At 46.4% G+C, this 72,089-nt stretch overlaps 1 protein-coding gene and 2 long non-coding RNA genes across 3 annotated transcripts; 1 reads left to right on the top strand and 2 right to left on the bottom strand.

Annotated features, from left to right (window-relative positions):
- Positions 1 to 30,312: 30,312 nt before the first annotated feature.
- On the bottom strand, positions 30,313 to 33,334 carry LOC135914619 (uncharacterized). Its single transcript, XR_010568357.2, has 4 exons — positions 32,648 to 33,334; positions 31,769 to 31,803; positions 30,745 to 30,819; positions 30,313 to 30,680 (listed from the first exon to the last, which is right to left on the bottom strand). It is a non-coding gene; the product is annotated as an uncharacterized lncRNA (long non-coding RNA).
- Positions 33,335 to 34,822: 1,488 nt separating this feature from the next.
- LOC139049490 (uncharacterized) lies at positions 34,823 to 38,173 on the bottom strand. Its single transcript, XR_011508343.1, has 3 exons — positions 36,280 to 38,173; positions 35,256 to 35,330; positions 34,823 to 35,191 (listed from the first exon to the last, which is right to left on the bottom strand). It is a non-coding gene; the product is annotated as an uncharacterized lncRNA (long non-coding RNA).
- A 131-nt stretch (positions 38,174 to 38,304) lies between these two features.
- Prp38 (pre-mRNA processing factor 38) lies at positions 38,305 to 68,819 on the top strand. Its single transcript, XM_070524998.1, has 6 exons — positions 38,305 to 38,464; positions 38,526 to 38,685; positions 41,642 to 41,763; positions 49,238 to 49,323; positions 63,042 to 63,152; positions 68,077 to 68,819. Exons 1-6 carry the CDS (start codon positions 38,335 to 38,337, stop codon positions 68,746 to 68,748), a joined length of 1,281 nt encoding a protein of 426 aa, XP_070381099.1. The 5' UTR covers positions 38,305 to 38,334; the 3' UTR covers positions 68,749 to 68,819.
- The last annotated feature ends 3,270 nt before the right edge of the window (positions 68,820 to 72,089 follow it).

Genomic DNA, 72,089 nt, shown 5'->3' with positions numbered 1-72,089 from the left:
TTATCAGAAAGCGAGAGGCCAGACTGGCCAAGAAAGTCTGCAGTGTTGTCGAGGGCTTGTTGCATCATTCTTGATTTCTGTATAAGATAGCTTTCCCATGGACTGTAATACACCATAGGCTGTAGTGTTTCCTGTAGTATGCCCGTGTTGTTGGTGTGTGTGCGCCAAATGTACCTCCAACTCTCACCTGAAATTTTCTGTCTTTCAGAAAGTTGCTGTTTAAGTGCTCTACCAGAAATGTTTTTGCTTATCGTTCCTCTTATTAGAGCAGCATGAGGTACTGCTGTTAAAAGCCTTTTCACTCTCTTCACTCTTTCATAAGCAGTATTACACAATGTCCTGCAATAAAGTTTCTGCTGCTTATGTCCCACTCATATCTGCCAGAAGGGACAACTCTCGAAAAAGGTTTTCTTTGTGCTATGTGTGCGACGTAGTATGAGCATTCATGCCTTTTATACATCTGTAGAACCAGCTTCCTGACAGAGTACTTGCTACACCTGCTCATGCTTATTTGTGCAGTGCTGTTGAACAATACATATCGATGCAATGAATATTTACACACTCGAATTATCACGAAAGATGGTTGGTTTACAATTCTGCCCTTTGCTTTCTATTGGTGTTAGATTTTGCATAAGCATGCCCCCCTATGCAATAGTATTTTGAAGTGTAAGGGTTCAATAAAAGGTGATGAACTAAATCTAAGTGCAAGAGCTTTTTTTCTCACCTACAACTCCCATCGAAATGCGACTTCCATGGCTGGCAAATCAACCCCTCGCCTTGTGTTGGCAGGAGAATGCTATAGCCACAGTGGCAGGTGAACAAATTGAAGAACAATATTTCTGTCTATAATTTTTTTTCTTGCCTGTATGTAAGTAAAGTTTGGAATAAATTTGTCATGGCAAAAAAGCCCAGTTTATGGTCTTTTATTGAATAAGCCACATATTGTGTATAGTTGAAATGCAGAAATTTGTTCTGAAATCCTTGGGTGATATATGTTCTTGCAAGTAGCATGGTATTTCATTACTTATAAAAATAATAATCGCAGCGGATATCGTTATATGGATTTACACACTAATATATGTGATCACAAACTTATTAGAAACTTACTAGAAACATGGAAGGCATGTTTCTGCACACTTGATCCGCTGTGAATGTGCAAGAACTGCTTGTACTGGCTGACTTCACTGCACAGTTTTGATTTACTTTTCTTCAGCGTGTCGTTTTATACTGTTTTATCCCCACAAGAACAGGCCGTTTGCCTGCTTTTCGCATTGTTGCACGAGTTCTACATAATTGTGCTGGAGGGTACGTTGTCACTTTGCCTCTATAGAAAGCAATTTAATTAATCTGCTAGCTGTACAGTTGATTACCTTGCAGAGCAAGTGTTCATACAGATGCAGTAAGGATACAAAGTCCGCAACATAGCCTATGTTTATTGGTTTCTGTGCAAGAAAAAAAAAAAATCTCCAGAGAAGAGGTGCAACTTAGCGTACATGTAATATTTTATTCAAGCCACGGATTTAATACTACCGTAGCAAATTCATTACGATAGCCTACACTTTTGCTCTGTCAAATTTAATAAGAGGCAAGATAAGCTTTCAAGATGAATCGGGAAATTCATGCTTGAAAACCGACAAGAAAATGCAACTGAACGGTACCGCGTTCAGCGCAACGTAGAAACTTCGGGTACTTTGCTGTCTTGTCATTTGCCCTTGCCGAGGTTGAAATAATTCAAGCTGCTCCGTAAGCGCGATTTTTGCATGCTACTCAACAAAAGAAAATTGTGACGACTTCGTCGTCTGCTGGGGATCGAACACCTCCTAGGACTGACAACTCGCAAAGGCGCACGAAGCAAAGGTGAAAATGCACTTCATTTGCTGTGTAGCGTGTCAACAAACGCATAGCAATAGGAGAATGCAATCTGTACAAGTTTTTTATTCTCCCTTAATTCGCGCACGTACCTAATTCGACGATCCACGTCTCCGCGATTGCACTGCTCGTGCGAGACGCCATCAAAACAAACCGGCGAAATAGCTCCGTTGACAGCTCTCCGCGCAATTTCGACGGAAAATCGCAGCGATCGGTGCGACGGTGCGACTGTGCGACCAACCGGTTGGTCGCAGCCGAAAATCGGGGGGTCGGCACTGCGACTGCGATTTTCATCGCAAACGACGGAAATCGCACTTCCGGTGCGACGAAAATCGCATCATGTGAAACAGGCTTTACGTGAGGACGGGTGAAGGGAGCTTTCAGAGTATGCTTGCTTCCTCCATCGCTCCTTCGCTGTAAGGAGGCCTCACGTAAGGTTAGGAAGCGCTCGAAGGAAAGGAACGTTTCATTGTTTGGGCCTGACTCTGCACTATGTGTCTCGTTTGTAGTCACTGCGTCGTCCCCTCATTTCGCAGCACACGAATGTAGCGGACAGCCTCTCGCGTTCTGACTAATTGCACTGGAGCAGCGTGTGCTTCCTTCTTCGGCAAGGTGCGTGATTTCGCTGCCAGTGGCTAAGTCAGCTATAACAAATAGCATTCCTCATTCCCCCTGAGAGAAAAATACGGGGATGGCCTAAAAAGGTTCCTGCCAAACACATGTCACAGATATTTATCTGCGATCCTTTTCGGTCGAATTCATCTATCTGAGAATATTATCCCTTCGCAGAACCAACGTTGTGTACGGTCACTGAAGTTTTGTGTCGTCGTCAACACACTGTTCGGCCACTGTTATCCCTGTACTGAAATCAGCGACCGACACCTTGGTTGCGCTATTTAATGAATATGTTGCCCCGTACTATGATGGAATTCATCGTTAACTTCCTGGAATCATGTGCCGTTAGAAAAAAAAAACAGTTGATCACTCTCTTCGCCTCGCACAGGGTGAATTCCATATTTTGCTGAATCATTACTCACTCAAGTGGTAAAAATAAGATCATTTACACATTACGTGCAAAGTACAACCGAAGTACATACAAGAACCCCTCTCTCATGCACTCCGATTGCGCCAACCTATCTGCCCCTTTCCATATCGGATTGGTAACTATTGAAGGACGCCTCGCATTTTCGGTATCATCGCACACGGTTAACTACATCACAAAACTAGCCCCCAAAAACTTGAAGAAAAATGTGGCGTACTCGTACTTCGTGTGTTGTCACTCCCGCCTACGCGCTTGTCGACTGTTCGTTCGATTCACCTGCACCCCCTGAACCAGTTCACCGGGTGCTGCACCCTGCCATTCCTATCAGCGCCGCAGCAACGATGGCCTCTGAACATTCGTTTCAAAAGGTGCGCTATTGGTGCAGACCTGGTTCACGATTTTGCTGCACCGTCTTTATACTCTCGGTGCCGACTTGTTGCAGAAGTACAGGTGCGAAGTAGCAGACGACAAAGCACACGGGCGCAAGCGCCGTTGCAAACCTCGCCTACGTGCTTCCTCTGTGTCCACCCAAGCGTGGCACGTATACTTACGCCTCAGAAGCCGATCACGCCAGCACTTCGTGACCTCTCAAATTTGCGCCCTCCGTGCCACATTAGCCGGGCCAAACATAACGCCTGCGCCGCGTTTGCTCATCGGCATTCGTTTCGAGTGTCGCGCTGTGCCTGCGGCACAGAAATGGAGCCGCAGAATTGCCGAACGTGTCGTCAACTGTCGTGAACTGGTTCACGGTGGCGCACGTGAATCGAAGGACTTTTTTCGACGATTGACGTCCTCGTATTTCGAGCGTAGCTTAAAATGCGTCTCTCTGCCATGCCATCTTTGTTTGTATAATGCGCATCATTTTCTTCCTGGGGTGACATGAAAGTGTTAAATATCAGCATAGCATAGTGCAGGATGTAGAAGGGATGGGTAGGGTATACAAAGTGCAGTGATCATTGGTTAGTGAGGGCTGGGATTCAGCTCAATTTGAAGAGAGATAGAGTAAAATCGGTCAAGAAGAAACAGACCAACCTAGAGGCAGTAAGAGTAAAAGCAGACAAATTCAGGTTGGTACTTGCAAGCAAACATGCAGCCGTAGAACAGAGAGATGAAGATGACATAGAGATAATGAATGAAGGCGTAACTAGGCTGGCTTCAGAGGCAGTTATTGAAGTGGGATGCAAGGCACAAAGGAAACCAGTAGGCAAGCTCTCCCAAGTAACAAAGGACATAATAAAGAAACGAAAAAGAATGAATGTGTCCAACTCAACAGATAAGATAGAATTCGCGGAACTGTCAAAACTGATTAACGCGGCTAAAATAAGTGATATTCGAAACTATAACGTGAGAAACACTGAAGAAGCCGTAAACAATGGACGTAGCCTGAAATCAGTAAGAAAAAAACTTGCCATAGGACAAACCAAGATGTATGCACTGAAAGATAAGCACGGTAATATCATCAGCAATCTCGAAGATATAGTGTAAGAAGCGGAAGAATTCTATACTGACCTGTACAGTACCTAGAGGAGTCAGGATATCTCCATTATAAACAGAAATTAACAGGACCCACAAACTCCTCCTATAACTAGCGATGAGGTCAGAAGGGCCCTGTAAGACATGAAACGAGGAAGAGCGGCAGGAGAAGATGGAATAACAGTCAATTTAATCAAAGATGGAGGAGACATAATGCTTGAAAAACTGGCGGCTCCTTATACGAAGTGCCTATCGACTGCAAGGGTCCCAGAAAACTAGAAGAATACAGATATTATACTAATCCACAGAAAGGAGGACATTAAAGAATTGAAAAATTATAGGCCCATTAGCTTACTCCCAGCATTATATAAAATATTTACCAAAAGAATCTCTAATAGAATAAGGGCAACACTAGACTTTAGTCAACCAAGGGAACAGGCTGGTTTCAGGAAGGGATACTCCACGATGGATCACATCTATGTCATTAAGGAGGTTATGGAGAAATCCACAGAGTACAATAAGCCTCTCTATATGGCTTTCATAGATAACGAAAATGCATTTGATTCAGGAGAGATACCAGCAGTCATTGAGGCATTACGTAATCAAGGAGCACAGAACGCTTACGTAAATACCTTTGAAAATATCTACAGAGGTTCTACAGCTACCTTAATTCTACACAAGAAAAGCCCGAAGATACCTATAAAGAAAGGAGTCAGACAAGAAGACACAATCTCTCCCTTGCTATTCAACGCGTGCTTGAAAGGAGTATTTAAGCTATCAAATTGGGAAGGCTTAGGGGTAAGAATCAACGGCGAATATCTCAGCAACCTTCGGTTTGCCCATGATATTGTTCTATTCAGGAACAATGCAGATGAGTTACAACAAATGATTGAGGACCTTAACAAAGAGAGTGTAAGAGTGGGGTTGAATATTAATATGCAGAAAACAAAGAAAAGGATGAACATTCGGGCAAGGAAACAAGAGTGCAAGATCACCAGCCAGCCTCGAGTCTGTGAAGGAGTACGTTTACCTAGGTCAATTATTCACAGGGAACCCTGATCATGAGACGGAAATTCATAGAAGAATGGGTTGGATCGCATACGGCAGACATTGTCAGCTCCTGACTGGAAACTTACCATTATCATTGAAAAGGAAGGTGCACAATCACTGCATTTTACCAGTGCTGACATATGGCGCAGAGACTTGGAGACTGGCAAAGAAGCTTGAGAACAAGTTAAGGACCACGCAAAGAGCAGTGGAAAGAAGAATCCTAGGAACAACGTTAAGAAACAGAAAGAGAGCGGTTTGGATCAGAGGGCAGACGGGTATAGACGATATTCTAATTGACATCAAGAGAAAAAAATGGAGCTTGGCAGGGCATTTAACGCGCAGGTTAGATAACCGTTTGACCATTAGGGTTACAGAATGGGTACCAAGAGAAAAGGGACACGCAGTCGAGGACGGCAGAAGACTACGTAGAGCGATGAAATAAGGAAATTCGCGGGCGCTAATTGGAATCGGTTGGCGCAGGACAGGGGTACATGGAGACGGTAGGGAGAGGTCTTCGTCCTGCAGAAACGGGCTACTGCTGTTGTTGCTGCTGCTGCTGCTTCTGATTATGATGATGGTCGTGATCATGATGATTATGATGATGATGATGACTGTTTTTATTTTTTGCTTTATGTCGCTGCGCCTTTAGTGAGCGCTTCAACGTTTAAACTTAGATTAGGTTATTAATCATGGTATTTTACGTGCCAAAACCACGATCTGATTATAAGGCACGCCGTAGTGGGGGACTTCGGAAATTTCGACCAGTGGGGGTTTTTTAACGTCCACCTAAATCTAAGTTCGCGGGTGTTTTCGCATTTTGCCGCCATCGAAATGCGCCCTCCGTGGCTGGGATTCAATTTCGCGACCTCGTGCTTAGCAGGCCAACACCTTAGGTACTAAGCAACTACGGCGGGTCGTTTAAAGTTGGTCGCTTCGTCTGCAGTTCAGAAACGATAAACATTAGGTTACTGTTACCGATGAGACGCGATATCCCCTTTTGCAAAAATAAAATAAAATAAAGATGCGAAAGCTAAGCCAGAGAATGCAGAGCGGAGCTGTAAAGCGCTCATTGTGTTTAGACGCTTTGAACAAAGGTCTCCATGTTAAGAAAGAGGCGACAGCCCCTTCAAAAAAAACTTCACGCAATCACCCATGCGTTGCACAGCGTCGGCTGTTGCTCTACCTATCTATGGCACTGAAATTGTACCTGCGGCGAATGATGTTCAATGTACGCTCGTCTCTGCTATCTGTATGTCCACTCTGCAACTTGACGTCTGTGAACATTAAAGGCTTTTGACGGGGCATTCAACCTCGTTTTGAATGTCTCTTGATTTCACTTTGCGGTAATGGGAAGCGCCTGAACTTCGAAGCTCTGATGTCCGCAACTAATGCATATTCACTGTACCCCAGCTTTGTAATTCGTTGTCGTCAATTCTTAAACCTTCATGTTTCTTTTTTGTTTTTGTTTCTTGCTAGTAGTGGTAGCAGGTGCTTGTTCTCTTTTTCTTCTTTTGCACGAAATGTGTCAATATATGTTCATGTTGATTCACTGCAGTTCTCTCTGCTTTGAAAATAATTTTAATGTAGCACGTGGTTCACAAGAATTATTTGTTGTCATGCTTTGAATTTGCTTTCAAACTGTTAATGTTGTGTCAACGTACTATTTTAACTAATTAAAAAGCACTGCATTGGCTGTTCAGACTTGGGGCACTACACCAGGTGACACAACATGAGGTTGAATTCTGTATTTGAGTGCGAGAGTTAAACTAGTAAAGATGATGGCGACACTAAAAAAGAACATATGATATAAAACCAATATGCTCTTGAATGATCAGGGAGGCAAATTTTCAGCTATAGTGTCTTCCGATACCTCACTCGCGTGCTCCCGTGAAATAATCGAAACGCTCTGCTCGTTTAACGATGGAACATGTGAAATCCATGCTGTGCAGATAGTGGTAAGAGTGATGCATAAAAAGAATCAACCCTTAATTATTTCCGGAGTCAAATATGTGCTATTTTTCTCAAGCTCATCGTGCAGCTTTGCAAGCTCTACCGTCGCTTGCTTCTCATGTGGTCGCACCTGGACGAACCATTCGCAGGCGTGACGGCGCTCCCCCAACCTATACTATATGAAAACATGGCATGTAAACGAAGCAAGTGTGTGCATAAAGTTGGCTCACGGGCCAACAAATGAAGCCATTAGCGGCAAGGTGCGTTATAATGAAAGCGGCGCACTGGCGATGAACTCCACTGCGTAGGCAAGCTTGTTGATGATCATCTGCGGCAAACACTTGGCGCGTAAGGAGACAATGTCGTCCCATACAGCCGCGAAGTCGGACACATGTCCACTATTGTACAGTGCGATTTCCTTGCGCACACTGACCCCGCCGAGAGAGAGATGCAAATGAGAGAAAGGCAGGGAGGTTAACCAGACTTAGACTTAGAAGTCAAATGGAGGCAGCGGCTGTACGTTATTCCCAGCAGAAATGTTGGACTCGCGTCATCGGTTTGCTACCCTGCACTAGGGGAAGGGGAAGTAAAGACGGAAAGAAGAGCGTGACAAAAATAAAAGTGTGAGAAAAAAATAGGAAAAGGGACAAAATGGCGTCATTATAGTCTTTCTAATAGGTCACTGTCACGTAGAAAAGTCAACAAAGCCTTGACCGACTTTTGCTGCGACGACCGTTCACGTCGGCATTCCAAAACTGACTGTTCTGAAAGTGGCCTGTCGTCAACGCGTGCCAACGCGGTCGCTAGTGACAGCCGGTGCACGCTGTATTGAGGACAGTGGCAAAGCATGTGTTCGATAGCCTCCTCGCCGCCGCAGTGTCTGCAAGCCGCGCTGTCCTCCGTACCGACTCGGAAGGCGAAGGATCTTGTGTAGGTGACACCAAGCCATAGTCGGCAAAGTACTGCTATTTCGAGTCGAGATAGTCCAGATGGGGGTCGAAGTCGAAGGGATGGGTCCAGTCGGTGTAGACGTGTATGCTTTAAGCATGACTTGTTCCATAAAGTTTTGATGGCTTCATTTGCAAGCACACGAATTTTCCTTGCAGCGTCCGTTCTTGAGAATGGAATGGAGTCTTGCAAGCCCTCCTCATGTGCAGATCGTGCTGCTGCGTCGGCATGTTCATTGCCCATTATGCCACAGTGGCTCGGAAACCACTGCAACGTGATGTCGTGTCCTTGCTTGACGAGGTGGTGAAGCAGGTCTGATTTCTAGAACTAGTTGTTCGTGGGGTCCTCGGCGTAAGCCAGAAACCAAACAATGAAGAGCAAACTTGGAGTCAGTGAACACGCTCCATTTCTTGGGTAGTTCTTCAGAAATTACACTAAGTGCACAACGAATAGGAGCAAGCTCCGTGGCGGTCGATGTAGTCTGGTGAGATAGTCGAATATTTATGGTGGAAGGTCCTGCAGGAAAGATCACCGATCCTGCAGACCCATCCACCGTGGTTGAAGCGTCAGTATACAGATGATGATGATCGTTGTACGTCTCGTACAGCAAGAGCAGTGAAAACTGCTTGAGTGCTGGAGACGAGAGCTGGGCTTTTGTTCGTATCCCTGGTACTATTAGTCGAACCTGTGCTTGAGCCAAGCACCATGGTGGAAACGGAACTTTCGCTGGAACTGTATAACCTGATGGAAGGTGTGCACGATAAGGCAGGACTGTTTCACAAAAGGAAGCACGTGGTCGATCCCCTGGCAGCGAGGCTAGATGATAGGCAGGAGCTCGAGCAAGGTGTCTTACGTGTGCTCTGAGCGCTTCCATGACTATATGGGTCATCGCTGGGTCATCGTGTGCAATGGCAATTGTTTCAGCCGTTGAAGAACACCGAGGAAATCCAAGACATACTCTAACTCCCTGGGCCTGGACGCTTTCGAGTGTACGGATATTACTTCTGCAGGTGTTGGTCAGCACAGGCAAGCTGTATCGCAAATACCCAAGAAAGAGCGTCCTGTACAATTGCATCATTGCATGTACTGAAGTACCCCAGACATTTCCTCCAAGAAACTTAAACACATTAGAGATATCCGTCAGGCGCTTCTTTAGGTAGGCCACATGAGGACTCCAGCAGAGGTCACGATCAATGATTACGCCTAAGAATCGGTGCTTCCTGACATAAGGTATGCTTTGACCGTCGATAGAGGCATCCTATGATCTCATTGGCTTTCGGCTAAACGCGACCAATGCGCATTTTTCTGGCGAGATCTTGAGGCCTTGTTTATTTAGGTATGCCGATGTTGACATGGCAGCTTTTTGAAGCCTGGCGCGTACTTGCGGCCGTGTCACACCAGATGCCCCGACGCACATGTTATCGGCATACATTGATATTTTAACTGTGTTCGGAAGTCGTTCCACGAGACCAATGAGTGAAAAGCGTGGGACTCAAGACATCGCCTTGTGGAACTCCGTGGTGCGTATAATATTGCGAGGTTGGGCCAGCTTCAGTGTTAAGAAATAGAGACCGCCTATGTAAATAACTGCGAGTCCAACAATATAATGGACCGCCTAGGCCCACCGATTCCAATGCTTCAAGTATAGCATCATGAAGAACGTTGTCGAGGCTCCCTTTATATCTAGGAACATTGCGACAGATAACCTCTTACACGTCTTTTGGTGTTGAACATAGGTTACCAGATCGATAACGTTGTCGATAGAACATCTGTGACGTCGAAAACCAGCTATGGCGTCCGGGTAGATTTCGTAATGTTCAAGGTACCACTCAAGTCTGGCGAGGATCCATTTGCTCCATTACCTTCCCAACGCAACTTGCCAGCGCAATTGGTCGGTATGAAGTAATCTCTAAGGGAGACTTGCCAGGCTTAAGAAGCGGTACCAGGCGGCTGATCTTCCAATCTTGAGAAACTTTGCCCTCCTGCCTGGACTCGTTATTGATATTAAGTAGCGCACTTCGTGCCCGTTCACCAAGGTGACATAGCATGCGGTAAGATATGTCATCCGGACCAGGCGACGACGACCGATTACATAGGGCGAGGGCCGCGTCAAGCTATTGTGTCGTGAAAGGCAGATCCATACGTGAATCTCGTAAATATGGAATACGGTTCAATGTAGGCGAACCAGTGCGAGTTGGCTGGCCCGCAATCATAGCACAGAAGTCTTCCGCCACATCAATGTCTTGTCGGCGCTGGAATAGTGCGAGGGCCTTAAACGGGAAACGCTATTCCGGAACAGAACGTAGACCTCGCCAAGTTCTCCATACTTGAGATAGCGGTTTGCGGGGATCTAGCGACGCACAAAATTTCGACCACCGCTGAGCCTCTAGTTTATCCATGCGGCATTGTATCTTCTTTTGCATTCGCCTGGCTGTTCTTAGATCCTGAATTGACTTAGTGCGTCAATATCATTTTTGGGCACGACGGCGAATCGCACGAAGCCGCTCCAATTCCAGGTCGAATTCACACACGTGAGTGTGCGCGTGAGAACACGTGAGTGTGCGCGTGGCTGTCTGTGCCGTTTTCTTGATAGCTTGTTGAAGTCCACAAGAGAGGCCTTTGCGACAAGCGTCCTCAATCTGGGATTTAAAGTCCAATCTATACTTCGTATTGTGGTGGACGTATACATGTTAGACATTCCCTTGATCTTGAGGTAAGTGGGGATGTGGTCACTTCCGTGCGTTTCAATGTCCAAAAACCACTTAACATGCGTGGCGAGGTGGTGGGAGACGAAAGTCAAATGGAGGCAGCTGCTGTACGTTATTCCCCGCAGAAGTGTTGGACTCGCGTCATTCAGCAGGTAGAGACCATTGTTGGAAGCTAATGAAGCTAGTCGTCTTCCCGTCGCGTTAACCTTTGAGCTTCCCCAAATGGTATGGTGTGCGTTGAAGTCGCCGGGGATAATCCATGGACCGAATTGCGTTTTTAAGATGTCTTCTAGTCTTTCGGTGTCAAATCGACTTGATGGAGACAGATACACCCCCAAGAGTGCAAAGGTGACTTTCCTATTTTTAACAGTCATGCACACATACTGATTGTCGTTATGAGGTAGCACCGGTTGGACGACGTAAGTGAGTTCACGGCGAATAAATACGACAACCTTGCTACTTTTGATGTCGCTTGATGAGAATATCGTCTCGTAGCCGGATAGTCTCATTGGATGGGATAATCTTGGTTCACAGATGCCAATGATTGGAAATCGGTTAGTGTGAACAAATTGACGAAAATCGGCGATGCGAGATCTTAGACCTCTCGCGTTCCACTGAAGGATCATCGCTTCTCTGACCTCCTTGCGAAATGACTGGTGATTGTCAGTCATGGCTTCACTCAAGGCTTGCAATGAGGAAGTAACTATCTGGGACGCACACCAGCGGCAAATCGCATGCACACACTTCAGTCGTGCCTGCAGTGGAAGCAGGCGTCTCCTGCCCGAGGCCCACCAGTGGTTCCAACGGCCGCCGCTACGCGGCTTTCAGTCGCTAAGAATGGCAGATGGAAGAGCGCAAGAAGGCGTCTAGGCATCACCGAGAAGCCAAAAAATACGCCATTAGACTAAAGAAAGGCACTCCTTAGATGGGACAATTGAGTACCGAGAAAATGGTGGCGAGTGAGCTCGTGCAAGAGAAAATTGAATAGACAGGTGAACGTCGGGTGCATAACATTTGCAGAAGAGACAAAGGCGCACCAGAAAGATTGTGGAACCACGTAAGAGCACTCGGCACACAAACTGTAAAATTGCGATGGATATTAAGAATGAGGACGGCAACATCTTCTAAGGAGACGATGTGCTGCGACACGTCACAGGCACCTGTTAAAGCTAACTTCGGCGCAAAAGAAAGCATGGGTTCCGACTCAAACAGATCCAGCATCAACAGAGAAAACTGAGAGATCAGAATTTACCATAGAAAACTTATACTGTAAAAGAGCAGAGAAAAATGTATTTAGTAACACCACCGAAGGACTCGATGAAGTCCCAATACAGCTAATAAAAAACCTCGGTCCAAAGAGAAAGGCACTGCTGACTAATTAAATTCAACAAGTGATTAAAACGAAGGAAATTCGCGTTATATGGCGTGCAAGCAAGATGAACCTCGTCTACAGTTAAAGGCAAAGGTAATAGATAAGACGAACTCGTACAGGCCCGTTACAGTAATGTCAGTGCTATATAGGATGGCAACGCAAGCCATATAATCAGACCTGTCGAACTGGGCGGAAACAAATGATGTACTCGGGGAATTACAGAATTGGTTAAGACCAGGCAGACACCTAAATGTACTCACTTAAATATAATATATTTTGCTTTGCCTCAAAGCATACAGATTCCAGTAGCCTATAATATACATTTATGGACAGCATATCTACATATTAAGGGAGCCTACGACAACGTATGCAGGGAGTTGCTATGGGATATTCTCAAGCACGAAGGCATAGATGATGATTTATTGTATATGCTCAGGGAGATATATAAAGACAACATAGCAAAACTTGTATGGGGAGGCTGAAATGTTAATGACGTGGTGGAATTTCACCAAGGACTGAAGCAAGGAAGTCATCTTCCTCCATTGTTGTTCACGCTTTATGTTAAGGGCAAAGGCAAGTGGAAAACAGTCAGTGAGGATTTGATTTATCATACACGCGTAATGTACGAATGGCGCAGCCGTAGGTCTCTGCACTGACGTATGTGGACGACACAGTGCTACTAGCAGACAGTGCAAAAGATTTGCAGACAGTTGCCAATATGTGTGGCGGCGGCGGTGGCAGCGGCAGCAGCAGCAGCAGCAGCCTATTTTATGTCCATTGCAGGACGAAGGCCTTTCCCTGCGATCTCTAATTACCCCTGCCTTGCGCCAGCTAATTCCAGCTAGCGCCTGCGAATTTCTTAATTTCATCACCGCACATAGTCTTCTGCCATCCTCTACTGCGCTTCCATCCTCTTGGCACCCATTCTGTAACCCTAATAGTCCACTGGTTATCTAACCTACGCATTACATGACCTGCCAAGCTCCATTTCTTTCTTTGATGTCAATTAGAATATCGGCTAACGCCATTTGCTCTCTAATTCACACCCCTCTCTTCCTGTCTCTTAACGTTATGCCTAACATTATTCGTTCCATCGCTCCTTGCGTGGTCCTTAACTTGTTTTCGAGTTTCTTCGTCAGTCTCCAAGTTTCTGCCCTATATGTCAGCACCGGTAGAATGCATTTATTGTACACCTTTTTAATGATAATGGTATGCTTCCTTCCAGTCAGGATCTGACAATGGCTGCCGAAAGCGATCCAACCCATTTATATTCTTCTATGAATTTCCGTCTCATGATCAGGGTTCCCCGTGAGTAATTGACCTAAGTAAACGTACTCCTTCACAGACTGTAGAGGCTGACTGGCGATCCTGAATTCTTCTTCTCTTGCCCGGCTGTTCATCATCCTTTTGTCTTCTGCACATTAATCTTCAACCCCGTTCTTATACCCTCTCTGTTAAGGTCCTCAATCATTTGTTGTAACTCGTCCTCAGCGTTGCGGAACAGGACAATGTCATCTACAAATCGAAGGTTGCTGAGATATTCGCCATTGACACTTGCTCCAAAGCCTTCCCAGTTTAATAGCTTGAATACTTCTTCCAAGCCCGCAGTGAATTGCATTGGAGAGATTGCGTCTTCTTGTCTAACCCCTTTCTGTCTGACCTTTCTGTCTGACCCCAACGCAACGACAAATCTAGGCCTTAAATTTAGCCCAGAGAAGTCGGGAATTATGATCTTTATTGAAGAGACGAGTAACTACCTGGTGTCGATTCAACGGCAAGTCATACCCATAGTTAAGCATTATACGAGTAAATACCTCGGCGTATACACAAACGAAGGAAAGACTTACTCAAGCACACGTCAAGATAATGTCAAAATTTAAGGGAAGTGAATTTCAGCAATAATGAAACATGGGGCATTTTGGGGCCACAATGATAATGAGGTGGTGCGCGGAATCTGGATAGGAGTCGTGGTGCAAGCTCTGACGTTCGCAAAAGCCATTCTGTGCCTAACATCGGAGATATTGTTAGGGCTGAAAGTTAACTACAGATCGGTGGGCCGGTTGGCTTTGGGAGCCCACGGCAAAACCACAAATGAGGCAGTGCATGATGGCATGGGTTGGGCCTCGTTAGAAGTCAGAGAAGGGCACAGCAAACTTGGTTTTGAAGAAAGACTCACGAACAAGGATCAAAATAAATGGGCGGCTAAAGCGCAGAAGTATCTTTACCTAGAAAACATGGACACAGAGTGGAGGAAGAGATCAAGAAAGTTGGCAAACAAGTACAGGGCAATTGAAAATGTCGATAGACAACCATGTGTAATCAGAAAGAAAGCGACAGAAACAGAGACGACGAATCGGATGCAAATCATGCGAACGAAAAAGGCCGTGGAGATTTACGAGAATGAGAAAAAATTAAACTTGGACCGTGCGACAGCATTCAAAGATCTCTGACTGCTTCTCACGCTTCCCGGACGTACAGCTCATGTAACCGTAATGTCTACCGGAAAAGGGGTGGCAGCGAAGGCGAGTTTTCTGGTAGAAACGCGGCCTCTTCCGTGGGCCGATCTCCGAGGTAGTGCCGCCAGAGCCACGCCAAAAGAAATTGCATAATTTTCCGGCTTCTGTGATTGTTTCACACTTTTACTATTTAAGACTGAAAAGATTTAACACAAAAGGTATGCGCTGTCATTGCCTTGTTACATGACGTTTTTTTGTGGGCTGTCATTTTCAAAATTCTGAGGAATAACTTCGTCAAGGATGTAAGACGCGGTATGAGCAACTTTAGTGATTGAATGGCGTGGCAATATAACCTGCATATACCGCATTTCATTAGCAAACGCGGCATACAGATATATACAAAAATATATACAAAAAAATGGCTGTGGCTTAGGTAAGGTTAAGCCCAGGATGCGAAGCATACTAGCCTTTATTTTAGTTGTTGAACCACTGTTTAGCCTGGTGAACTGCTGTTGCTTGGCTATATTTGGTTCGGCTAGACGAAGAAACAACTCATGCGTTACACTGCTTCGCCTTGGACGCCCCGCATTGGACGCGGTGAGCGTCGAGCAACGCAGCGTTCGGCGCGGCAACGAAATGTGCACCTGAGCAAGCGACGCACGCCTGAGCCTTAGAAACAGCTCGTTTCTAAAGCAACACCGCGTTCACTAGAGGCGCTTTGAAGCATCGTACTCGTGGCTCAGTGGTAGCGTCTCCGTCTCACACTCCGGAGACCCTGGTTCGATTCCCACCCAGCCCATCTTGCAAGAGTTGAGCCAAAGCCACTTCTCCTCTGTCGTGACGTCACGGTGTCACGTGGTATTCAAGGCGACACCGCCGCGCCTGAGGAGCTGGTTTGAGCTCTCGTAATATGCTTCGCATAAAAATCGCGCTCACGGACCACTCAGCCGACGCCGGCCCCGACACCGAATTTTTCGCGCCACGGGGACCTTAACGATATCGCGTTAAAATTGGAAGGGAACCTCTGTACGACAACGCGAAAGGAAGGGCGTCGCCATTTGAGGCTCCAGCTGGTTGCCTAAGTACAAGAACATACCGGAACAAATATTCACAATTAGATGATACATGTGTATGCTGCAGCAAAAGTCCGGAGACTTGGACATCCTATTAGAATGCCAAGACCAGTACGTAACGTACAACTTCATGAAGTGCTTCGGTTTAAAGTACACGGACGTACATCAAGCGGTCAGCAGTCGTGATAAGCAAGATATGTTTAGAGTATTCATGGGGAAAAAGCAGGGGAGAGATTGATACGATCGGGTGCATTACAGGCATAGCAGTGGTACACGATAGATAGAGCGGATAAAAGAGATATATACGAAAATGCCGGAAGGAAAAGCATTGATAGTATACCTGAGTAACTCAACTGGCTAGGTGACGATTTATCACCCCTCCATTTCAAAGGGTATTCAAAGAGCGTGCATGCCTTCAGCCACTGGGACTGCCAATGGAGCCACACTATTAGCTGCGCCATTGTAGGACTCTCGTTTCAGCAAGAGCAAGGCCACAAGGTTTCCCTCTAACTTTTTTAACTACAGAACTCTAATCTACCTATATATATGTCTGTTTTTAGAAGCCCTGTGATTATATGTCACACGTAGCAGCGAACATTATTTTAAAGCTCGGAATATTTTTATCAGAGCCGAGCTTACGCACCAATCATCGCTGCTGTATTTTCAACCGTTACACGCGTTTGCATCCTTAACCTCAAATCAGCGTTGACATGCCTTAGAAAAGCTACTCGCTCTTTCGCCATTCTGAATCGTAATACCCTCGCGACAAGGGTATCCCTAACGACATCACTAATGCATCTATAGCGCGGTTACGCAGCAAGCCTTTCTTGTGAAAATGAAAGGCAAGACCTATGCACAGCTCTCAATCAGCTAGATGGAAAGCCGTTCAGCTTGAACAAGACCTTGGGATCATGGCCTCGCATATCACAGCTACAAAAGGCCACAAAAGCGCTGCAGCGATATCTGAAAGCGACCGGACTGAGTCAGCATCTGTGATCCGGACTGAGTGACCGACTGATATCTCCAGTGGACTTTCTCTTCTTTTAATCTTTCCGTCCCCCTTTCCCTTTCACCAGTGTAGGGTAGTCAACCGGGCTCAGTCCTGGTTAACCTCCCTACCTTTCATTTATCATTTTCTCTCTCACTCTCTCTACGCAGCAAACGAAACGACTGTTTCGGCGGCCGTATAGTCACCGTGACCGCGGTTGCCGTTAACTCTGATTAGGGCAGTTACACCGCACAGGCCAACGGCAGTTAGCCCGCTAACCGCGGTTGACGGCAAACCGAGCTCGGCAGCCTCGGCTGAGCGCAAGCGTCAGCTCGCTTTACCGATAAGATGGCGGATCTATCGCCGGGGGAGTGCAGCACGGGCTCCTCGAAGTCGGGCCGTCCAAAATGGCGTCAGCTGGCTGGACGCGACAACGGCGGCACTGGTACGAATGTGGGAGGACAATGTGCCCACGCGACGCTATGTAGAAGATCAGGAACGCCCGCCCGTAGGCCTTACAAATCGACAGTAGCGGTTATTCATCCTCGTCTACCCCAAGAAGCACTCGAGCTAAGCATACCTAACACTTTAAAGAATACAAGCATTATTGAAATGATTTGAGGTAATCATTTTTCCCCCAGTGCAATAAGGGAATGGAACGTGCTCTCCAATGACCTTGTGAACAGCCCGACCGACGAATATTTCCTCTATACGAGCTATCGGATTAGATTTACTCTTCCTGTAACGTTTGCTTGCAAAATAACGTTAAAGGTTATTTCCTCTTCCATGTTGTGGTAACCTTATACTTGTATCAAGTGTCATTCACCTTTATTTATTGAATGAGAGTGCGTTTTTTTTTCTGTATCTCACTGCGTTCCCACGGTACTGTGTTCCCAGGTGCTAAACAATCACGGGTGATTGTTTAGCACCTGTGTAGTGCTTGACTGTGAATATACGCGAAACACCATGTAATGAGTTTCGAAGATCTTTTTTTTAATATTCTACAAATTTAATGATTACAGATATCCAATGTGAGTACTGTGATTTATGTGATGCGGTAAATTAAAGGCTATAACGTTGCCCCATTTTCTTGTCCTGTCTTTGGCATAAAGAAAACTGGCACGCGCGCATTTGCTACGCAATGTGACACACACCGCAATCATCTCTAAGAGTTAGTTTGCGCTAGCACGATAAAATTTTGAGGATGCTTAAACTTCACTTCTAAGCCTGCAACGCGATAACATTAAAAGATCCCTGACTGCTTCTCACGCTTCCGGGTCGCTGCAGCGTATACGTCACCTAAACTTCACTTTTAAGCGTGCAACGCGATAGCATTAACCCTTTGAACGTTTTCCGTACATTTACGGCGGCGGTTTTCCGTCCCGCAAGGTCTTTGGCGTACGGGTTGTAGGGGTCGAAGGACGGACGTCGGGATGAAAACGAACTTGGGAGGATTTATTTTACATTATATACAGAGTGGTGAGAGTCAATGAACATTCGTACAGTCATTACGGGCCGGCAGCAACTCGGACGCTGCGGCCCGCGGCAAGAAGTTCGAGAGAGGTGGCTCAGGGAATCCTCTGGTCTCTCTGGAATGCTTCTTTTAAACCCTTCGAGCACTGGAAGTCGCGTCATGTTCGACCAATGGGAGAGTCCGCTCAGATGACGCCACTTTCAGCCAATGGTAGGCGCCCGTGCGATGGTGTCATACCCGGCGAAGAGAGTCGCCGCTTGGGCCCCCTTGCTTGATCACTTGATCCCCCTGCGGTCTTGCCTCGCAGAGTTGCAATGCGCTTCTTCAAAGGAGGAGAAGGAGGGGGGCGCTCATGCTCCATTGTATGAGGGCCCACCTGCTCCCGGTGGTACGGCTCCGCAGTGGTGGCAAATGCCTTCTTCAAAAGCGAAGAGGGGTGACGATTGGGCTCTATTGTCCGTGGGCCCCTTCTAATCCCGGCGGCGTACGAACTTGTTTGCAAGTGTCCTGCCTCAGGAATGTGGCACCCCTGCTTCTGCATTCCTCAATTAGCTGTGCTGCGATTCGAAGTGGTTTGGGGAACTCGAAGTAGCCTCAGGAAACGGTGCCATATCTAACAGGGTACGGTTCCGACCCTCCGTTTGAAATTTCACGCCATGATGACGATGCGTGCTCACCGGGAGGTGCTGGCACCTCTTAGCACTTACAAGATGCGTTTGAAATTGGTGCTACCTTCTTGGGGAGATAAACAGAGCTGATTGCTAGCTTTAGCGCGTCGCTCAGACAACGGCAACGCCCCTTTGGCGGTTTCGGTTTCGCCGCGTGATCGCAACGGAGGCGCGCAAAACGTCATTTTTTGCTTTGTCGGCACTCTCTTGCAGGGCGGTGGAAGTTGATTTCTATATTGATTGGCGCTGCTCTTAGCTTGCTTATCACCACCGCTCACGAGGTATTCTCGCTCTCCGCGGCAACGCGCTTACGCGATTGGGTGCCTCAGACTTCTGCCCAAGGCAGCTCCACGCAGAGATGTCATGTGTGCGCCAACACAACTCCTCGCTCCAAGAGAACAGACACGCATTTTAGGTGTGCAGACTGCGATAAGGCGCTGTGCGTAGACCCGTGTTTCAAGGAGTACCACGCTCAGAAATACTATTGAACATTTTGCAGTTCTGAGTGATGCCGACACCAAAATATTGTTCCTAATTATTTTTTACTATTTATTCCCGACTTTATACACTTTGTACATTCAAGATCCGCAATAAAGTAATTTGACCACCTGGGAAAGTTTTTTTTTTTCAATATAATTCGACCCTCACAGGGTGAAAAGATCCCTGACTGCTTCTCACGCTTCCGGGCAGCTGCAGCGTATACGCATTCCGCGTGCGATGCTCTACCAAATGAGCCACCGCGGCGCCGTTTACCCCGTCCACATTCTTGGGTGTTTATGTTTCCTAGTAGAACCCTGGGAGAGTTAGCCAGCGCCACCACTCACAGACCTTGGCGGGCGGATCCACATCCTTTCTGCCGCAGGCGTCGCGAGAACGTGATCTTTTTGGGTGAAGGCAACCGGTCAATAAACCCGCACATACTACCTGATGCCATCAATGTTGCCAGATTCGAGACCCTCGTTATGTAATAACGAGAAGAAAGGGGGTTAACCGAGGAGCCCGCTTTTATTAGTCATATCAACTGTTCCATGCGATTGGATTGGATTGGAGAAACTTTATTTATGCCTGCAGTTGGGCGCTCGCGCGCCTCGACGACGGCCTACGTCATCCTCGAAGTTGCCGTTACTCCGCGCGGGTCTCCGCTCGCCGTTGCCGGCTCGCTGGGTCCGTGCCTTTCGAGCGCCTCGAGGACCTGCTGGACGGCCCAGAGTTGATCGTCTCGGTCGTAGCTCTTCGCGGCTGCCTCGAGCCGAGGTGTGAGTGTTCTTGATTTAGCATCTTCTGGATATTTAATGCAGTCCCACAAGATGTGCGTGTAGTCTGCGGTCCCCCTCCGGCAGACTCTGCACATATCTGTCAGATATGTCTCGGGGTACATGCGATTCATCAGTTTCGGGCTCGGTAGCGATCCGGTCTGGAGCTGTCTCAGAAGGATGTGGGATCATTCCCCACCTGCGGCAAGTTGTTTTTTCATCCACTTTCATTTCCATTAATTTATCGTTTCTTTATTTCATTTATTAAGCACAAGTAATTTCCCCTATGTTGTCCTTGGTGTCAGTGTTTGTTGGCTTCCTATGGTAAGCCACAAATGTGATCCCTGGATATTACGTGCTAAAAGCACAAACTGCTTGTGTAGAGCGCATCGTAGTGGGGAGCTCCCAATTAATTTTTACCATCTGGCATGGTGCATGGCCATTTTCGCATTCCACGACCAACGGAATGCGGCCGCCATAAGCGGGATCGCACCCTCGACCTTGAGCTCAGCAGCACAACGCCATAGCCACTGGGATACCGCGGCGTGTTGTTACAAGGCAGACCCAAGTCATCTTCGACAGGTTCACGTGACGCCGGAATTTTACCGCTTTGCTCTTTGTGATGAATGAGCTAATAATAATTACCTGCTAAAAACGCCGTGCAACAAGGACGGTTAAACCATAATGAAACCACACTAAAAAAATTGCGCCGTTGTTTTTTACTGGACTTGACAGGCCGTCGCATTTACAAGAATTTCCCGTAAAACACACAAGTCTGCAATTTCCTTCCATGGCGCCGAAATAACATGACCGTCATATTTGCAGCAATTACACGTAAAACATACTGGCACGGCCACTGAATAAAAAAGAAGAAGAAAAAAACTGGCTGTGGCTTAGCTAAGGTTAAGCCCAGGATGCATGCGAAGCATACTAGCTTTTATTTAGACGCGACAGCGTTAAGGAGCTCGTGTCGCAGAAAAGCCGGTGTCGTCGGCTCAGGCGTGCGGCGCTTGCTCAGGCGCACATTTCGTTGTCGCGCCGAACGCTGCGTTGCTCGACGCTCACCGCGTCCGATGCGGTGCGCGTAGTCGCTGCGCCGTAGCAAAGCCACCTAGAAACAGTCTCTGTAGCACGCAGCAACCTTCGCTTCTCATTCCAACGAGCAGCTCTGTCTCCAGGAGGCATCTCACCTCGTGAGTGTCTAGCAGAGGCAAGCGCAGCTTTTTTCATCCGCGGTGTGGCAGCAGTGCGTTCATGACCCCAGAGAACTTCCGGTCAGCCATTTTCGAGAGTCCAGTTAGCCAAGAAAAAAGAAGTATTTTGCCGTATAGTATACTGTAGGCACATATTCTTGATGTTTTAAGATATAAAGAATGTGCACCATGCGTCGAACTCATGCGTGGGCTTTTTTTTGCTGCACTTAACCATACAATTTATTGTAAAACACTCCAACTCCCCAACAAAGCTGGTGTCAGCTGGAGGGTACTGTAAGTTTATAGGTTATTGTAACTTGTGTTTCTCCTGAGGGCTTAACCGAAAGTTTTCTGAAAACTCTGTTTGTAAGCATGAAAAGGGTCCATCCCGCCGCGACGGCGCGAGTTGGAGCCCCGTTTCTCCTCTGTCGTGACGTCACGGTGTCACGTGGTATTGAAGGCGACGCCGCCGCGCCTGAGGAGCTGGCTTGAGCTCTAGTAATATGCTTCGCATAAAACAAGTGTTCTGCCTGCCGCCTCGGCTGGGCTGCAATGGGAGCGAACGTGACAGCCGTTGCATTCTCGGCCGCTTGGCTGGGCCGAACGGCGCTAGTTGTGGGGGACAGGTAAAGGGCATAGGACCCGTCGGGCGACGGCGTTCCAAGCGCGTTCCTGACGTATTTTCTGTGTCGATCCCAGACAAGCCGTCCCAGCGTGTGGCGCCGCGGACATCGTTTGCAATGCATGTGACAGGCCGCGCCATTTTTATCCTGCGGTCGTGATACTGGCTTCTGTACACGGCAACAAAATGACATGCCGTTACAATTACAGCAATTTTAACAGTTTTTCTGTAAATTTTTGAACTTTGATTTTGGATAAACACGAACCTGCTACATTGATTACTCAGCATTAGAATCCGTTTGCCGGAAAAGTGTCGCTTATTACCCTTGCTACGAAGTCTTCCTGCTTTACCAGGCACAAGCTACATTATCACGCACTAATTATATGTTGCACCTGAAGGAAGACAGCAACAACAACAACAAACAGTCTGAAACACTCCGCACAGCCCGGCAAAGAAGACGCAAACAGTGTCATAGCCCTCCTTGACAGAGTAATATTCTCCGACGTGAAGATTGTAATATCCAACAATGGGCCTGCATTCCTTAACAGAAAGACTCGAGAGTGGGCAAAGAGCCGTGGCATCATACCGCGACGTTTTCGCCGTATCAACCGCAGGGAAATGGAATGGAGGAGAGGGGGTGACACGCGATTCGAAACAATTCATGTCGATGCACCCAGGTTTTAACCGCGGCTGGAAATGTTGCCTAGAAGCGCTTGTGGCTCATCATAAACTGACACATACAAGTAGCCTTGGGTGCAGCCCATATTTTGATGCCTATAGACAAGGCAACCTAAAGTTTGCCCGAGCGGCACCAGCGCCGAATGCTCCCCTAGCGGACCGATGGAAGTTTCGAGGGTCGTCGCTGTGCTGGCGCGCTCCCGTGTTCTGTACGGCGGGAGCGCTCGTGCGCGTGGTTTTTGCGATGCCGAGTGCGACCTCATCAGCCAGGAAAGGTGGCACGCAATACTGATGTGTTGTCGATTGCCACAACAGCCTCGAAAACACGAAAGGTCCTACGCCGCCCGTGAAGTTCTACAGATTTCCTGGGAAGTGGTAGAAGGACAGACGACAAGCATGGATAACTGCAGTGCACGGCCGAGTCAAGTAAGTCTCATACTTTCGCATTCGCGTGTAATATCTTGAAAGCGGAATAGTCATATGCCTGTTTTTAGTGCACGGCCGTTTGTTTAGTCGTGTCGCGTTGTTGAATTGTGGTGGCATCCGCCGTTTGTTAGCGGTAAATGCATGCGTGTTGCGCCGCTAAGCTCTACGACTCGTGCTCGATTCCCTGCCACGGCGGCCGCATTTCGAAAGGGGCAATATGCAAGAACACCCTTGTTACCATGTGCTTTGATTTTTGTGCACGTTAAAGAACCCCCAGAGGTTAAAATTATTCCTGAGACTCCCCATTACAGCGGGCCTCATAATGATTTCGTGGTTTTGGCATGGTTATGGCACTTAGAACCCCCGAATTTATTTGATTGCACTGTGCCTTCCCTCGCGATCAGCATGGACGAGCTCAAGAGAATTATTTCCCTTTTCCAAACGCTGCAACTTAAATTACTAGTTGTGCAGGTAACGAAAGGGGCCGCGCGCTACTTTTGTGTGGTAGCAGACCGTATTTAACGCTAGCAGCGGTCGTCGCGTGCGTCGGGAAGCGGCAGATCGGAAAGCAGCCGCTCGAGACGTGCGCGTTATGTTTGTTGTTTGCCCATGCTTTCTAAGTATCTAAGTGTGCAAGTATCATAACTTGTAGTGGTACCATTCTTGTAGAATAATATATGCACACAATCACAGGAACGTTACCTTTGCAAACATATTATTGGGAGTAATTTAATCCCCACAACAAATAGGCACACATAATGTTTCATTTATATGCGATGCAGATGGAAGCGGCGCCAAACAGACCAATGGCAATCACAACAGTCTTCTCAGCAGTCAGCACCACCGGAACATGTGCTTTCGTACTGCAGCGACGCAGCTCTTGAGCAGCAGCAAGACACGTGTGAAACAGACTCCAGAACATGCCTTTGTGAAGTGACGGAACCGTCAAGAAGCAGCCCAATGGATCTGCAGTGATCGAGTAGTATGACAACAGAAGTTCCTGCTGCCAGTGTTGCTTATGGTGTAATTGAAATAAAAGTGGCTAAATTTCTGAACATGGTGCGTACCTCTAACTCGACGTCGTCTACGATCTTGTCGGACACCTGTGACACGCACTTGGCTTTCACTCTCACATCACCGTCCACAATTTGTTCAACGCCGTACACATTCGGAAGCAGACGCTCCCCTATCGTGAGGTTGCCGCCACGAAAAAAAGCTGTCGGCGTCGGCAACCTTCTTGAAACCGCACGGCAATGTTTGCATCGCTGTTGCGCAAGCAGGCGATCTGCTGCCGTCGAAAACGGAGCGCCGTGAGTACGAGCAGCGAAGAAAAGCGCGGACGGCACAACGTAAACGAAGCGGAGACTACGCCACGACGCGACCGCGCTGCTTGGCGTTTCCACATTGGGGCGCTATCAGGAGAGGCGCAGTAGCGCCGCCTGGCCATGGTTTTCTCGTCTATAGTGAAGTTCCAAAGCTAACTGCAGACAATTGAAAGCTTGGAATTGCAGCTAATGCTGACGGAGCGTTGCAAAACATACGAGGAGAATACAGATATAGAAAATCCATGAAGTTTCACTTTGGCACGCGGTGCCAAGGTACCAGACGCTAAACTACAAGACCTTGTGCTTGTTCGGAAGAGACTACCGGCCAGTGAAGCAACGATTCTTGGACCTTCTGAAGTAGTGAAGCTATCGGTGCGACAAGGTGTGCTCAAGACTGTGGGGTACATGAATAGTGGTCAGCTGGAGCTTGCGGCCATAAGCAACGTTCTTCGTTATCGCCCCAAGAGGAGTGACGCAGAAAAGGGGGGAAGTGTAACCTAGCCGAGGACGAATACGCGAGGAAGGTGCTCCTGATGACAAAGTGAGGGGAGGGGGTCTTTAGCAACAGTAATCCCGACACTAAATTTCTATACACACAGGGCTGGTTTGACGCCATGTCCTTTGTGTACACAGTGCAGGACACCAGAAACGATTGGGGTACATCCACCAGAATGTTTGCACTGCTATAAGAAGCTTCATTCTTGATTTCAATCGGCTGCCTTCCTAAAACAGTCAAATATAATAATTAATTAGAACACCGAGCATAATACATATTCGCCATTTTTCAGTTTTTTCTCAGAAAATTTTTTTTTGATTATATTCCTCCAAACCACCCAATTTCTGGCCGATCCCCCACGGTGGGTATGTGCTATTTGTACAGAGGACCATCCCCATGGTCTAACAGTAATAAAGAATGACGGCCGCCTTGTTGGCCTGATCACTTGTTCTGTTACAAAGTTGCAAGTGATAGCAAAAGCTCGGTTTTTTTTTAGAGCACACCTTCGTACAAGCAGTACATAAATATGAAGTATTTGCTCTTTAATAAAGCAGTTACGGTTGCAGCGAGTGTCGTGTTTCCTTGTGTTCTCTCCGCTTTTTCCTGTTCAGTGCGCTGCTTCACCCACACGGCATCATGATCATGTTGGCCAAGCTGTTGAAGAAAAAAGTCGCGGTTTCGCGCGAAAGGCGAAGCATCGATTTCGATAGCAAATTAGTGGACAGCCACACGAAGTAAGGACAGTAGCTTTATGGGCCGTATAAACTTGTAAACATAGGCATACTAACTAAATTAACAAGCAAGGTGTCAAACATGCACAAACCCGCCGTGGTTGCTCAGTGGCTATGGTGTTGGGCTGCTGAGCACGAGGTCGCGGGATCGAATCCCGGCCACGGCGGCCGCATTTCGATGGGGGCGAAATGCGAAAACACCCGTGTGCTTAGATTTAGGTGCACGTTAAAGAACCCCAGGTGGTCAAAATTTCCGGAGTCCTCCACTACGGCGTGCCTCATAATCAGAAAGTGGTTTTGGCACGTAAAACCCCAAATATTATTATTATTAAACATGCACAAGCCAAGATTAACGCATCTCGCTCGATCACCGCAGAAACTCGCTGTCAAAACGCTGCAGTGAGGAAACGTGGCAGCAGCGGCGAGCGAATTGACCTTCGTGCAGCCTCTCGATTCAACGCGAACTACGCTGTGAAAACACAGCGCAGTGCAGACTCTGCACCCGTCGCAGATAGCTTTGAAGATGCAGCGACCCGGCCGGGCGGAGTAAGCCCCCTCACCCTCTGTGCGATATACGTCGACTCTTGCGCTGGGAGCACGGCGCCCGTGAGAAGCGCAGATGTGAAATTTCAGATCTTTCCGCGGCGCGCAGGGGTGTAACACTTAGCGGACACGATCGTTAGCGCTCACTGCATGCACTATGCTTGTCAGCTCAACATGGCCGGACCTGGTGAGGGGTCCTTCGAAGCTTAAGCGTCCTCCGAATTTTCGTTTGTAAAAGCGGCAAGCAGCAAGCTTACAGTATTTTTTTTTGTCTGCGTTTCGCATGAGCTACTGATCGAAAATTACACGTGCAAGAATGTACACGAGAGACAGATGCTGCTTGTAGAACAAGCAAAATAATTGTCCTTCAAGGCAACTGCAAAAATCTGGAGGACGCTTAAACTTCGATTTTAAGAATGGAACGCCATAGCATTCAAAGATCCCTGACTGCTCGTGACGCTTCCCGGCCACTGCAGCTATCCTGCGGATGCGTGGAGGCGAGCGCGATGGTGTTGCAAGGAACCGAGCCGGCCGCGCCTCTCTATGAACGGTAGAAACGCTATAGAAAAGGGGTATGTGTTTGAGTTTCCACGTAACAGAATTATGTTTTCTGGTATCTTTTCAAATTAAACTCCAACGCTATCATGTCTATAAGTTGTGCTTAGGCCGTACTCTAGGATGTTTCTGGCGCATTCTGCTTTTAGGATATCAAATTATTAAGTAACGACTCTGCGCCAGGCGGAGGGCCGGCGTGGTTGTAGTTGGGAATGATTTTTCGCTTGACGACCTCCGACGCGGACAATATTTTTTTCGTGCACCGACACTGTGGCCGCAATGCACACGCAATCATCGTGCAGCATAAAATCACAAGGGAATTTATATTTAAGATATAAATACACGTTCGATGTAAATAGGAACACAATTTGAGCGGTCTAATCGCTAACAGCAGCACGCGAAGCACTACTAACGACCCCGCCGAGCATAATCGGCAACAGTTTTCAGCGGCGCGACCTTGATGCGGTCCAACATACACTTAAAACCCCTTAATATTTCAAAAGTAGTGCACTTCTCCCCGCTCTCCCCGGCGTTACTTCCTCGCCACCTCCTTCGCTCCCCCATTGGCCAATCCGCATCACACGGAAGCACGCGTTCCGCTTTTGTAATTTTTTTTCTTTCCAGCGCGCTCCAACCGCCATTTTCGACACAGTGCGACAAAAGTACGCGCAAACCGATTGACCGAGTGCGTTAGCGGATCAGATCAAGTATGTTATGGACTGTAATAGAACTTCATTGCGATATCGTGCTGCTGCACCTTCGGTTGCCGCAGCCAACTAGACGAGTGCGAAAGGCTTTTTTGTTAACCAACCGGAACAGAGAAGAAAAGCGTCGGGTGGGCTGACTTCAAGGAGGTTGCAAAAAATGCACGGCTTTGTGAAGTGCCACAGTCATTCATTACCTCGTCTCTTGAACCTAGTTTGCGCCTACCTCGTGGCTTGCGTATGTGTCCATGCTGTTCGCGGATTTTAGCATGTTTAGGTTGACTTTTTTTCGAAAGTGCTCGCTTTGTTGCATAGTTTATATTCTGCCACGAAAGTGCTCGCGTCCGCACTAGGCGTGTGGCATAGAAGCGACTTTATTCAGGCAACTATTTGCAGCTCCACCAGAAGTTAGCACATTGTCGACGTATTTGCAAGCCTCAATAAGGCTTACGAACAGTGGCGTAGCGACAGGGGGGGGCCGGGGGGCCGTGGGCCCCGGGTGCAAGGGGCCAGAGGGGGGGGTGGGTGGTGTCATACACGTCTGAAGACACCCGGAACTTGTTGATATCCTCGCCTTCCTCGACTACAGCCTGAGGGGGGGGGGGGTGACAGAAGACCAATGGGCCCCGGGTGCCAGACGACCTAGGTACGCCACTGCTTACGAATGCAATCGTTCAGCTTCAATGCACGTCCACATGGATTAAATTGGTTTGTGGTGGTTTACATCTTTAACGTCCCGAAGCGCCGCAGTGAAAACCCTAAATTCTGGTAATTCGCGCGTGTTTGCGCACACCGCGTGCATGCGTCGCGCTTCAGCAACACGAACTCTCAACGCGTGCATGCTTTACACCTGAAATAAATGTTATTTTGTCTATTATATTGTGCAGTTACAACACGGCATTATTGAGGCCAGTTACTGACTGACGAAGTAAAATCTCGCCTCAAAAATTCCTTAGCAGGGCTCGCACGAAATTTTCCGCGGATTTCCTCTGGTAGGGCGTTAGCCATCGCCTGCTACGGCAGGGTCGGCATAGTCGGCGCCGAAGCTGCGTTATCTAGACACCCTAGCTGCGTCGAGCGGCGGAGGGGAAAGGACGAGGAGGAAAATGGTTGGCGCTACTTTTAGACATTGAGGGTTTTTAAATCCAGTTCGATCGCAGCGCTGCCGCGGTATTTTTCGTACTAACTCTATGTTGCAAAGCATGCGCTACTCCAGCCACTCGTCCCACACAACCATAGAGTTACTATACTGACTCTAGAGGACAAGCTACCCATAGGGCCCATGCATTAAAATCGGGAACCTCAAGAGCGCCGCCATGTTGCTACGCGCCGAGGTTGCCAGCTCCTGAGACGCTTTCTAGACTTGGTGACAGTAGTCAGTTTTAATCCGGCAACAGTAGCAGCGTAACAGCATGGCGTCTCGCTTGAAGTGTTGTGATGTGTGCGTGCAGCCGTGTGTTTGGGCTTCATAAGTCGGTTCTTTATTCTATGTTGCGGGATGGTGTAGGTGTGGTCCATGTTGGCCGTAGAGCTGGCAGTTATGCAACCGAGGGATGATCCTGTTCAAGCTTCTGGCGGTATGCGGTTTTCAGCGGCCACGCCTGTTGCAGGAGTGTCACTCGACGACGTTACGAGCTCGAAGCTGTGGTCAGATTCCTCGTTGGCGTTCCGTAATTATCTTCGCACGGGCGCGGTATGTTGCAAAAGCCGCTTTCGCGATCTATCGTCGTGACGATAGATCGGGTTTTTTATTATTATAAGTAATGATCCAGCTGTAGGGCACATGTAACCGACAAACGGAAGTCTCAGGAGAGCACCTGAGATGGTAGTAGAGCAGGCGGCGCAGGAACTCCAGGGCACCCGAGGGACAGTGGGGGGATCAAAGCTCGAAGCAGAACGGTACGTAGGTTGGGGCCGCCGAGGCAGGTGTGTGCCAGGGAGTGTTCGCACGGACAGCTCCCCTGGCACGCGCAGCCGTGCCTCGCAAGGTCGAGATACTTTAAAGGCACCTGCGCCCATGGTCTTTCTTTTGCCTCGGCGCAGTGAGCACGATTAACGAGAATAATGTGGAGGGCATCCGGTGCAGTCGCGAATGCATCATGACAAATGTAGCTCGCGTCGCCTGGCGTCTGTAGTAATATCAGAGTTGGTTGTATGAACTTTATGCATAATACGTTTTGTTACGGTACCTCAACGGAATGGGTCTAGAGGACGATGTTGGTACATTTTTTCGTACCGCCCTAATCCTATACCCCCACTACAAACACACACATACCCCCTTTTTTTTATGTATACATACAATTCCTTGCCATGACGGATCATAGCCTCCTTTATTTTTGAAAAATAGAGGAGGCTATGGACCGATTGACCAGTTCAAGTTGTCAACTTGTCAGTAACTGTCGTAGGAATCACTGTAATAAACATAATTCCACGATCGGATTGTTTACTTTCATTTTTTGTTGTAACACTGAGGACTACATAGAACTTTATTTTGTATATGTGAGAGAAGTATGTGGATATCACGAGCTTAAGCCAATGTGCGATACACAGACAAAGCAGCTGCTACAACATGAACTGCATTGAGGGCCACACAACACATACGTAATTAAAGGTGCAAAATATAGGGGGAAGCTTCAAAATACGCTCTGTAGCACTGCAAAGTATAACATATATTGTATGTGTACAATAAATGTTCAAAAATACAATGCATCAATGTACCATTTGCCTTCAAGTTTATTATGAAGTTCAAGTTTACTGAAGTTTATTATGAGCATATGTACAAGAGGGATCAACTAACACACCCGCAGTCGAGGTGGCTGTTCGAGGTGTGCTGGCTGCCTCAGTGTAAGAAAAAGAAATTGGGTAAATGTCGACACCAGTGCCACTGCTTCTTGCCTCTGACCTGCACGTTTTGTGCACAAGTGTGCTGGCGTGGTGAGGCGTAGGAGTCATCCGAGAGAAAGAGTATTGTTTACATGGAGGAGTGGCTGTTCACATTGCCTGTCACTTTCCCTCAAATGTTTCCTTGGCGACTAGGGTGACACACCCGCAGTCAAGGTGGCTGTTCGAGGTGTGCTGGCTGCCTAAACGAAATAAAAAGAAATTAGATGAATGTCGATACCAGTGCTATTGCTTATTGCCTCTTACCTGCATTTGCCTCCACGGCCTCTTGGTTTGCGGAGTCTGTATGAGGGAGCTGCTGTGGCTAGGCGTAGGCATTGTCTAAGCAAAAAGAAAAGGCCATTTAAATGGGGAATTATGGAAATAAATGCAGTTATGTCTGCTTCTTGCACTCTTCTTGCCTAAAAGTTTTCAAACATAGTGTCCAGAACACACCAGCACTTTGACTGCTTCTGCTTTTTACCTGCAGGTGTTGTTGCGAGATCCTTAGTATGGCTGCATGCAGCATTGTAACACTTGGTGGAGGCATTTGAAGTGGTAGCCAAAAATATAAAGAATCATCCTTGTCTGCACAAATGCTTTCAATTTCTAAATGCAGTGGTAACTATCACTATTGGTGCAAGGCCCCCCCACATCTATGCGGGAAGTGCCATAGCTCGAAACTGAATTGTTCCTTTATGTTTCACAAGGCATCTGATATGTCCACATTAGATGTGATGTGTTTGTTTTTATTTATCCCAGTGTGGAGAGAGCATCATTAAATGGCTGAAGTACTATAGCGCCAAACAGACGACACAAGAAGAGACACGGACGAGCGCTTATGTCCGTGTCTCTTCTTCTTGTGTCGTCTGTTTGGCGCTATAGTACTTCAGTAATATGCACCAACTAGCCCAACAAAAAGTTCTGCTGAAATATCATTAAATGTTTTGTTTATTTTTGCGTGTCTTGTTTTTTGGTTTATTTCTGAATTTATCATGATGCTAAAGTGACTTATGTAATGGCAATCAGCTTTTGTTTTGCAGAAAAACAATGCATTTCCTGACCCATTGTTTGACATCCCCTCACTCGCATAATTTTGCAGAGTATTCTACCTATATTGACTTGCTTGACCTCCACTAAAGGGTCTTGCATTTTTAAATACGACTCTTTCCTTAAAATCATTCGACACTTCTCATAATTTCTGTACCTTGGGCTTCTGATACTCTGCATTCACTATTTTTGCTTGTTTCTGACTAGAAATGTCTTCTTTAATTTAGAGCTTAAATTTTACCTTTGGAACACACGGAAGGGCTTGCCATTGCATATCTGCATAAAAGGGAAACATGTTTCATTAAACATTTGCAAAATCCCATTGAAGATTGATGAATGCAGCTTGCAGTGTGATATGACTGAATGAGCCATAAAAGTAACTCATCTCACTTGGTAAATGAAAGCACATATTAGTGTGATGCACAAGATACGTTACACTAACGTGATGTGTTCTCTTGCTTATGAAGCAAAATAATCGGTGCACGAGAAAAAAATTATTTTTGCATAACCCTTGTACACACTGACTTAAGGAAAATGAGCTGGAGCTGTCCGCATGATGTACTCATTTTACCTGCGAGTACGGTCAACAAAAATGTGTCCCAGCTGCTTAGTGGTATTCCGGATTATGTCAGTATTGCATATGTGCCTGTTGTCGAAAATAATTGAATTTTGAAAGTGCTCCCAGGGATCTGATGTGCATATCTGCAGTTTATGGGTACATGTAAAAGACTCAGCATCAAGTGCAAGTGAACGGTCCCACAGGCCCGGAGTCGATCATGCAAATAGATTCGCTGCACAAATTTGTGACCAGAAAAGATATGCCACATGAAATGGCATGCAAGGAAGTGTTGAAAATATTGCACAGTTAATAAAACGCCTAAGCTATTAATATGTGGCTTGATGCACTCGTTATGCAAAACGGAGGTGAGGCGTGCAGACAGGAAACAAGAGTAGAGTATTTACAAGCAAACAACACGCGCGCCGCCCACTTCTCTACTCTTAATTGTGTCCTGTCTGCACGCCTCACCTCTGTTTTGCATAATGAATCCTTACGAACTAGCTCAGCTTTCTGTCGTTCTAAGTCTCGATGCACTCTATTTCGTCCGCATTAGGCACTCGCCTCTTGATTACTGCGTGGCACAGAAATACTCGGTCATCAGGCTGTTTTTCTGCTGTGGCCTTTGTAGAAGCATGATTGTTCAAAGTGCAACAATTAAACAGATTCTTTGAGTTGCTTGTGGCTTCGCCAGTACAATTCCGGTGCGCTGGTCCGCCTGTCCAGCAATTTCCTACTGAAGGGAAACCTGCAAATAAAAACACCGCTCCGCATGCAGAAAAATGCTCTACTGTGACGCTTCTCGAACGATTGTGATGTACCACAAGAGCTGCCTACTCGCGTGATATTCTCAACAAGGAGATAAATTCGTTTACTTACATGTGAAGGTATATGCCAGACCACTTCGGGGCTTCGGTGGCACATAAGGCACGAGTGTGTCATAGCGTCCGATGTCGACGCGCGATCGCATGTCAAACGAAACTACTACGCATCCAAAAAACAGATTCGAAACCGAAATTCGCGTCATCCTTTATTGCATGAATGTGTACATCGTGATTTACATAAGTCACGGACTTAGCGATCGCTTTCTGTAAACTTAATATTAACGTACCACCTTCATAAAGCCATCAGGTATGCGTTTTTAGGTGACAAAGCATAAGGTGACCTGTACGTGTTCTCAGCTCTTTCAATAGTAATTGCGCTGGCCACATTGACCAGTAGCAACAGGGCGGCGCCCTAGAGGTTCCCACTTTTCCGGCCATAGAGTTACTATACTGACTCTAGAGGACAAGCTACCCATAGGGCCCATGCATTAAAATCGGGAACCTCAAGAGCGCCGCCATGTTGCTACGCGCCGAGGTTGCCAGCTCCTGAGACGCTTGCTAGACTTGGTGACAGTAGTCAGTTTTAATCCGGCAACAGTAGCAGCGTAGCAGCATGGCGTCTCGCTTGAAGTGTTGTGATGTGTGCGTGCAGCCGTGTGTTTGGGCTTCATAAGTCGGTTCTTTATTCTATGTTGCGGGATGGTGTGGGTGTGGTCCATGTTGGCCGTAGAGCTGGCAGTTATGCAACCGAGGGATGATCCTGTTCAAGCTTCTGGCGGTATGCGGTTTTCAGCGGTCACGCCTGTTGCAGGAGTGTCACTCGACGACGTTACGAGCTCGAAGCTGTGGTCAGATTCCTCGTTGGCGTTCCGTAATTATCTTCGCACGGGCGCGGTATGTTGCAAAAGCCGCTTTCGCGATCTATCGTCGTGACGATAGATCGGGTTTTTTATTATTATAAGTAATGATCCAGCTGTAGGGCACATGTAACCGACAAACGGAAGTCTCAGGAGAGCACCTGAGATGGTAGTAGAGCAGGCGGCGCAGGAACTCCAGGGCACCCGAGGGACAGTGGGGGGATCAAAGCTCGAAGCAGAACGGTACGTAGGTTGGGGCCGCCGAGGCAGGTGTGTGCCAGGGAGTGTTCGCACGGACAGCTCCCCTGGCACGCGCAGCCGTGCCTCGCAAGGTCGAGATACTTTAAAGGCACCTGCGCCCATGGTCTTTCTTTTGCCTCGGCGCAGTGAGCACGATTAACGAGAATAATGTGGAGGGCATCCGGTGCAGTCGCGAATGCGTCATGACAAATGTAGCTCGCGTCGCCTGGCGTCTGTAGTAATATCAGAGTTGGTTGTATGAACTTTATGCATAATACACTTTGTTACGGTACCTCAACGGAATGGGTCTAGAGGACGGTGTTGGTACATTTTTTCGTACCGCCCTAATCCTATACCCCCACTACAAACACACACATACCCCCTTTTTTTTATGTATACATGCAATTCCTTGCCATGACGGATCATAGCCTCCTTTATTTTTGAAAAATAGAGGAGGCTGTGGACCGATTGACCAGTTCAAGTTGTCAACTTGTCAGTAACTGTCGTAGGAATCACTGTAATAAACATAATTCCACGATCGGATTGTTTACTTTCATTTTTTGTTGTAACACTGAGGACTACATAGAACTTTATTTTGTATATGTGAGAGAAGTATGTGGATATCACGAGCTTAAGCCAATGTGCGATACACAGACAAAGCAGCTGCTACAACATGAACTGCATTGAGGGCCACACAACACATACGTAATTAAAGGTGCAAAATATAGGGGGAAGCTTCAAAATACGCTCTGTAGCACTGCAAAGTATAACATTATTGTATGTGTACAATAAATGTTCAAAAATACAATGCATCAATGTACCATTTGCCTTCACGTTTATTATGAAGTTCAAGTTTACTGAAGTTTATTATGAGCACATGTACAACAGGGATCAACTAACATACCCGCAGTCGAGGTGTGCTGGCTGCCTCAGTGTAAGAAAAAGAAATTGGGTAAATGTCGACACCAGTGCCACTGCTTCTTGCCTCTGACCTGCACGTGCCTCTGCGGCATCTTTGTGCACAAGTGTGCTGGCGTGGTGAGGCGTAGGAGTCATCCGAGAGAAAGAGTATTGTTTACATGGAGGAGTGGCTGTTCACATTGCCTGTCACTTTCCCTCAAATGTTTCCTTGGCGACTAGGGTGACACCCCCGCAGTCAAGGTGGCTGTTCGAGGTGTGCTGGCTGCCTAAACGAAATAAAAAGAAATTAGATGAATGTCGATACCAGTGCTATTGCTTATTGCCTCTTACCTGCATTTGCCTCCACGGCCTCTTGGTTTGCGGAGTCTGTATGAGGGAGCTGCTGTGGCTAGGCGTAGGCATTGTCTAAGCAAAAAGAAAAGGCCATTTAAATGGGGAATTATGGAAATAAATGCAGTTATGTCTGCTTCTTGCACTCTTCTTGCCTAAAAGTTTTCAAACATAGTGTCCAGAACACACCAGCACTTTGACTGCTTCTGCTTTTTACCTGCAGGTGTTGTTGCGAGATCCTTAGTATGGCTGCGTGCAGCATTGTAACACTTGGTGGAGGCACTTGAAGTGGTAGCCAAAAATATAAAGAATCATCCTTGTCTGCACGAATGCTTTCAATTTCTAAATGCAGTGGTAACTATCACTATTGGTGCAAGGCCCCCCCACATCTATGCGGCAAGTGCCATAGCTCAAAACTGAATTGTTCCTTTATGTTTCACAAGGCATCTGATATGTCCACATTAGATGTGATGTGTTTGTTTTTATTTATCCCAGTGTGGAGAGAGCATCATTAAATGGCTGAAGTACTATAGCGCCTAACAGACGACACAAGAAGAGACACGGACGAGCGCTTATGTCCGTGTCTCTTCTTTTTGTGTCGTCTGTTTGGCGCTATAGTACTTCAGTAATATGCACCAACTAGCCCAACAAAAAGTTCTGCTGAAATATCATTAAATGTTTTGTTTATTTTTGCGTGTCTTGTTTTTTGGTTTATTTCTGGATTTATCATGATGCTAAAGTGACTTATGTAATGGCAATCAGCTTTTGTTTTGCAGAAAAACAATGCATTTCCTGACCCATTGTTTGACATCCCCTCACTCGCATAATTTTGCAGAGTATTCTACCTATATTGACTTGCTTGACCTCCACTAAAGGGTCTTGCATTTTTAAATACGACTCTTTCCTTAAAATCATTCGACACTTCTCATAATTTCTGTACCTTGGGCTTCTGATGCTCTGCATTCACTATTTTTGCTTGTTTCTGACTAGAAATGTCTTCTTTAATTTAGAGCTTAAATTTTACCTTTGGAACACACGGAAGGGCTTGCCATTGCATATCTGCATAAAAGGGAAACATGTTTCATTAAACATTTGCAAAATCCCATTGAAGATTGATGAATGCAGCTTGCAGTGTGATATGACTGAATGAGCCATAAAAGTAACTCATCTCACTTGGTAAATGAAAGCACATATTAGTGTGATGTACAAGATACGTTACACTAACGTGGTGGGTTCTCTTGCTTATAAAGCAAAATAATCGGTGCGCGAGAAAAAAATTATTTTTGCATAACCCTTGTACACACTGACTTAAGGAAAATGAGCTGGAGCTGTCCACATGATGTACTTATTTTACCTGCGAGTATGGTCAACAAAAATGTGTCCCAGCTGCTTAGTGGTATTCCGGATTATGTCAGTATTGCATATGTGCCTGTTGTCGAAAATAATTGAATTTTGAAAGTGCTCGCAGGGATCTGATGTGCATATCTGCAGTTTATGGGTACATGTAAAAGACTCAGCATCAAGTGCAAGTGAACGGTCCCACAGGCCCGGAGTCGATCATGCAAATAGATTCGCTGCACAAATTTGTGACCAGAAAATATATGCCACATGAAATGGCATGCAAGGAAGTGTTGAAAATATTGCACAGTTAATAAAACGCCTAAGCTATTAATATGTGGCTTGATGCACTCGTTATGCAAAACGGAGGTGAGGCGTGCAGACAGGAAACAAGAGTAGAGTATTTACAAGCAAACAACACGCGCGCCGCCCACTTCTCTACTCTTGTGTCCTGTCTGCACGCCTCACCTCTGTTTTGCATAATGAATCCTTACGAACTAGCTCAGCTTTCTGTCGTTCTAAGTCTCGATGCACTCTATTTCGTCCGCATTAGGCACTCGCCTCTTGATTACTTCGTGGCACAGAAATACTCGGTCATCAGGCTGTTTTTCTGCTGTGGCCTTTGTAGAATCATGATTGTTCAACGTGCAACAATTAAACAGATTCTTTGAGTTGCTTGTGGCTTCGCCAGTACAATTCCGGTGCGCTGGTCCGCCTGTCCAGCAATTTCCTACTGAAGGGAAACCTGCAAATAAAAACACCGCTCCGCATGCAGAAAAATGCTCTACTGTGACGCTTCTCGAACGATTGTGATGTACCACAAGAGCTGCCTACTCGCGTGATATTCTCAACAAGGAGATAAATTCGTTTACTTACATGTGAAGGTATATGCCAGACCACTTCGGTGCTTCGGTGGCACATAAGGCACGAGTGTGTCATAGCGTCCGATGTCGACGCGCGATCGCATGTCAAACGAAACTACTACGCATCCAAAAAACAGATTCGAAACCGAAATTCGCGTCATCCTTTATTGCATGAATGCGTACATCGTGATTTACATAAGTCACGGACTTAGCGATCGCTTTCTGTAAACTTAATATTAACGTACCACCTTCATAAAGCCATCAGGTATGCGTTTTTAGGTGACAAAGCATAAGGTGACCTGTACGTGTTCTCAGCTCTTTCAATAGTAATTGCGCTGGCCACATTGACCAGTAGCAACAGGGCGGCGCCCTAGAGGTTCCCACTTTTCCGGCCCAGCTTTTCCTCTAGAGTTGTTCTACTAACTCTATGTTTCCGGCCCAGCTTTTCCTCTAGAGTTGTTCTACTAACTCTATGCACACAACCATGCATTCAACCGTATTTGTACACTCTAGTCAGAAATAGCCAATTCAAGCAAGTAACAACGTACATTTCTGCAAAATTTGTGGAATTTGTGGAACAGAGTTGTGGTAAGCGCGAAACTTTTTGTAAATGTATGTTCGAGGAAAAACGTACGCCTCCGTACATCTGCCCCATCAAGTAACTCAGTGGCAGCTCCTTAAAAAAAAAAATGAAAAACACATCTCTAAGGTCATGCTGTTCTGTACAACAGGCGCCAAAAACAATTACAAGCAGCAAAAAAAAAAAGATAATAAATAAAAATGAAAAATTGCTATGCCATTATAATTACATCGCTAGAGCGTACTGCGCGCCGGTGGCACAGCGGATAATCACCGAAACACAACGCACGCCAAACAAGATGGCGAATCGCACGGTGAAGGACGCGCAATCGGTGCGCGGTACAAACCCACAGTATTTGGTGGAGAAGATCATCAGATCGCGCATCTACGATTCCCGATACTGGAAAGAAGAATGCTTCGCCCTAACAGGTACGCTTCCTCGGCTTTGTGAATGCGCCACGTTGTACAACTCGCGTTTCGGTGTTTGCAGCCGAACTGCTGGTCGACAAGGCGATGGAGCTGCGGTTCATCGGTGGTGTTTTCGGCGGCAACGTAAAGCCAGCGCCGTTCCTGTGCTTGCTCCTCAAAATGCTGCAGATCCAACCCGAGAAGGACATAGTTGTGGAGTTCATCCGTCAGGATGAGTTCAAGTAAGGCTGTCGCGGCTAGCGCTGAGTTAGCATTCGTATCATTAAAGTGCCACCAACGGCATAACTGAAGTGCTCTGGCTTTGGTGTTTGTAATTAGCAATCCGTGGTTGTGAAGGCGTGTTCCTGGCTAAGAGATTTTCTGGCTGTACGGTGAATGCTTAGATCATAAAGTGTTCATGAGATCGGAATGTCGCCAGCGCTGGCTTCGTGCTGTACTCGTTGCACGAAATGCCGCTGACACGGGTTTCGGTAGTGCCATAGTAGTCATAGGTGACGCTAGTTATGGAACACTTTGGGACAGCAGTTTCGTATGCATTCTAGCAATACTTGGTCACAGTGTGCAGACTACGGAGCCGTTAACACAAGCTACCGCGTTGTCACTGATCTTTCGGAACTCTGTAGTCCATTTTTTTTTATTGCGCTGTTCGTGCCCATGAATGATCGCCCCTATATACTTTCGATCGCAGTCCCCCTTTTCACCTGCAGTACGTATTGCATACATTGGGCATTCTATAAGAATTGTTGCACAAGTGTTCTATGCATATTGCTCATGCGTTCAGCACCTTACGTGCAAGGCCTGTGCTTTGTTGACTGCAAGAAATGTAACGATTTCAGATTACGTAGGGCCTCTTCTCTCCTGAAACAAATCTTGCTATGCTAGCACCACTGTATGCATTCTTGCCATGACATCAACAGCAGCGCAGACCACCTGCAGGAGAATAATAAATGTGATGCTGTTTATCTACGTTTCTGATCAAGTCTCAACTGCCCTATCGGCTCGCAAATGAGAAAGTCAGATTTGAGTGGTCGAACAGGAGCAAAAAATATAGGTCAGACTCCAAAAATTTACGCATCGCGGAAGCCCATGCCAAGCTGCCTCTCCGCATTTGCTAGTGGTGCAATACGTGCCGTCAAGAGCAGCGCTAGGCCTGAAAATACTCTTGTTTTTCGACAGCATGTCAATTTTCTTGTGCCACACTATGCTTTCTTTGCCACACATGCAAAGCACACAGCCAAGCGGCACGAAATGATATCAGTCTAGTGGCACTCGGCTGGTGTCAGCAACATCAGTTCCAATGATACTACTTTCAAAACAGAAGCGCATCCCCATGCCTGTCCGTGAGTGCATTGCTTGAGAAAGAGAAAAATAGAGAAGCCTCATGCCTCACAAGGAAACTTACATGGGGCCAATTAACCAAAGGACACCTTTCCAGCCTACTGCTGCTCTCGACAGCTGCTGATGCATCAGATGTGTTGCAGAAAGGCCGTTTGGCAGACACTGGCATGGTTCCCAAATGTCTACAGTTGACTGCGTTCGACTGGTTCCTAGTATGCTCCAACTTGGTTTGCAGTGATGTGGAGCCCTCTCTAGATTGAAACCAGAGAAAGACGGGCCAAACCGAACATTCAGCTGCTCCCAGATGAATTGGAAAAGTCATGTGACTGAGGTTGTCAGATCTCATTTGTGCTCCCAGCTTGAAAGTGACAGCACCTCCGAGTGCTCTAAACTGGAACATGGTGCACTTTGAGTGACCGAGGTGAAGGTAGTCCAAGTGCTCGATTTAAACCAAGCGAATGTAAACCAAATGGCAAGAGTGGTGTAAAGCCCTTAAACTCTACCAGTGGAACATGCAATTAGTGACCTCCAAAGGCACAGATGAGTGATATGTCATTTCATTTCTGCACCAGAAAAACAAATTAGAACAGTGGTTCTGTGAGGAAAAAGTAGCACCATAAACGAAACACAAGTTTGTCTTTCACAAATGCAAAAATGGAAGAAATGATCAAGAAGTACTACTAAGTCAGGGATTCCCCACCTTTGTTCAGTTGCTTGCTTTTTTTCTGGCATAAGAAGCTTCCACTTATAAAATTGACCAAGTTACTGTACCATACGTATAATCTATCGATCTATCTTAGTGTTCTTTTAAAGGGGTCCTGAACCATGTTTTGTCAAAGTCGAGAAATGCATTTGACGTTAAAACAGACTGTTTTAGAATACTTTGCAGCAAAAGTACTTCAATGCGTTCAGCAGAAGTGCAGTTATTAGGAATCAAAGATTGCCTGTGATCCCCTTTGCGGTGCTTCCGCTCCTTCTTCAGTGCCTTCCACTGCGAAGGCTATGGCATAGCAGGGTGGAGCCTAGAACACCCCACCTACTGAACGTCACCGTGGCACACTGTTAAGATTGGATTTTGAATATTCGCATAGATGGCACTCGCATAGACGGCGGGCTTCTTTCATGCTCGAAAAAACACTTATGTAGCACGTATTAACTAACAGAAAGCTGTATCAGGAGTTTTTCATGTTGCTGTACAATTTTCTCGTTGGCACTTCTCATCAAATTATAATATTTGGGAAGTTGATTAACTAATTAAGACCAATTATGGAATTAGTCAGAATGCAGGAACTGAAGTATCTCTTAGCAACGGCAAACAATGTTACCTTAGTTCTGTCCAGCTACGCAGCATTTTCATTCTTAAAAATCTTGGTGCACGATAATTGGCACGCCCTGTATAGAGCAGAGTGGCTGTTCACAGCATCTTATAGAGAAAGTTCTGTAAATCATAAATAAAGGGTCAACATACTGAATAATCAAATTATCTTCAGGATTCCCCTCCAAAATATTGTGTTTTTTGCCTTCCTCTGTCATAGACTCAGTGCAGCAGCTTTTAAGAACTTTTACTGCACTTGAATGCTTCATATACGAGAAGATACTTTGATTTGGGACATTGCACTGAAGTACTGGTGCTGAGGCTCTGGTGAGGAAGCAAAAAAAAAGGCAAGAGTGGCCTTCATTTTGATCAGCAATAATCAACCTTTTACTGCTGAATTAATATAGAGCTTTGGAAAATAACCTTACCAGTCTAATTTGATGCATAGCTGTTTTTTAGTGTCCCTTTAAAGGAGCATGTAGATGGCCATTTGCACCTTTGTCATTTTATGGCTGCTCTTGCAGGTATGTGCGGGCCCTGGGTGCCAACTACATGCGTCTTGTGGGCAGCTCACTCGACTGTTACAAGTACCTGGAGCCCCTGTACAACGATTACCGCCAGCTCCGCCGTCAAAATCGGGATGGTGGTGAGTGAACCCCTACATGTAGGATAGCGCTGCCACAAGGCTTTGATGAAACATTTTTTTCTCCCCAGTGGGGATCAGCGTGAACAAAATCAGAGAAGTACTTGTAATTGAATGAGAAAAACTGCACAGCTGTTGCTTAGTAGTTGTTGCTGAGTTTGTGGGCTTTTAATACCTGTTGTTACAGCATTGAATTGGAGGCCACGTGTAAAGACACTCATGTACCGAGTGTTGGGTGAATCGAAAAGAACCTTGGGTAACCATTACTATAAGTTTCAGTGCGGTGTCTTTCATGGGCTCGATACACCATAGAACTTCATTGATATGTTCCCATTATGTACATTTTCCCGGTGCCAACGTTCACAATCGGCAACACAAAAGATGACCCAATAGAGTTAGGCTCATTTTTGGCTGATTCATACATTCTTGGAAAACACAATTTTTTGGCACCAATATTCAATATGTCACCAAACTGCCATCCTCTGATACGTTTCCATGCTGCTAGATCCCATATAAACAGAAAAAAAATGTGTGAGACGCGCGTGATCGAGAACAGTATGTAGCTGCCTGCCATAGCAGCTTCACCGCAACACTCACCCAGCCCGTCTCACGCCTAAATGCCGGCGTGCACTCAGTTTCTCATTTCGATACCAGCAAACCTTCCTAAGGGTCGTCACATGACGCATTCACAGCTGTCACTGGCAATCCTATTACGATATGCATCATTGCCTATTTGTTTTGCAGTGTGTGGTGCGTAGTGCCATTGGTAGCCTACAGCATGCTTTTAGTAGGTGATAATCCAAACGTGCCACTGTTCCCCGCTACTGGCGGCAGGAAACGGTGCCCACCAGCTCGATCTTGCCACGGTTTTCCGTCCCCATGTTAAAGCACCATGCAATAGGAAAACAACAAAATGTCTCTTGGGCCGTTGGAGCACCAGCACCTTGACACGCATTGGCCTCTCATGCCGCAACAATCCATGCGTCTCTTCGCATTACGTGGATGTCAACAATAGTCGAGTTTATCGAATTTCTTATGTTACTTCGCATTGTAGGTTTTCCCGGTCGACAAGTTTTTTCTTGTGGTTTTTCCCAAATGTTTTAATGAGGTTCTACTGTACTTGGGACGTTTAAGGGAGGCTGCCAAGGAATCATGGACTGTTCAGGGGATGTACAGCTGCACCAATTGTGCCAAAGTGTTGCATTTGTGACTCATCGCATCAAAACCGTAGAAATGCCTCAAATTGCACTCAAGCTACTCCAAAACACTGAGCGCGACCGCCAAGGGCGTATGTTCAAGCCAATTTTAGGGGAAAGTGGCAGCAAGGTATTTCGTCAACTTTATCCTCAGGACATCTGGAGTCTGCACAGTCGTCCAGTATCACACCATTACAGTGTGCATTCCAATGCATTCCCATACAATAATCACGACCACATTAGTGCATCTGTCAAACCATCTTTTTGTTTCATTGAGAACTCTTGAGCTGCACATTTCTTCCTTATCCCATGAGAGGCCAACATTCCAACACAGGTATAACAGTAGGTGTGCAATCATTCTTGCCAGCGAGGCCAGTAGACCAAATGTGCACTCTCCTTTCTTGGTCTCCTGGTGTTGGGACATACCGCAGTTCTTTAATATGACTTTTCACATGGCAACTGTTAATACAGTCGATGCTCATTGCAACGGACCATGATAATCCAGTGAAAAAGAAAAAAGTCTGTTGTATCCAAAGTCCGTTCTATCCAAAATTAGGGTCGTGGTATGTTGTTAAATGACAGAACTTTATATATACCACAGTGTAACCCTTAAGCGAATGAAAAACGACAAAATTAAAATAAATAACTATAGATTAACAGTCTTACGTGGTAATCGTACAACCATGTGACATGGCATTTTCCTGTCCGCCATTTTCCTGGCACCTGTAGCTGACAAATTGCAGTTTCCCTGTACGAGAGATATATACACCCGCACAGTGGGAAAAATGAACAGCCGGCACGACAGCGAAAAGCCGGCCAGCCTGTGCTGCTGTGCCGACCCCCCAGCTCGAGCACATTGCAGCCGCCCATGAAAAAAACGATGGCTACTGCATGTTCTTCACAAACAGTGGCCTAGTAATATAAGCCGATGTCTTAATTTAATCGTTTACAACACGCAACAGCCACTGTCAAATCTGTACCACAAACCAGAGCTGCAGTATGAGGCAACTTCAACTGGGAGCCCGCATTTGGCTGCCGCTGCACTGCACGCGAGACCACGTCACGCGTCTCGCAGTCTGCACGACAAGTAGCAGCATGTCTTCCTTGTTGTGCAAATTGATGTGATGAGAAATAAAGCGTTCTAAAAACGGTGCATTTTGCGATCGTCGGAGGTCGTTTTTGAAGCGCCAGGGGCTAAGGCTTCGGTTCAAAGATGGTTAATCCCGGCGGCACCTTCGGCACTTAGCCAACAGTGTGTCATTGCACGGCATGCCATTGTGAGAAGGTTGCCGATAATGTATACGTTCATTTAAAAAAAATGCGCATTTTAGCAAATTTCACAAGGGGCCTGAAATACTTGCAAGCAGTGCACTGCTGCACACACACGTCGCTGCAGCAAAGTACGTTGTATTTACACATTGTGGACAAAATTTGCTCCAAAATTTGTCTGTTGTAGCCACCAGTCTATTAAAAGCAGAATTGGTTACATTGATAACATATAGGCAGACCAAACTAAGTGAGAAGAATAGTCTTTTATATATTCAAGTGTATGTTGTACAGTTGAACCCACTTATAACGATACTGGTTTTAACAATATATCGGTTATAACAATGAAAAGCTGCTGCCCCATCAACTTCTGTATGTTTTCCATGGTGAAATAACCCACTTACTAAAATGCCCCGATGCCGCATTATCTATTGCAACGATGAAGTCTGGCTGCTGGCTATCTGATCCGAAAGGTAGTGAAATGTGAAATACTTGAAAAAAAGAAAAAAGAACACTAGAAATTCGAGCCGCTGCACGATGGGCCGCTTCCTCCAACAGCTGCTGCGTACACATTTTCCAGTCATCTTCGTGCGGCTCTCTCCCGTCGCCCTTCCACCCCTCCGAACACGAGTGGCCTGCGCGCATAGCTCTATGCTGCGCATGCTCTATGTGCTAGATGGTAGCAGGGGTCAAAGTGGTACGGTTTTTCACCATTATTTCATGGCATCTTCTTGATTTATGCCTCAAAAATAGTACAAATGTGCACCACTGTTCTACAAAGTGTTAAGAGGCAAGGGACTAATCCTACATCTTGTACTCTAAAGGTCAAACATCAGCACAAGTCAGTGCAAGCCAATCATGTGTTCCGTGAGAACTGTTCTGTTAACTGTCGTCACAGTTGTGCAGGGCATGCTGTCTTTTTTGGCAAAGTATGATGTCATTCTTTTTTAGAATAAAAATGCGTTCTTCTGGCACAAGCACCTATGAGCCGCACATTGAAGGGCCCTTTGAACCAACTCTTTGAAGATCTCCTTGCGAGATTTGTCTGCCCGTCTGATTTAAAGGAGTGTCATTTGTGGCTGGCTGTGAGCTACTCAGCTTCGGAGAGCCCAAAAGACAGGAAAGACCTTGTCATCGGCAGTCTCGCCTCTTATGTTGCTGAAAAGCTCAGCCCACGAGGGCCAGGAGTCCTTTAGCGTTGTGCATCAGCATTTGACAGTGCCATGTGACTATATCCAACACAAGTTTTCTCTTGAAAACGCTAACCTTCAGATGGGTCAAGTTGCCTAACTGGGGTTGTTGGAGACTTCATCATTCAGCACTGTACATCATATCACCACAGCGTTTGTTGCAGGGCAATGAATCAAGGATAGAAGCAGTGGACACCGTTGAGGTCGAGTACGCCAACTTGCAAGCTCATTAACTTTTGGTGCAGATATTGAAAGAGCCCAAGTGCAGTGTATGGCATCCACAAGTAAAAGGGATTTGAGGTACAGAAGCATTGTTGAGGTTCCACAGGATCACAGTAGTGATGCTGGGGTTTGTGTAAGCTCCTCACAGTAACACACTTGCGGAATCTCCAAAATTTTCTGTTAAGCTTGTGAATTTGGACTCTCTTTAGGATTCTACTAATGTTTCATCAAGTTTTGCTGAAAATAAATTCTGTTCGTGAAAATGTTTTGCTTGTAACCTTCTGTTGGAATTTTTTTAAAGTTGGAAGGACCTATCGGTGGTACTTGCGTCGAGCAAGAATAAGCATACAAGTTCCTGAAGCAGGCAAAATCAGCGACATTTCACTGATATAAAAGCAATGTGTTTCTTGTCACTTTTTGCTGTGCCGAGCACAATATTGCTTCTGTGCTGCTTCTACAGGAAGTAGAAGTTTATTTCATGTGCAATACAGAGCATATGTATCCCTGAAAAGGCACGTCCAGGGGAAGGTATTCAAAAAATGTGTGCCGTCCTCCCACTCGGTTTATGTCTATGGGATTTTACTAACTTTAAGCTTTACAGGTTGGCATTTAAGTTCCAGTAGTGAATGCGTGTGTATACTATTTAATATTGCAAACAAAACACAAACTCAGTTCCACTAATTCTCTGGTCATCCCTTTGCAAGTATTGTGATGCTGAAAGGAGACCACAGAAGTACTTGCTTCAAGCAAGTTTATCCAGACAAGTTTCCGAAGTAAGCAAAATTGGGAACAGCAAGGTTGCTGTAAGTCAACATGATTTTATAAACAGTATGTTGCTGGCCAGTCTCTTGCGTTCCAAGTTTGCTGCGGCATGTGTGTTCATGTAAAGCTACATCATAATTAATAAAGTGTATATGTATAAAGCAATGTGTGCACTCAGAACAAACCAAAAGTAATTTGTGGTTTTATGGGAGGAAGATAAAAATTTGTTCATTGTCCTAACAATACTGACTCTTATGAATTCAATAGCTGAAGATAATTTACTCAGTAATTTGAGAATGCCATGTGTACATGCATTGAAAGCTGGAGCATAGAATAAAAATACAGCAGTTCCACAGGGAGTGTCATAGATCACAGAGGAGTTTCCTCTGGTTGATGTCACTGGTGTGCCACTCGCTGTATCATGATTGGTTGAACGCAAGGCCAGTAGTTGATAGCTTTCTGGAAAGTTGTTACAGGGTCCTCTTAAAGCGCCCTGTAAGCAAATAGCAAAAGCAAATAGCAAGTTAAACACAGCAAATTTCAGTTCAGCTTTGCAACAGATATGCTGGAAGTTGTCACGTCCCCTTTAGGGACCATTCTGCTGCAAGAATATTTCAAATCGGTTCGTTAATAGCCGAGAGGGAAATATTTCAGTGCTGCGAACCCATGATTTCAGGAGGCGAAGGCTACTGCCATGAGAGATCATCTTTTTAATTTCATCATTGTCATTCCCGCCTTTTACGTGCTCACCCCTCATGTCATGTCCTATTTGGACCCTTGAGGTATCAGTAAATAAATAAATAAATAAATAAAGATACCCTCTCCACTTGCCCCGTCTAGCCTCCGCAAACAAAATTCCTTGTCTGTGTTCTCTCATACTGGAGTTCGAGGATCGTGTGACGCATATGTCGCGGGCCCCGCCTACATTTCTTTTCCCTCACCTTTTTGCTGCGCAGTGCACTTCCGCTGATGGTGTCGAGCGCAAGCTGTTGCATTTGTCTCGTTTCGTGCAGAGCACGATTTTGTGCGTTATGCACGAGAACACCTGACTAGCGGTATAAGTCAGTACTACGCAAACACTGAGGCAGACACAAGCGGACCACAGAGCATGATCCTACGCTGGAACTCAGTAGAAAATGACATAGTTTCGTTGTCTGCATGTGTGACGGCACGACGTGGGGACAAACAGACCAAACAGAAGTACATCTTTCTTGCTGCGGCGTGAAGTAAAACAAGAACATGCAGACATTTGGTTTGTGTGTTTTATTATTTATCTGAACTTTCATTCATCTGTTGAAGCAACAGATTACACAAACCAACAGATGTTGCCTTGAATAATTCTTGAAATCACGTGCCACGATGTGTTGTCACAGCACTGTCATGCATGTAGGCGCACTTGTGTGATTTACTTCAACTCTCCAGCTGGGAGTACGCCACTCGCGAGGAGAAAGGCAAACAGCATTCACATTCAAATTTCAGTTCTTTTCGCATTGCTTTCAATGTAATGCTTAGCAGACATGATCGATAGCTCGCATTGTATGCACGGTGCTTGTCAACGCAAAATGGCCAGACCCGGTGAGGGGCTCTTTAAGGTGCAAGTATAGTCCGTTTGACCGGGGTAGTTGGAGAAGTATGGGAGAGGCCTTTGCCCTGCAGTAGGCTTAACCAGGCTGGTGATGATGATGATGATGACGATAGTCCGGTGTAACGCACAGTGCAGATATGCTACTTCGGTGGAAAGTGAACCCTCTACAGTCTAACGTCACAGCATAGCTAGAGCAACTGGTTACATTAGGTGAGCTCTGACACTGCCTCCTTGAGCAGAAAACTTGTGCTATCTCGTGCCGGGGCCTCTTGACCCGAATGCACTACATGCTAGCATGGCCGGTCAGCAGCACGTTCGCCTACTATTCGTGTGCACTGAAAATGGTGCACCGAGTTTTCACCCTTGGCAAGTGAAAAAGCACCCGCTCGCTTTATACTTACGCACATGTCCTGTGGCTACAGCTGATTGCAGTGCTGCTATGCGCCACACTCGGCTCACCAAGCTGTACAAGGGACAAAGGAGCAACTCCTAGTGTCAGTGGCGTGATGCATCTAATTTGGCCGGCTGCTGCCTGGCGTGCTGAAAAGTTCACATTATGTATCTGTGCTTTTAAGAAGGCTGGAGACTTGGCAACGCATTCTTCAATCGCTGACCAGGCTGTAGCTGGGAGTGGTGTCATTGTATGGCATCACATATATCATGGTTTTTGTTCATGCTTTTTTCTTTTCAGCCACTTAAGCCCTTAAATGCTGATGACAAGTTAACTCGTTGTGAACTTTCCGCAATTCTTGCACATATGTTTACGTACCCTGTCTTGTAATTTTGACAGGTATACACTAATACACAATGACTTTCGCAATTTTTTTATAAACAAGGCCAGTAAAAATGCAATAGCATTTCTGGTATCATGTATCATACAATATATTGGGCAGGATATGTAGGTATAAAAAAATTCCCCACTTAAAAATTTAATGAAATTATTATGGCAGTGAAAAGGTTAAAACTTTTGTCTAGATCCTTTATTGCAAATGTAATTTTGCTTAAAATACAACAGTTATTTCTAACTGCGGTTGTCACAGTCTCTGGTATCACCATAAACAATTTTTTTTTCTCTCTTGAAGGTCACATCATCAGCTTTTCTTTCATGTTACTTATTCGCTGGGTTACCGGAGCTCAAGTTTCAGTGAAAATTCTATCATGGCATGACATATTTGCCGTATTAAGAGTTGAACCTTTCAAGCCTCATATGAGCATTTTCTTTGGTATTTCTTTAAGAAGTGCCTTCTGCTGTGCAGGTTACACAATCGTTCACATGGACGAGTTCATAGACGAGCTGCTGCGAGAGGAACGTGTGGCGGATATCATCATGCCTCGAATACAGGTGAGGATTAACATTTTTCTCTTGTGCACATGTTGAAAGATGTGGTGCCATAGTCACGGCAGCCTTCTCTGCGTGCACAAAATTTGTGCTGAAATCCTTTGGCTTACACTTGGGCATAGCACTGTCATGCTCAATATGCGTGTGATCCCATGGCTCAAGAAGCTTTGAGACCTCATGGCAGCGCTGACGTGATGAATTAGTGAACTACCATATTCACTCGAATCTAGGCTGGCCTCGATTCTAAGCTGACCCTGAAAAACCCAAAGCCAGAAAAAACAACTTACCTCGAATGTAGGCCGAACAAAAAAGCGAGGACAGTGTTCACAAAATGAAAAAAATTGGCAGTGGCTTAGCTCGGCTATGCCAGGATATACATAGCGAAAGCTAAGGCATAGCATGGTTAGCCTTGGTTAATCTTGATTGCAAGTCCAGGTTAGTCTGGTTCTCCAGCTGTTTTGCGGTGTTTAGCCAGTCGTTCGGCGCGCTGTTCGTCTGTTTCCTGGGCGAATTGTGTCGTCTTCATCTTGTTCCGATGTCGATTCCAGGCCTCCTCCTGCTTATCAGAATTATCGCCGTCCATACTGCCGCCTCAACTGTGGTTGCGGCGCACGTGAGCTCTCCTTTTCAATCCTCCAACATGTTATCAGGCATGCGACGCAGCTGGCGAAGTGAGCGGAAGCGAGCGCGACGACGAGGAACGCAATGTGATATCATACCAAACGGCGGCAGGGAAAGGTGCGGCGCTATTCGACTTAAGTCTTGACTTACGGTGTTTAGTAACCTTAAGATACAAGTACCAACAGAGCAACAACAGCAAACACAAATACAAAACAAAACCACAGCGGCAGAGCGTTCCGCATGACTGAGGCAAAAGAAACCACACGATGTTCGAAGCCACAAAAGAGGCTGATAAGAGTTCAGCTCACCCAGAGTGGATCTGCGCTCGGGCCCTGGGGTGGTCAGTCGCTCACGAAGGCCGAGCACTGCTGGGGGATGATGTGGTGGATTCAGCGGCTGAATTGCGATGCGGCCAATCGCAAGCACCTCAGCCGAAAGACAAAGATGCATCGGGGGAATAGCGCTCTCTCCGAGCGGCGGAGAGGGAGTCTCTCCGGTTCCAAGAAAGGGAAAGAAGGGAACCTTGGAAAGAGGGAGCCTTGGGCTGCAACATTGCAGCCGGGCGTGAAGAGCAGCGGGAGCGGCGAACGTGCCCTCTCCCCGCTACCCTCCGCGAGCAAGCATGTGATTATCGTGTGATAACCGCGTGACCGCTCCGGAGATATCAGGATGCTTGTGCGATCCCACAAAGTAAAGCAGAAATAATAGCTCAAGAAGGTTTTGAGGACTATTTTGAGAAACTTCAAAGAAGCACTGCAAGGAGCATGAATGAAAGTAATAATTTGCCATTACCGAGAGTACAAAAAAAAAGGAAATACAGTCGCCAACCGTTTATTCGGACCTCACAGGGACTGCGGAAATGTCCTAATAAACAGGTGTCCGAAAAAGCAGATTTAGAAAAAAAAAAAGGAGATCCTTTATTTCCACGCACTTATTCAGGCTTGGCAGTAGGCTTGAAGAAATCGTTAATGTGCCATTGCATGCTGTTCTGATTACGCGCAATCAGATAAGCCTGAATCTCGGAGAGGGTCGTACGGTCACTATAGGCGGCTGAAAGCACAGTCACTGCTTGTACACGCTCTGCACACGACGGCAGCGCAGCACAAAGTGCATCATCTTCTGACTCGGAGTCATCGTCCGACGGCACAGCAGAATGACAAATGATCTTGCCGTCGTTGAATTCTGTGCATGTCAGCACAGCAGTATCAGCGCCTGTGAAACTGTCAGATGAGACGGTGTCCGGAATCGCAATGCAACCACTGCGCATGTCTCGGCAGAACATTTTCGGCGTCAGTATGGAGCACATCAGAAGGCGACAAATCCTAGGCCTCTCAGTACTTGCTTGTCGGCATTCCCCAGCGCAGTCTGCGCGGGCATTGTGGGCGCCATTAGACACTTTACGCGATGTTTCCGTGTGCCGCTTTGCATCACCGCAACCTCGACACAGCACACAAAGCAAACATCACCACGCTGTCACGCCGACACCAGTCGCACAAACGAAAAACATGGCCTACTCGCAGCGTCGTGCACGAAGAAAGAAACAAATCAACTGCTGGATTGTCTTGACATGGCTTACCAAGCTGAGACTGGAATTGCTGTAGCTACGAACCAGGCAGAAACTATGATGATGAGCGGGGATTTGCAGTAACGCCACTTCGTGGTGCAGCAAGGAGGCTCCGTTCAAAACAAAAATGGCATTCAGCAAGTCGAACCATGCACTGGTCAGAGTCGGTGCATGGTGCTCTCGAACGAGTTGGCTCAGGGAGTGTTCGAAAAATCAAACGAGAGGTTGCAAGGTGTCCGAACTTTAAGCAGTTGTTATACATTATGGTCTATGGGGAGAATGGCGGTGCCGCGAAGCAGATCGAATAATCGAGCATGTCTGAATTTTTCGATTCCGGAAAATCAGTCGGCGACTGTATATGAAATAGGCTTTTTGTTTGTAGTTCCCAACTTCTGTAAGTTAGACCATGCTAAAAAAATATGCAAATTTTGTGGCGTATTAGCCATGCTGATGGCCATCCATGCTAAGCAGGAAAGCCATGGCTTTACGAATGTGACAATGGGTATGTGCCAATGGTGCAGGAAGCATTTGTTTTTACTCGTTCCAGCAAGCACCCGTATCCTGCCTTACTGCATTTTGTAGGCTCTCGAGGCATGGTTTTCAGGTTGGGGAGCATGCACAAGCCTCCTCATACTTAATTAGAGTAGATCTCGCATATATCTAACTTGAGGGGGATAGCAAAATAGTTTGATCTGTTGACAATTTCAAATATAAATTACACTTATCCGATACCTCTGAATGATTCAAACAGTTTCTCAACATCCTGAATAGCAGGAATTTACTGATTTGCCTCTCAAAGGCCATGTTGAATGCAAAAAAGTGATGCTATTTTTTGTCCACGAATGTCGCATCTGGCTTGCGGTGCAGTACGGTCTCTGATATACCGTATGTACTCACGTAATGAATATGCTCGTTCTGAAAAAAAATAATAAAAATAATGAAGCAAAGTCAGAGGGCGCAGGGTAAATGTTATGGGAACTTTATCAAAATTGCAGGAATCAGAATGTAAGAGAGTAATGATTTGAAAAATGCATTAGATAACTTGTCTTTGCAGTAAAAATACATCTATACTATTTGCAAACCATAACGGCATTTTTTTAAACTTCAAACTGCATCGGTACCTCCAGACCTGTTGTCCAAGTTGCTGGTCTCTTCATCCACATCGTGGATCCACACCAGCTTGTCCTCACCACAGTTTCTGGCCATCTGCGATTATCGCAAGCATCACGTGGAAGCGCTTCATTTTGGCACCTGTTGCTTTTTCCAGTCATGCTTTGTTTGTCTCTTTCCTCGAACGTATTGCTGATCAGCATGTCAAAATTTATCTAAACTCTCTGTCCAGCATGCAGGCATTTAAGTCGACTTAGGGCCCACTGCACCCAGCGAAACCATAAACAAGCAGAAAAGCGAGCAACAGACATGCGAGCTCCTTACTGTGCCTGAGTATGCTTACTATGCCGACCAAATGCCGGCAGTCCCTTCATCACTTGGACTCTCCCGTGCACTGTGCCCAGCCGTGCACGGTGCGTGCGCACTCTCCTATTCGTTACTCCAACTAAATGCTCGTCCCCAAGTAGCCATGCCGAGAAACAGCCAATCTAGGTTCAACCACAGGTTCACACATTGCAGCGTGCACTGCAACGTTGCCTTGTTCAGTGGAACCCCGATTATACGACTTTTAGGGGGCCATGCAAAACCGACGTATAATCAGGGTGCCGTATAATTGAAAAACTAGAAATACAGGCAGTGAAACTCAGTCTTTCTAAAACAACGACTACGGACTGCCTGAATAAGCCCACGGTGCGAACCTGCACTGCTCCAAGGAAACCATATTAAACTACTAAAAATAAATGACACCAAGCATTTAATTGGAGGACGTGTAAGCAAATCTTTATCCTCACCTTTAAAAACAAAATCTATGATCTTTTTCTGGACGTCTGCCCAGCCGCGATGTATCAGTTTCCTCTCGAGCGCTGCAACATCTAGCAGCAAGTTGCCGACATTGTAGCCTGGACAAACAAGCTGCCAAATGTCAGCGCTGTGCAATGCGTCTGTGTGAGTCAGAATGAATGCATAATTCGGAATCAAGTTTTCACTTATCGTCGTTGTCTGAAGTGGAGACAGCTTTCATTGGGGAGTACTTTTGGGCGATAAGTGTTTTTGTTGCTGTGCCAAGCTCATTAGCACTGCTAAGAGTACTATCGGCCAAATACTTCAAGGGGTTCAGTGCCAGGACGAGCCGAGTCTCGTGGAAGCGAAACTAGAGATCACATGAGATCACGTCTCCTTCGAGCTTGTTTGAGAATACCGTAAAAACCCGCGTATAATACGAACCCGAATATAATACGAGGTGAAATTTCTGGGACGAGAAATGGAAAAAAAAGGTTTACCCGCGTATAATACGAGTGAGAGAAACTCGGGGAAAACATTTATTGAAATCGGACTCAGCACTTCATTCACTGTCGTCCTCCGCTGCGCTTTCATCGGACAATTCCTTGTCTGACATATCCTCCCAGAGGTACTCGCCCTCGGTGCCATCGAGCGCGTTCGAGATCCCGCACTTCTTGAAAGCGCGACGCACAAGGTCTTCTGGGATGCTCGCCCATGCGTCCACGATCCACTTGCACAGCGTGGCTGGCGATGCCCGCTTCAGCCGCCCAGTTGGCGTCACTGCAGGTTCACCTGACCGCATCCACTCTGCGTAGCACCGCTTCACCGCGTCCTTGAAAGGCTTGTTGACGCAAACATCTAGAGGCTGCAGCTGAGACGTCATCCCACCAGGGATAACGACGAGTTCAGTATTACAATCACGCAACAGCTTCTTCACCGAGTCGGCCAAATGGCCACGAAACGCGTCTAGCACGAGGATGGACGGGAACAACAACAGTGCACCGGGCCGCCTACACCAAACGGACTTTATCCAGTCGAGCACAAGACTCTCATTCATCCACCCTTTCTCATGGCATTTAACGATGACATTTTTCGGCAGCTCACCTTTCGGCATTGTCTTGCGCTTGAAGACGACATAGGGCGGGAGCTTGCGGCCGTCTGCCGTGCATGACAACATGACGGTAACACGCGTCTTCTCGTTCCCAGTGGACCGGACACAAACTTGTTTCGAGCCCTTTTCGTGCACGGTGAGGGGCGATGGCATGTCCAGATAAACTGGTGTTTGGTCAGCATTGCCGATTTACCCTAGCCGAAAGTTCTTCAACTTGCGCAACGAAATAACGCGGCGCTGGAAAGCCACCAGTAACTCTTCAAACGATTCCGGCAGCTTTTGTGAAATTGAAGTTCTCCGGTGCAATGAAAATCCTGCACGGCACATATACCGATAAACCCAATGCTTGCTTGCTTTGAAGGTGGAGCTCGTTAGGCCTTTTTCTCTCGCAAGCTCCCTGGCTTTTGCCTGCATGAGCTCCACGCTCACAGCAAGATGCGCGACTCGCTGTTCTCGGACGAATTCCGTCAGTTTGAGTTCAATTTCAGGGAATGCCCCATTCTTCGGGCCGCGAAAGCTTCTTCGCTTTCCGCTGCACTCGAAAAGTGCTTCTTTTTGCTGTCGCCATCCGCGGATACTTCCCTCGGTGACGCCAAACTGCCTCCCGGCCGCACTGTTGCCGATTTCCTCTGCCGCTAAAATCACATTTCGCTTGAAAGCTGCCGAGTACTGCTTCCGTGCCCCCGACATCGTGCTCCTTCACTAAAAACGATGCACTTCGCGAAGCGCGGTTAACACGTGAACTGCCAAGGTCCGCACTCAACAAAGAAAGAAACGATGCCGTAGCCACGCTGCAATAGCGAAGGCAAGCCGTAGCCAGGCAGCAATAACAAAGCCAAGCCGTAGCCACAGAGCAATAACGAAACCAAAACTTCGAGCCGAACTTTGAAATTTTTGTCCGGATCCGCATATAGTACGAGGCGGAAATTTGGGATGCTAATAACAGGAAAAAAACCTCGTACTATACGCGGGTTTTTACGGTAACTACGATCATTTCACTTGGGGATGGTACCAGGCTACTATGAGGTCCACAGAGTCTTTCTGACGGGCCACACATTTAAAGAGGGGCCTCCCGCTGGTCCTGTCATCCGCGAATCGTTGACGTCGAGCTGCCTAGCCACGGCGGAGTTCACCTTCTTCTTGGCCATCAAAATTGCTCATCTCTCAAAGCAGGGGTTACGTTGCGCTACATTGCCGTGACATCATGAGTAAGCAAATTCAAAGCATAATTATACTATACGAGCAGATATTATACTGTACTTAATGACAGTCGAGTTACGTACAGTAATCTCATCACTACATTTCAAAGTATCAAGATTTCACTGCCAGGCCTCGCCACTTACTGGTTTTTCTTACTTTCTTTGCCAATTTAAAATGATGCTTCCTACTTAAATCCCGAACAGTGTGCTGGATTCTATCACTATAAATCATGGTAATTTCATTTCCATTGTCTCACAACACATTCTGGCCAGTTATCAGTCCCTTTAAGAGGCATTGTACGAGGTGGCATCCGCATAAAATTGCGTTATATAATTGAGTTTTTTAACACATTATTTCTAAGGGGGTTCTGCCGGGACCAAATCAGTTCGTTGTATAATATGAATTGTCGCATGACCGAGGGACGTATAATCGAGGTTCCACTGTAATTTTGAAATCGTTATGATGCTGCTGCGCACAAGCGCTAAAAAGAGAAAAAAAATGGACGTCGAAAGAGTTTTGTTGTTTGCCATTATGGCGTGTCATTGCGGTGAAAAGACAGCAATTCATCATTTTATTGTTTCCCGAAAGTAGCAGATGATGCACAACAGAGAGCGACATGGATAAGGAACTCGTGAATTAGGTAATAGGTGACTGACACTGTGGTGGTCTGTTCAAAACAGTTCAGTCGGGACGACTTCTTTATTTTCAGCGAGTAGAACCCCCATTGCTTTCTTTTTATATACCATATTTACTCGAATCTAGGCAGACCCCAATTCTAAGCCGACCCCTCAAAGTCCGAAGCCAAAATAAAAAGAAATATATATTACCTCGAATGTAGGCCGAACAAAAAAGCAAGGACAGCGTTCACAAAATGCAAACAGCATTTATTGAATCTGAACATGCAGAGCTTATTCAACGTTGTCGTCGCTGCTCGATTCGTTGCTGTGTTCCTTGTCATTGTCACTATCAAACAGTGCACTATCTTCGGTACCGTCAAGCGCCTTAGACATGCTGCGCTTCTTGAAGGCGTGCACGATCAAAGTACCTGGGATGTCATCCCATGCTGCACCTACCAAACAAAGTCGGCCAAAACTGAGAGTCTCCACTTCGTGGTGACAGCCTTTCTTTGGTCCGCTGAATGCCATCCTCGTTGTGGTGCATGCAAAAAGCTGCTGTCGTTGTCCCCTCCAACGACACACTTTTTTTTCGTCGACGCCGAAGTCCCGCCCGGCTTGAAGGTTTGACAATGCCTCTGTGGCTGTCACAACTTTTCGCTTGAAAGCGGCACTGTAGTGGCATCTGCTTGGTGCCATCGCGATAACACCACGCCGCACACCGATATGGCCGACACAACACAGGTCAAAATGGTGACTTCGCTTGTGTACGGTTAGCTGCTGGCACGGCCAGTAGCGACTGCAATATTGACTTTTCTAGATGGCACTAGCTATGCACCATATTTAGCAGTTTCAATGAAAAACTGGCGCGTTTTTTAAAATCCTCGAATCTATCCAACCCTAGAGTTTGGAATATGATTATTTGCAAAAAAAAAAACAACTATCGGCCTAGATTCTAATAAATATGTATTTTAAATATATCGCTGGAGTTTCAAATTGCACATAGTACTTACTTTGTTAGGTTCTTTAATAAATTAGTGATGCACACTTAAACTTCATTTGGTTTGGTTAGTTTGGTTTTCTGCCCCAGCATTACTGTTACTAATGCCTTAATCAGCAGGAATATTCTCGCTAGTGTACTTTTGTTCAGAGGCGCCCGTAGGAGGAGCGATAACTAGCACGCAAGGTCTGAAGTTGATCATGACACATGTTATGCCGTGACGTGACATATTGTTTTGTTTAGTTCATCGGTGTTAGCAGAAGATGTTTTCTCATTCAGCTTGGTGAGTTGTCAGTTAACTTGCTCGCAAGAAATTGAAAAATAACTGCAAACAGCACTTGTTACAGTCTTTGTGCTTTTGGCCTGGCCACAGCGTCGCTAGTTAAATTTTCGGCACTGGGCACACAGCCAAATTCCATTACAACTGCTTCGATTCATTTCTGAGTCATGCATTTACACTAAGACAAGTCATTGTGCTCAAAAGAAAACCCTCGCTAAATTTTGGAAACCGGCTGGAAGAAATACAACTTGGCCCGATTGGTTGTTATTTGCTTCTCACGTTTGACCGGGATTGGAGAATTCCTACAGGTTTCAAGTGTCTGCTGTTTTCCGAAGCGTGGGTCCTACCTCGAACTTTGTGTACTTAGAGCACGAACAAGTGTCAGTTATTAGAGGCGGACTACCTTATCATATGGACTAGCCAACTATAAAGAGAAAGATGTACCTCGACTCACAAATGGAACTCTGACTTGTTGTTATCCCAAGGCACTCTGACCAATTAACATTACAGTCTTTAGCCTTGTTCTCTCAGTGCATAATATCCGTATTTAGCTTCTGAAAGCACAACAGATGTTACAACCTATATATTGTGAGATGCTGTTTGTGATATACAGCAACATGAATCACAGTGCGGAGTTGCCTATGAAGGTCAAAAACGGTCAAGTATCATAGCTGTAGTAGTGGAGCAAACCTTGAACAAGTGCTTGTATCTTTTGGAGGTCTGCTGTGCACAAACACTTCCATTAACCAGTGGCTTGCTTGAAAGGCTGTCTCTCTTTAGAGAAGACTGATGCGGCTCGCTAGGCAGGTCGGACGTTTGCACACACATCACAACAATATCTTTGGTATTGTTGCTGAAATCTTTGTGACCGATGAAAATAAGGTAATCGGCAGCAAGGATGCTTTCGGCTATGACGAAGCACCTCCATTCTATGCCACAAATGAGAAACTTGAGTGCAGCACGAAGCTAGAGAGCCGCCGTGAACCTGGATGTCGTAGCCGTCTTTGTTTATCTGGACTGTGTTGCCAGCACAAGCAACATATTCTTTAGTTGCCAATTACGACACAATAAAGCCCGCTAACTGCGTAAGGTTACTGTTGCAGAGAGCCAGTTGCGGTTTTCCTCACTCACGAGTCTGCGACGTGCCTTTGTGTTGGCACTGATCACAAGTGTGCAGCAAGAACAAGCTGAGCGTTGTCGTGGTTGTTCTTTCCGTCAGGTCCCAAGCACCCACAATAACGTGCAGCCTGTTCTTACCGCACTCTTGGTGCCAGAGTTGGCATGTCATGGATTTGCCATCAGCATCTCAGTCACCAAATCCACCAACTCTGATGATGTGCCACCACGACTTTTTTGCCACTAGTGTAGATGTGCAGCCTACATAAGTTAGCTGCAGAATTTTGTTTACATGATCTTGGCGTTTCTCACATGACATCATTCCAAAGTATTTCCAACACAGCGATGAGCATCGAGATTAAGTATGCTTGCTTTAATTTAAACAGATGTGTGAGAGTAAAGGATTCTAGTCTCTCAGAAGAAATTACAGCATGGCCGTTCGATCTTGGGACTACACAATAGCAAAGTTGTTAGCATGATTATTATGCGAGGAAAAAAAATTGAAATTCTCGAGAGAAAAGTTGGGGGTGCATTTATTATGCGGGCGTGTTCATTGCATGAGCACCGTGAAACCTCATTAAACCGTAGTTGGTTGGAGCCCGGAAAAAGTATGTACTAAACGGTAGTACAGTTTAACCAAAATAACATGAGATTGCCCACTTACCTGTCAAAAACGAAACTCAGAAAGAGTGCGATGAAAGGGGAAAAAAAAAAACATGCAGTATTTACAGTCAAACCTCAATATATCGAACACGGATATATCGAATTATTGCGTATATCGAACACTTTCTATATCACGTGGAAAATCGCATGCATCTTTAATTTTTTATTTCGAACGGGGCCGGATGTAAAATCGATATATCGAACTCCGCCGCCCCGGACCAAGTGCGCTCTGTTGACAGGAGGCGAGCTTTCCCGCAACACTCTCGAAGATAGCGGCGGCGCGATGGCGTTCCGGACTGCTGCGTACGACAGCTGCCCACATCGGTTGCGCCGAGGGCGCCATTTGAACGTAGCGGCGTACACACACGGCGGCTTGGAGCCAGCACGGTCGCCTCGATCAAGCGCGCACGGCGCACGGCAGGGGCAAGCTCCGCCGTGCGCGCGTGATCGAGGCGGCCGTCGAGCCAGTTGGAGCGCTTTGTCGGTGCTGAGCCACACAGCATGTGCATTGAGGACTTCGTTGGCGGTGACGACAGTACCGGAACAGTGACGGAGTTTGCTCGAGCCGCCCATCGCCGCGAGCCGCACCGCACGCGTGCGGTCGCGCGAAATATTGCACGTATCAAACACTTGTGCACAAATTTCGGTTTACAATGTGTAAGGTATACACTGTGCACGCAGTGTAAATTGTAATTTGTGCACAAGTGCTGGATACGTGCAATTTTTCGTGCGACTGCAAGCGTGCGGTGCGGCTTGCGGCGATGGGCGGCTCGAGCGTAAATCGGCCCTAACAGACGTGAGATCGCGGCAGAAGTGACTGCTGAGCGGCCGAACGAAGACGCTGCCGAGGCTGATCCAGCAAGCGCTGATGTTGCCCCGCTCCCGTCTGCAACTGAGCCTGTAGCTGCATTGGCCGTTGTGCGCCGCTACTGCGGCGCACAACGGCCAATGAAGGCACTGGACCGTCTCTTCTGGACCGTTTGGACTATGTTGAGGACGCCGTGGTCAAGCACGCGGTTGCCAATATGAAGCAGGCTACGCTGCTTCAGTACTTTCAGCGAACGAAATAAATACTTTGTTTGAAGCTTCATGTGAGTATCTATTGCGCCACGATTGGTTCATTGATTGATTTGTGCTAGTTTTTGACGCATTTTCTACGTGATTTTATATATCGATCGAACTATTTTGCGATCACCGCGCTGTTCGATATATCGAGGGTCGACTGTATTAACTTCGCGTGACAAAAGTGTTATTTTCGTTTGATGCTGTGGCGGCCTAGCAGCGACGACAGCGGCTTCATACTTACTGAAGCTGGGAGCCAGCTTTTCAGCCCGCCCCCTTTTCTCGGCAAACACTCGCACGGCAGATTCCTCGTTGACGTTACGTATTCTCCGTGCACGCGCGCGATAGCACTGCAAATGTCGCGGAGCGCCTTTTTTGTTGCGGGGTGCTGTTCTCGTTGCGACGATTGCATTCATGAGGCTGACGTCTCACGCAGCTTCTGCCACTGTCGGGCCTGAATCGCCCATTGCTGTCGCTTTCCGTGTCGTCCGCATCACTGTCGCTAGTCGACACTACACTTCGGCAACAACAGAGGCAACGATGGTAAAAAGTTTAACTTCGTAGCTGACATCTCATCGCGGTCGCGGCAGCGCCGCCAAGCAACTTCTTCGCATTCCAATAGCCACACACCATAGTCAAAAGCAGATCCCTGTCACGTGCCAACGCTGACTTCTTCATGTCATGTTCGATAGCACGAACGATGTCTAATTTTTCTTGCTGAGCACCCGGCGTCTTTTTTATCCGAGCTTCGGCATGACACGAGTCCTTGGTTGCAAGACGCCTCAACACTCTCTGGCACGGCGCCGAAATGATGTTTATGTTGATGTGGCTTTACGCGCAAGCGCACAAGTCGCTTGGAGGCCATTGTTCCGATCGCTGAGGCTTGTTGTTCTGCCAGGCCGCCCAATGGAGACGATGCACTGCCGTGTTTGCGCGACAAAAAGTGGAAACACTATGTGTTAACTGATATGTGTACGCAATAAGCTGATGCAGTTTATGCGGATACAAAACACATTATGTTAAATGGCTGCTGAATCGAGGATTTCACTTGACTACTTTTAAAACGAAACTACTGTTTAAGCGGGTACGGTGTAACGAGGCTTTACTGTATATATGGTACTGATCGCAATGCTAACGCCAAGAGCCCGCATGGCTTGATTCGATGTGTGAGCACAGTGTGCCTTGCATGCATTGAAGTGCTTTTCATTCATTCATTCAAATAACTTTATTGAGTGCCCTGTGATTTGGTGGGGTGGACCTGGACCTTGCCTAGGTTTCAACCAAGGATTGTTGGCCCTTGGCGGCTTCCTTGGCTCACTGGGCGGCCCAGAGTTGGTGCTGCAGGTTTGAGCTGAGCAACGCAGACTGCCAGTGGGTTTGCATGTTTTTGTTCAATGTAATGTCGGAGTGAACACACTGCGGAAATGAATAGGCCTGTTGACTACATGCCATACCACCATCAGCACACTTGTCGGCACATTCATGCACAAATTGGGTGTGAATGTGCCCAGCTGTGTATGCGTTACAATACCAGCAATGACCCTTTTAAAGGGCCAGTTGTCGTACGTGGGCAACAAGCCAGACGTGCTGTTGTGTTGGGTTTTGGCAGCAACTTCCTGTTTGAACCACTTCTCACTTCTCGACCATTTTAAATAAAAGTCCCTGTGTCTCATTTTGCATGACAATTAGCGTTCCGACGCCTCGCGGTCCCTTCGTTGTTGGCCTTTTACCTTCAGCTGCTGCATCGGTGGCTGGTGATGCTACATACACGCTGTTAGTTTCGAAAGTGGCCTTCAGCTTGCAGAACATTTGAATCCATTCCCACTCACATGAACCATGCGAGCACGAATAAAACCCATTCAGTATGGGCCCCCGAATTGCACAATGATGAGCCTTCATGCATTTCCCGCAATGGTATTTTCGCAAAAGTGCAGATGTGGCTTGTGGATGTGGTGTTAAATTCTCAAATGTAATGTAAAAATCTGTCCAAGTGAGAGTTGGGTTCAAATTCGTTTTAGCCGCTCGCAGAACGCTAACATGTCATTTGCTGAATCTCCTTGTCTATAAGTAAACCAACCCGACAGCACAAATATCTCCAGTTCTGCATCCCATGCCCACCCCCTTTCAGTGTAAAGATTGAATGTCATCCGCCATGTTTAGTACAACGTGTATTGGACGGCAAGGCTGTTTGTGTTCACGAAGCAGAGTGGCGAACTGCTCTTTCTGATAACTAATGGCCGCCGTTTGCGTGAGCGATGGTTCCATATGTGCAGCAAGCATAACTGAGAGCACTCTGCTCATTTTTCCTCCATGTCATATACTGCCCTTCAGATTCAATCTCCTGTTTAACAACATGTGACAAAACGGTGCTGTTTCAAATTTGTCGGCATTAAATATTTCCCAGGAAGCAAGTGATTGCGGCCCTTTTAGGAAAGTGCACTTGCAGGAGCGCAGTGCACCGCAGCGTCCAATATAATGAATGTGGCGGTGAATGGGAGTTAAACATACGCATAGTACATTGCTATACATTTGCATGGGGTTTCCAAGGGGATTTCGAAACTCTGACATGCTCTTGCATATGAACTTAACCAACTTTGCAGAAGCGGCAAGTGCTGGAGGAAAGTGGGGAGCTGGAGCCTCGAGTGAGTGCACTCGAGGACGACCTGGATGATGTTGACTCGGGTGAAGATGAAATTGAAGATGTGCCCAAGGTCAGTGTTTTTTTTTCCTTTTCATTTGAATTCTCAAGCTATCTGCAGTGGCTGGTTGCATGTGCGAGCATGGTTCTAATGTGAAGCACTCTTTGACTTTTCGAGCAACATTTCCATAGTTTGGTTTCTACCAGTCTTGCATGGTTCGTTGGAGTTTGCCTGTCGGCATTAGGGACAAGAGAACAGTGCAGCACACATTGTGTTTTATTAGCATTATGCTATCATTGTTGCCGTCATACCATCGTTGTCATTGTGCCATCATCATCATGCCGTTGTCATCGCCACCGTCAAACCCTCAGTGTCACCTTGTCAATGTTATCACAGAATCACTTTCCTTACACAGTGGTGCTACCACTTCGCTAATTAATTGTGCTGAGCTGTGGCGAGGCAAACTCTGCTGCATCCTGGTGCATTTCAGCAAAGTATGACAAATTTGTGCCCACCTTGCGTCAGAAGGGTTGCTTGGGCTTTTGAACGGACCTTGTAAAGTCCTCAAGTGCCTTTTCTCTATGTGATTAATTGAAAGTGGTGTGGCGTGGACCAGCGGCTGTATTAACTCCGTGGTGGACCAAGCCAAGTCTCTACAATTAAGCCTGTTTTTTCCATGAGTTGACTATTTGCAATACCTTCCACTCTTCCATGTGCGGGTTGCTTAGACAACAGGACAGCATCGCTTTTAGCAGCAGCAAGCAGCCACACTTTCATTGAGCAAGACCCTGCACTCCTCTCCTGTATGACCAATGCAAAACAGAGACCTAAGTTTTGAATGCTGTATGATGTCTCACTCAACTTTTTTTAACATAATGTGCACGATATTGCAGACGTGGTGGTCGTGAACAATTTTCTCGCTGTTCAATTTGTTGCCGATACCCCTCTTATGTTGGTGAGGCGATTTCATGGCTTGAAGAATGAAGTACGGCCGCTACTAATATTTTGGGCGACTCTGTGCACCGAACAGCAACTTTCACTGCTGGATATTGACAAAGCGCTGCTGGTTAGGCCTAGCAGCATTGTACGGCCGTGACAAAAATTTGCTGCCAGCCGACATGGGGGCGGGCAGCAGGTCCTTGCGGCTAGGTGTCCTCCGATATGTTTGCACCACTAAACCGACTCAGTGATTGGAAGTGAGATCACGAGCTAAACTGGTGGCTGGAAGCCAAAATTGGGTCTGTTGGTGACATGCCGGCAACCAGCCACCAGTTTAGCTCGTGATCTCACTCCCAATCACTGAGTCGGTTTGAAATGAAGTGCCTAAATTGCTAAGCTCACATGTAGACAGAAAGCTCCAAACTGAATTCGCGCATCACATCCTAATCTGCCAGCATAGCCCACTCAAACGTCACGTGAGTATATCTGCACTTTGCGACGGCACGCGCCGCACATTGAGCTGTGCGACGAGCGAATGTGGACCGCGCTGTCGACTGCCACGGTATTTCAAATAGATGGTCTATCAGTGAAGCACAGCACAGGGCAAAATTAAGTAAATTTTTTTGTACCGCTGGCATTGTAAAAAGCAGTGAAATTAATTTACTACAGAAGTTCGCATTTCCAGACTGTCCGCACGATTATTCAAACATTTTTGTGAGACATACGAAAAACCATTTGGTGACTGTTTTCATTGTCCAGTTTGACCCTCAATCAGTATGCTAATTTCACATTCAGAGTTGGAACTCCCAACAGAAAGACGAAATCACCATGTGACATACGTGATTATGTAGTGCACCAGCCTAGAAGTCTGGGCGAAGCTTGTAGTAACTGCGCTAATGCCCTCTCTCGGCTAACATTTTCCTGCATTAAGCTTCGTCAATTGGGGACTAGGGGGAAGGGGGGCTCTGTATTTAGGCTTTTGCATATGAATGCAAGATGATCGTGCGGAGTGTCCACTTGAATGAGCAATATCTCAGAACGGAAGCGCTCTTGAAGAATTAAAGAAAAGGAAGTTCGCTTCGAATTGATCACTCAAGTTCCTAATATAAACATATGCAGTCGAACATCGATATTGACATGTGTACTTGTTTATCTTTCCCAGGTGACCGCTTGTCACCTCCTATCAAATGTTATTGCACAGCGCAGGACGCGCCTGCATGTATCAGAAGTTTCTGGAATGTTATCGATGGTTCCATTCGCTGTCTGTCACCGAACCTTGTGTAATCCAAACCTTGCGCGTTACGCGAATAGTGTAGAACATTGTGGAAGACACGCGGGTCCCAGCGATTGCTCTGGAACATTCGATGACTGATGTATAAAAGCCGACGCACATGATTTTCGCCGATTGCCGAGTGTGTTTGCCGCTATCATTGTTCTTTGAGCGTAGCCTGCTTTTGAGGACATGAGTTCGCCCAATAAAGCGCGAGTTTCGTTAATCACAGCTTTGCTGCCTTCTTCACCGTCACTACTACGTGACACTATGGCCCGCCATGGTTGCTTAGTGTCTATGGTGTTGGGCTGCTGAGCACGAGGTAGCAGTATCAAATCCCGGCCATGGCAGCCACATTTTGATGGGGCTGACATGCGAAAACACCCGTGTAATTAGATTTAGGTGTGCATTAAGGAACCCCAGGTGGCCCAAATTATTCCAGAGTCCCTCATTACGGCATGCTTCATTATCAGATCGTGGTTTTGGTGCGTAAAACCCCATAATTTAATTTTTAAGCCTCGATATAACAAAGTTGTACTTGCAGTGAAAATGTTTAAGTCGCAAATTTCGTTAATTCGATCTTTTAAAGTTTCAGTTTTAAAAACAACTTCACCAATTTCCAGCGCATTCCTGGCAGATAGTATTTTGTTGGTAAGCACTTATAAAGGAATCGAAAGAAGATCAGGCCATAATAGCATGGGTATAGGTGCCAGCCCTTGCAGTGCAGATCGTGCCGAAAAATGTGCATCAACGTAGCTCATGGTGTCAGACATCTGCGTGTGTTGCGTCGCGGAGCACTTGAAATATTGGTTGCCATGGCTGATAGCACTTAGTTCCCGCAGCTAGCACCCACAGATTAAAAACAACAGTGTAAACAGGTAGGGATATTCGTCCTGAGAAAAAAAAAATTTTGCAGTTTTGCCCGAAAAGTCGAGCATTGGTGGTGATAGCAGAGAGGTAGCCACACAATGTAAGGCTCGTAGTTTCATTTGTGTAACATGCACTGGGGCAAACATTAGCAGATCTCACTCAATCTCCACGAACTCGCTGTCACAACTCGAGCGAATGCTTCGCACTGTGTCCCGGAAACCCGAGTTTATACTACCGCCAACTCTAGACACACAGAAACCCAGTGCACACCAAAGCACCAACTATCTCGGCTCGTGCTTTGCACTTGCTGAAGATTAGCTCTAAGGTACAGCGCATGCTTGATCACTTTACTGCACTTTCACTCCCTCTGCATCCCCCTTGCACAGAAGGAATCATCAGCTCTCATGTTTATTCGAGTGCTGCGAGCTGCCGTCCTTATCCTTTTGCAAGTTGTTTACAACGCGACAAATCATGCAGTGGCATTGCCGGCCTACTGTGCCCGGCGCGCACTCTTTACTGCGTTTTCGCCGCTCAAACTTTTCGTGCAGTAGGACGCTTAATATAACTTCTGCCTCGGCCGACATTTTTATAGTTTTTTGCTGGAGCCATACAGGCTCCAAGTAAATGCTTTAAATGGCCGAAAACTTAGTTGAATCAATGTCGTGTCACAATATTACTTTGTTGAATGGTGAAATAAAACACACAATTTTCAATGTAGCTGAAATTGGGAAATCAATGTTGTTTGTTACCTTGAGAATCATTAAATCGAGGTTCGATATAACGAGGTTTAGCTGTGTACCATAATTGTGAAATAAATTATTTGCTTGCTTTACTTGTTTGCAAAAGCTGCGTTTGCCAAAGCAGATGGACTGCCTATGCAAGCAACTATTCGCATAGATAGCATAGTTTTTATCAAGATTACCAATCCTTTAACATTAGAGGACATGTATAATTATCCTGGACTGGAGATAACAGCATTGTGAGAACAGTGCCAAAATAAAAAAAAAATATAGAAGCGCCAATTTCGTTAAGGGAAGTAAAGCAGAAGAGTGCGTTTAATACATTAGGCTCTGCGGTATTACCAACATACCTTTTATTTTTTAAGGAGTGCTTCATGTTAAAGGAAACATTTATACTAGCAGCGAGATTGTGCTGAAGGCTCTGAAGATGCTTCTGAAATCTGCATGCAGCCTGTCCAAGTGCTTCTGTTCTTTTCTAAGACAGTGAAGTGCTTTTTAAGCACGTCTAGGGCAACACCGCTTCATTCCAGTCCATAGTAAGGACTGCGATGAGGGCGGTAAATTGAGTGCTTGGATTGAGTTTATGAACCAGCAAACACTTACTGCTTTTACATGACTTGCCCACTGTAAAAGCTCCATATAATATAGTTTGGAATTATTTTCATAAACCTGCTCCAAAAGGCCATTCTGCTGCTTATTGAAATGGCATGGGTCAGTAGCATCGCTGTGCTGTAGACCAAGCCTCATAGAGCAATGAAAAAAAAGCATGTAGCATTTTTATTGACTTATGTTGCTTACTGTAAGCACATGTTGCTTACTGTAAGCAACGCAAGTCCATTGAAATTTCATAGAAGTTTGCCTTATGGGGAATATGCTGGTGGCGATCAGGGAAGTCTGGAAAAGTGTGTGCTGTGTATGTTGTAGCTTGTTCAACATTGAGATGTACACATGTATCTGCATCATATTCGTAGAATCGCAGTTTCTGTTTGAGACACTGTGTCCCACCATAGTAGTAGGCAGTGGCAGAATGCAAAATTAAAATGCTGAGTGCAAATGCTTATGTACTTGACAGAAGCTTTGGGGTGTTGAAGGCCAATCGTTATTATTGTGCTATATACGTCGTCGCCAAACTACTGTAATCATGCTTTCTGAATTATTGTGTGTTTCTATCATGCAGGCACCTAGTGAGCCAAAGAAGGACGCCCAGAGACACCGCTCATCACAGTCCCAGCATGCGTCAGTTGGCAGCAAAGGTACTAGTCGCTCGGCACACGTTCGGGACCACCGTGAAAAGGGCCCACCAAAAGAGCACCGTGAGTTCCGCGAGCCACGTGACTTCCGTGAGCCGCGCGATTTCCGTGAACCACGTGACTTCCGAGACCAACGGGACTTACGAGATCAGCGTGACTTCCGAGATCAACGCGACTTCCGAGATCAGCGCGACTTCAGAGATCAACGTGACTTCAGAGATCAACGTGACTTCCGAGATCAGCGTGACTTCCGTGACTCGAGAGAATTCCGAGATCCGAGGGAGTTCAGAGACTCACGTGATTTCCGCAACGATGGCCGGGCTGATGGTAGAGACTCTCGGGACGTCAGGGATAAGGACTACCGGGAACACCGTGAGAAAGAGCACCGCGACCACAGGGACAAGGACTACCGGGACAAAGATTACCGCGACAAGGATTACCGAGAAAAGGACAAGGACTACCGGGAGAAGGACAAGGAGAAGGACAAGGATTACCGGGACAAGGACTATCGCGAGAAGGACCACCGGGACAAGGACAGCCGGGACCACCATAGCCGCCGGCATCGTGACCAAGGAGAGAAACGAAAATCGAACAAGTAAAGCTTTGGTGTTGCTGGTGCAAGTGAAATTGTGTACATATGCTTATTAAAGGGTGATCTATTGTTTTGACATTTCATGGCTTGATTGCCGCAAGTGCCGCCATGTGGGTGTGTACGCTGAGTCCTGCTCAGTGGCTATGGCGTTCTCCTGCTGAGCATGAAGTTGCAACTTCAATTCCCAGCGGGGGCAGCTGCACTTTAATGTGGCTGATATGCATAACAGCTTAGCAATTTAGATTTGAGGGCATGTTAATGAACCCCAGGGGATCAAGTCCAGAGCCTTTCACTATGGCATCCCTCATAACCCACAGCACAATAGTGTTTTGGGACATTAATCCCCACAATTTAATTTGAGTCTCCACCTGCCCGTTTGCCACATGGTAGCATCTGTGTTAATGTATTTGCAGTACTGCAGAATAATGGTGTTAAAGGGCCCCTCACCAAGTTTGAAAATTGCAAACACACTAGTGCGATGTGTAGATCATGCGGCGACAATCTTGTCTGCAAAGTATCAAATGGCTGCACTATGCAAAAACATGAAATTTCATAAGACAAGACTGTGGGCCCTTTTTCTTCGAGGGAGCGTGGTTTCAGCCAGTGAGTCAAAGTCACGTGCGCCTATGCACCAAATATGGCACGTGAGCTCGGTAAATCATCCAATGCAGAATGCGCAGTATCGCTAGTGGGAACGTACTGCACAGCCAAAAGAAGAAGAGAAGAAGAAAATTGTGTAGATCCCTGGCACTGGGAATTGATGGTATGCGAGGCATTTTGCATGTACCTGGCTGGCTAGCATTGTTTGAGGTTCTGTAAAACGATACTAGGTCAAAGGTGGACCAACGTGTTAGTGTAAATTGAGCAGTGTTCGTGGGTTGCAGTCGTACGTGTTTGTAAGGACAGCAGCATGATGATGACCATGTTGAAGACGATCGTTTGGCGGAACAGCATGATTCTACGCTGGCCGTTTGACGTAAGCTTATGACATGGTAATTGTTGGTTTCTGCATGTATGTAAACTTTAAAAACATTTGCACCGTTTGGAGCGTATATTTGCCACATAACAATAATCGTCATCTGTCTTGCCCACATTTCTTTTCTTTAACGCTGCGAGCCTGGTACTTTCAAGTCACGAACGGCTCGCACATTGTCAGCGTGACACAACATTCTCGGCAGGAAAGTAAAGAGCACAGTGGCTTCAAGAAAGGAAACGCAAGCAAGACAGATGACGATTATTTTTCTGTGGCAAATATACACACGGAAGGGTGCAACTGTTTTTGGAGTGTGGTGGACTAGTGCAAGCGAAATGCGGATTGTGACGCCGTCAGTGACTGCATGTTATGCAATCGCACATACCTAGGTGGTCTTGTGGATGTTAAAGGGTCTGACAACCGATTATTAAGCACCTATATTTCATGGTGCAATGTGAAGCTCACCCACGGTAATGTTTACATCTGCAGCGGTTACTTCCAAAAGTGCATGAATATTTAGTAAACAGAATTTTCCGATCGGAGCAGCCTCTAAAAAGTAGAGTCCCTCCTCCAACAATTCTGAGAAGTGAGAGTGATGTTGATAGCCCGCCTCTCAAATTGTGAAAGCCACCTATTGTTCTGCTTTGACAGGAACGAGTGTAACCGTGGTTAACCAACTACATTTTGACCTTTTCGACCACTTTTGAAAATAAAAATCGGGTGCAATAACTTCGCATGGTTGTTCAGACATTCTGATATTTCCACCGCGTTTTTCCTCAAGTAAACGCCTACGTCATAACTGGCTGGACCACATCGTCGTCGTTCTGTCATTAGACGAGTCTGGCATACACATCGAAAACGAAGGCTTATCTGCACATTGTAATTCAGAAAAAAAAAAACTGATAAAGAAAATACTACATTTCAATACTACTAAAAAAAAGACAAAGAAGCATGTACACTAGTAGAAGGTCACATGGTGGACCTCTTATGCAGCTTCATGCTTTTGCCACATGGGGCGCCAAAGGTGATTTTTCACGACCTTTAGTGATAAAGTAAAAATGTAAATCCAGTTTTAATGAGAAAAACATGGCTCGTTCTAGCCACTAGGATAAGGAATCATTCTATCAGTGGCGTTATGTTGATTCATGTTCTTAGCGGATGTCTGTCCCTTTAGTACGATGATGACATTTGTACTCTGACCCGCTGTGGTTGCTCAGTGGCTATGGTGTTGGGCTGCTGAGCACGAGGTCGCGGGATCGAATCCCGGCCACGGCGGCCGCATTTCGATGGGGGCGAAATGCGAAAACACCCGTGTGCTTAGATTTAGGTGCACGTTAAAGAACCCCAGGTGGTCAAAATTTCCGGAGTCCTCCACTACGGCGTGCCTCATAATCAGAAAGTGGTTTTGGCACGTAAAACCCCAAATATTATTATATTATTTGTACTCTGGCAAAAAATATAGCATGACTAACTTGTGTGAACATGAGGTCGGTATACAATGTTGCACAATTGCTAAGCGTTCTATGAGAAAAGTAGACCAGTCTTGGAGCTAGCGTAGTCTAGAGTGCGAACTGTCACAGGAACGAAGATGAGAAGCAGTGTGCGGCGGAGGGGAGGAGGAGGAGTAGGAGGAGAAAACTTTATTTCATAAAAAAACATTTGCAGACGATTCCAGGTTAGATGGCCATGAACCCATGGTTGACGGCGACCTGGGTGGCCCACTCCACGACGCTGGTCTGTATGACCGAGTCTGAGCTGGCCTACATGGCCTCCCGCTGCTCGAGAGAAAGATCATGCATAATATCCGCCGGTGGCGACACACTATGCTACATTCCCATATGATATTGTCATAGGTTACCAGTTCCTGGCAGCATCTGCATTCCGGCTTAATCTCCTCCGGGTATATTTTGCTTAACACGTATGGATTCGTAAAAAATCTAGTCTGCAACCTTCTCCATATGCATTCCTGCGCCTTAGCCAACTTCTTGTCTTCCAGTATATAATGGTTTGTAATGTCGTGAAAGGACACCAGCCCATCTCTCGAGAACCTCCCTGGAACGACCGGCTCACCTGCTTGGCTGATGAAACAAGCATTCATGTGAGCCACCTCGTTCCCAGGATTCCCAGAGTGTGCTGGTACTCGGACAATTTCTACCTCCCTAGTCTCTCGCCTCGTCGGCCGATCCAGCAATCGTGCCGCTGTGACAGATGTTCTGCCCTTGCCAAATTTTGGATGGCTGTTTTTGAATCGCTGAGAATCAGGTCAGATTCAGTATTACTTACAGCTCCTTAAATGCTTCCTCACCGACCGCCTTCAGTACACCGTTATAGGTGGATGTTCTTCAGCCTCAAGCAAGGTATTTTCTGGAGTTCCA

This window comes from Dermacentor albipictus, chromosome 9, assembly GCF_038994185.2.
Source record: "Dermacentor albipictus isolate Rhodes 1998 colony chromosome 9, USDA_Dalb.pri_finalv2, whole genome shotgun sequence".
Taxonomy (NCBI): domain Eukaryota; kingdom Metazoa; phylum Arthropoda; class Arachnida; order Ixodida; family Ixodidae; genus Dermacentor; species Dermacentor albipictus.
The sequence above is the reverse complement of the archived record's forward strand: the minus strand, read 5'-3'. Positions and strand labels throughout refer to the sequence as shown.

Coding starts and splice junctions, on each gene's coding strand:
- Prp38 (XM_070524998.1), top strand. CDS start 38,335: ATGGCGAATCGCACGGTGAAGGACGCGCAATCGGTGCGCGGTACAAAC. Junction 38,686..41,641: donor ATCCGTCAGGATGAGTTCAA/GTAAGGCTGTCG, acceptor CTGCTCTTGCAG/GTATGTGCGGGCCCTGGGTG. Junction 63,153..68,076: donor AAATTGAAGATGTGCCCAAG/GTCAGTGTTTTT, acceptor TCTATCATGCAG/GCACCTAGTGAGCCAAAGAA.